This window comes from Mytilus trossulus, chromosome 13 (assembly GCF_036588685.1).
Source record: "Mytilus trossulus isolate FHL-02 chromosome 13, PNRI_Mtr1.1.1.hap1, whole genome shotgun sequence".
NCBI lineage: Eukaryota > Metazoa > Mollusca > Bivalvia > Mytilida > Mytilidae > Mytilus > Mytilus trossulus.
Window position 1 is genome coordinate 2,081,787 of NC_086385.1, and position 72,089 is coordinate 2,153,875.

At 33.0% G+C, this 72,089-nt stretch overlaps 2 protein-coding genes across 2 annotated transcripts; both read left to right on the plus strand.

The window, feature by feature from the left end:
* The first annotated feature begins 28,887 nt into the window (after nucleotides 1-28,887).
* On the plus strand, nucleotides 28,888-38,681 carry LOC134695108 (serine/threonine-protein phosphatase 6 regulatory ankyrin repeat subunit B-like). Its single transcript, XM_063556300.1, has 4 exons — nucleotides 28,888-29,137; nucleotides 30,903-30,962; nucleotides 32,966-36,471; nucleotides 36,559-38,681. The coding sequence occupies exons 3-4, from the start codon at nucleotides 33,190-33,192 to the stop codon at nucleotides 37,636-37,638; spliced, it is 4,362 nt and encodes a 1,453-aa protein (XP_063412370.1). The 5' UTR covers nucleotides 28,888-29,137; nucleotides 30,903-30,962; nucleotides 32,966-33,189; the 3' UTR covers nucleotides 37,639-38,681.
* A 395-nt stretch (nucleotides 38,682-39,076) lies between these two features.
* LOC134695309 (cortactin-binding protein 2-like) lies at nucleotides 39,077-43,508 on the plus strand. Its single transcript, XM_063556535.1, has 3 exons — nucleotides 39,077-39,089; nucleotides 42,567-42,757; nucleotides 43,320-43,508. Exons 1-3 carry the CDS (start codon nucleotides 39,077-39,079, stop codon nucleotides 43,506-43,508), a joined length of 393 nt encoding a protein of 130 aa, XP_063412605.1.
* The last annotated feature ends 28,581 nt before the right edge of the window (nucleotides 43,509-72,089 follow it).

The following is a 72,089-nucleotide window of genomic DNA, read 5'->3' on the forward strand; positions in this document are numbered from 1 at the left end:
ACCATATGAGTATTTGGACCGTCATGACCATATGCGTATACTCATATGGTCCGACCATACGCGTATGGTCCGACCGTACGTATGAGTATAATACTCATTTGGTTATTAACGGGCCGGACCATAGGAGAATTTGGACCATACAGGTATTTTTTTTTGTAAATCACACAATAAAAGTTTCAATAATACAAAAACTTTATCTAAAAAACAATGTATTATTTTTTATAATTCAAATACTACGTAAAAAAGAATATTTATGCCATAGTAAGTTTTCATCGCTAATTACATTCTTGCATGTAGGCTTGGGGTGACATTTACTTCAACATTGATATTTATGTATTGCAAGTAGTGAGACTTTAATAAAATATTGAATCTGAATCTTGATAATAATTCTTGATTCCGTTAGCAAATATACAGCTCATAGGATTAAATACATAGTACACAAATTATACAGTTTACATAAACATTTCACAGCATTAATATATAGCGGAGTTTGGCATACCATTTACATTTGTAATAAAGGTACAAAACAAAAATCAAGTGTTACGAATTTTCTCTGCCTCGTACATATATTTACCCAGATTATTTAATTAATTAATATTTCTTACAGATAGTAATTGAACTAATTTGAAGGTAGATGGGTTTCTGTAATAATATATCTTTATACTATAATATGAAGATAAGATTAACTATATGATAGCGTCTTTTTAAAGAACGGTCATACCATATGAAGAGTTAAGAAGTATTTAAAGTAACCTGCAACAGATTGTTAATTACCCCGACCATAAGCGTACGGTTGGACCATATGCGTATATACCCATATGGTCATGACCATACGCGTATGGTCCAAATACTCATATGGTCTGGAACAGACACAAACATAATAGTAGTCCTACATATAAAAAAATCAGCTCAAAATTTAGAGACATATAGAAAAAAAGTCTGTATAACTGATTTCTAACAATTTCCAAAGTTGTAAAACCTTCATTTTGGCAAAAATAAGCGGAGCAAAACAATTTAAACAGGATCTGTAACTCATTGTGGTTAACTTACATACCAAGAATCAGCCCAATAAAGCATTGAAAGCATTTAGAAAAAAAGTCGGTATAAGTGAGATTTTCAAAAATTTATCAAATTCCTAAGCCCGAAATTAAACTAAGCAAAAATTAGCCGAATTGAACAAAACTTATTCTTGATCATCATGGGTAACTCGAGCTCGCATACCAAAAATCAGCCCAATATCTGAAAGGGTTTACAAAAAAGTAGTGTTGTCAAATCGTACACTTTTGCCTAACCGGTTACTCGGATAATTGTTCGACCGATTACCCGGTTAACCGGTAATTTAAGTTGGTGTTTGAAAGCCTTATCAAAAGAACCCTACACATAGATATAAGATGTGGTATGAGTGTCAATTTGACAACCTTTCATCCAAGTCGTAAATACGCTTTTAGAATTGAAGTTTTTCCTTTAGCATTATAAGGCTTGTCTGTGAGGATTCCTTGCGAAGTTTGACTTTTGATAATCAAATACACTGTATCGTCTATGGCGTTATTACCAACTTCAGATTAAAAAATACAAAAAAAAATCTTAATCTCGTAGAATTGAATATATATCATTTGTCTGAAACCGATTATTCTTTCATTTCTCTTGTTGTCATCGAAAATAATGGGGTGTGTTTCAATTTGAAATGATTAATTATAAAACAAGAAGATGTGGTATGCTTGCCAATGAGACAATTTCTCACAAGAGACCAACATGACACAGAAATTAACAACAATAGGTCATTGTACATGCTGTACCATCTGTTTCTTCACTGTGTTTGCTTTTTTCTTTAAGCATGTTATTCGTACTTTCACGTATACATTGAGTACATTCACATTGGTTAACATTTCCCATTGTTTTAATTTAAAGTAAGACTAACCCTTGCACTACGGAGGTTGCACATTTAAATGTGAGGTTTACACAATGTTAGATCGAAAACGAAATAATGAAGTAATTGGTAGACAATGGTAAAATAAAATCTCATTACTGATTTAAAGTTACTGTTACACAAACACGTTTACTAATTATGTTTCTGAAAGATCCTGCCCCGAACTCTAATTAATTGTATGTTTTTAGGATTAACAATATCAATCAATAAATATACTGGACAATTATTGATCTGTCAAACTAATTACCACGACGACAATTTTTAAATAAAACATAACTAATTACTGATTTAATTTTCAACACAAATTTATATTAAATCCATCGAAATCGAAAAAAGTCCGGTTAACCGGTTAAGCTTTTGTTTTTGGTATTCGGTCGATCGACCGATTAACCGGTTAACCGTTGACAACACTACAAAAAAGGTATGTATAATTGTGCTTTTCAACAAATATCGAAGTCCAAAGACCGTAATTTCGGTAACAATTAGTAGAGCGGAACCAAACTTAAACTCGATCTGTAACTCATCATGGTTTACTCACATCTATACAAAAAGCAGTCAAATGTCTGAAGACGTTTAGAAAAAAAAATCCGTTAAATGGTTTGTTGCGGAATTACGGAATTACGGAATTACGGACAAGGGCAAAACTATATGGCACCGACATCCTCGTACGAACCTTTGTTGATGATGTATCTCTGATATACATGTAAGTTTGATAAACATTTGGAAAGAATTATTCATATGAGAGGGCTTTTAAACTGGGTGGCCGGACATATACACGGACACAACTGGACTCCTGGTAATTTTGTGTTGCCCATAATGCGGGATTCACACAGCTGAACATTGCTCCCGTTTGAGACCAGACACCGTTAGGACACGAAAGGTAAAAAAAGTCGGCCTACTATCCGCAATGTCCTTTAATGTCCTATTATTGCCCGATCGCTGTAGTATGCATTCGTAACATATTCCTACGGCTTAAAGAGGTCCAAGTGAGGTGACTTTTAGTAGCAATTGGGCAAACTCGATTTTGTCTAGTAGGATTTCAATCGTGATTATGTCGTGACAGATTCTGCTGTAACAGTTACAGTATCGGATCAAAATCGGAACAATGTTTTGTGTTTTCTGGACGGTGTCCTGTGGAACGAGCATGATCTGGATAAATTTGTCATTGGTGGGTTTTTTTTGCGAATTGAGTCAAGATTGCATCCCGAATACGAACCGTCTTTGACGAACCCGTTCCGAAGCAGTCCCGTAATTAATACGAAATTCGGCAATAATTCACTCTTCTGAGTCCGGACAATTACTGAACACGAAACGATTGAGTCTAGATTTTTGTTCTGTGACTTTCTGTCCGTTTACCTAAAATATTTGTATGATGACCTATCTTGATCTCTCTATATATATATTAACATTTCCCGACGAATATCTAGCGCATGGATTCTTCTTCTTGATCCCTATTCGAATTTTATTGACTTTCAAAAGTTATCGCATCGAAAGTTGAATCAGTGCCAAGCAAGATAGACATCCAAACATTTTCGTTAAACGAGTCAAATCCGTCTTCTGGTTGCTTAATCGATCTGTGATGATTGAGTCTGATCGACAATGTGAACCTTACTTTGCTAACTCGATACTTAAACATTTAACTTCTCTTTTCTTACTCGATGCTTGACTTTCATATCGACAAAAACTCGATGATGGGCTCTCTTTTATGTGAAACCTGCCTGGACTATATGTTTAGAACTTTTTTGGCAGTCAAATTGACAATTTTTAAATAAAATGTAAGCCCAAATTAGCGACCCAAGAAACCCAAATTTAGTAGTTTGAATTAACCAAAAAGGTAAAAGAAATATTTATAATGATAATGTTTTTTGCAAAACATAATACCAAGACGGGCTATTAAAATGCAAACATGATTTACACAATTATGCATATACCTAAGATGTTATGTTATGGTATGCTACGGATCGATAACGAAGCCGTACAGCAACATGCATGTGTATAGATACATGTAAAAAAGAAGATGTGGTATGATTGCCAATGAGACACTATCCACAAAAGACCAAATGACACAAACATTAACAACTATAGGTCACCGCACGGCCTTCAACAATGCCCATACCGCATAGTCAGCTATAATAGGCCCCGATAAGACAATGTAAAGCAATTCAAATGAGAAAACTAACGGCCTTATTTATGTAAAAAAAAATGAACGAAAACAAATATGTAACACATAAACAAACGACAACCACTGAATTACAGGCTCCTGACTTGGGTCAGGCACATACATAAATAATAAGGCGGGGTTAAACATGTTAGCGGGATCCCAACCCTCCCCCTAACCTGGGACAGTGGTATAAAGTACAACATAAGAACGAACTATAAAATTCAGTTGAAAAAGGCTTAACTCATCAGATAGACAAAAAATACAAGTACAGTTTCGATCAAATTCTGTCGATCTGCCTGTTGTCATTTGAAAGAAAATTCCAATTTATTTATTTTCAAGGAATCCCAAGACCCCCCCCCCCCCCCAAACGGATCCGCCTATGACCTGTCCCTTTTCAAATATTCTTTTTTAAACATGATTTATACCCATTTATATTTCCAGATATTTAAATAACAAAATGAAGACCTACACCTATTTAATGATCTGATATGCGCTACATTACCACTCCCTCTTAAAGACACCTCTTAAAGATAAGATAAGATAAGATAAGATAAATTTTATTTTCCAAATTAGGTCCCCAGGGGGGCATATACACATAACATATATGATTGATACAACATACAGTATTTTACATAACATTGTAAAATAAACTATTGAAATAGTCATACAGGTATTATTTGTTAAATAAAAAAGTATTTGAGAGTTGCTACTCCAGAGATGTGGCAAACCCCACTTTTTTTTTTTTTTTTTTTTTTTTTTTTCTCACTTGATTTTATAATATTTTGCTGAAAATGTATAAATATAAAATATAAAATAAATGATTGTTTAGCTTAAAACAAAGCTTATCGACAATTGCAAATTCCTACAGTCTATTTTAGATGTCAAATGGGTGCAAATTTCATAATAATGCCGGAAACATCTGACACATTTACAAATGTGGTTTTAACCGCAACACAATAAATACTAGCATCAGACACTTAATTAGAAATAACCCTGACCGTTTTAAATTTCCCACCCTTTTCATATATTAATGAAGCTTGAAAGACTTATTCAAGCTATTCCTATACATAGCCTTTCCCCATAGGGATTAATGGATTAATAAGTTCCATTTTAAGAATAGGGAATTTAACTAGCGGATCAAGAAATGTTATAAGTGGGGCCCACTGACTGCCTAAGAAGGGTCCGCCCTGGTCATGCTACAGTGATAATCAACCAATTTTTTCCCAGAAACCCGGGGGCCCCCTGGTCCCCCTTCTAAATCCGCCTCTGATCCTCTTTTATAATTTTGACGACTCCTCTCCCAAAAACTACAGTTAAATATGCTTTTCGAGCGTCTTTATTGTAGCAGGCTATTCTTAATACGACTAAACTTTCATCTTCCAAAGTTAATCATTCAATTTTTAAATGTTGACCTTGCTATAGAAATTTTATAATTTAAAAACACAAGTTGTGTACATTAACAACGCTCCAGTCTGAACAAACTGATAAGGCAACTTATCAGATGACAGTAACTACATAACTTCAAATTAACATGTAAAAACTCATTTATATCAACCACATACAACTAGGTACACAGCTGCATTCAATGAAACATGATCAGAGATAAAAAAATAGATGTATATTCCGAATCAGATCCCTTCTTTTCGATACAACATATAAACGAGAAAAAAAGGGGGGGGGGGTGTATCAGAAGAAAAATTATCTTTATTTTGAATAAACTGATGTATGCAAATTGCAAATTCCAATTAAACGCTATCAGTGATTACTGATCATTTGCATCGATCAGATCTGCATTTCTTTTGCACCGATTTTTTTTATTACATTTTCGCCGAATTTGTGCATCATTGCGCTGTTTGTGTACTTGTAAATTACAGGTTCATTTTGATCATTATCAATCTCTTCTGTAGTACAGAAGTTATGAATTGTCAATCATAACATGTATATAACTGTTGTAACATACTCACGGGGGGAGGGGAGTGAAAGTTGGCTTCCGAGCAGGATTATAAAAAAAAAGATGTGGTATGGTTGCCAATGAAACAACTCTCCACAAAAGACAAAAATGATACAGAAATTAACAACTATGGGTCACCGTACGGCCTTTAACAATGAGCATAATTAGCTATAAAAGGTCCCTATCTGACAATGTAAAACAATTCAAACGAGAAAACTAACGGCTTAATTTGTGTTCAAAAATGAACGAAAAAAATATGTAACACATGAACAAACGACAACCACTGAATTTCAGACCCCTGACTTGGGACAGGCACATACATACATAATGTTTCGGGATTAAACATGTTAGCGGGATCTCAACCCTCGCCCTAACCTGGGATAGTGGTATAGCTGTACAAAATAAGAACGAATTTTGTCAATTTAAAATAAAAATAAAAAATAATATATATAAGTACAACATCTTAAAATGCATGAAATTGTCATCAGACGGATTCGAGCGTCAGACATAATGTCAAACGCGAAGCACTCCTCGATTTCATGGGGGGAAGGAATGGTCACCGAAAAACTGCGATAGCCATTAACCAATTCCACTTGAGTTTTTTTGTTCTCGTTTTCACATACACTATGCTATTGTTTCACATTTTGTCACATCGGTACATTTTATAAATTATTACGTATATATTAGCACACTTCGCATGTGTTGGTTTATTGTCGAAGGTTGTACTTAGAGCTTTCCGATTGATTCGACGGGAGCATGGATAGTTACAATACATGTGTCAGATCGGCAATTATACAACATTTTCTGTTATTTCCGTATTTTGCGTGGAATTCTCGTCGTGTTGAAGACCCCTTAGATGCCTTTGGTTATTGCCTCGTTGTCTCTTTTACATATTCCCCACTTCCATTCTCAATTATGAATTCCAGATTTCAGCAGAACTGGAATCATGATAAGTTACTCTCGTTTTCCTATTTTATTTTCGTCTTAGTTTTTACCCGGCGCTGATTATAGTTGACTTTGTCATAGGCGAATCCAGTGTGTGTGTGGGGGGGGGGGGGGGTAGGAGTGGTTCCCCTTTCGTGGGATTTCTTTTTATTGATTATATAGTCTATAGAGGGAATCACTGAAGCATGACTGGAGAGATCCCCAACTTTAGGTTAGTCACCCCCCCCCCCCCCCCCTCCCCCTACCTGAAAAGTTCTGGATTCGCCACTGTTTGTCTTATTCGATATTCTATTCTAAGTTTTTAACTGACTAATTGTCAAAACTAACTCTTCCGTTTAAAATTCAAAATACCTGAATCGTCAATCAACGATTTGAAACACTTCAGTTCTTTTTTTTTATGTTTGGGAAAGCCGCTGAGACTTCACGAACCGTTTCCTTTTCATTCATTGTACACACCAGACCAGAATATATGTACTTAGATATAGGAAGATGTGGTGTGAGTGCCATGTATACCCTTTTGTATTAAAATATTTATGTCACTGACTTAGACGTACTTATGAATATAATTATTTTCTGTGACTGTATCTTACATTAATTTGTAGGATCCTTTACTATAGATAATTTAGCTGATCTGTAACAATAACATCTTCATGCCTTATATATCATGTACTGTAGTACGCCGCTAGAGTAACACTGACGTGGAAAGGTAACACATAGCCAGCGAAACCTCTTTTTTTTAGAGCCAAGGTGGTCGTGTGGTCTAGCGGGACGGCTGTAGTGCAGGCGATTTGGTGTCAACATATCACAGTAGCATGGGTTCGAATCCCGGCGAGGGAAGAACCAAAAGTTTGCGAAAGCAAATTTACAGATCTAACATTGTTGGGTTGATGTTTAGACGAGTTGTATATATATATATATAGTTCCATTTGTGTTAACATACAATCCCGCTTTTTCAAACCTTTCACGTTTGATCCGTGCCAATTGGCAAAGTATTGCCAATCACCCAAAATTATCCAAAATCTTTTCCGATCCTCCTGTCTTAGCTTTTCGAAGACCAGCAAGTCTAAAAGACTTATTTGTAAAAGCTGCCGTCTCCTCTAATAAAAGCTGTTCAACTACAGGATGGTGCAAGTCGTGTGGTAACAAACGATGTCTGACTTGCCAACAAATAGTGAATACTCAAACATTTACTTGCCACTCCACTGGGTCTGTGTACACAATATTTTGTAATGTAACTTGCAAAACCCAGAATGTTGTATACATTCTTCAGTGTCGATGTGGCATGCAGTATGTTGGCGAGACAGAACAGCCATTCAACAAACGCATGAATGGTCATCGTAGCGACTATACATGCAAGCCCGACCTCCCCGTTAGTCGTCATTTAAGATCACATGGGCATGCCCAAGCTGATCTTAAAAAACTTACCATCACTATCATAGATCACAACGAGGATTGGTCAGAGGCCGACAGACTTGCTCGGGAAAGTTTTTGGATAAGAAAGCTGAGGACAGTTTCCCCAGAGGGCATTAATGAAAAAACATAGAAGAGTTACTCATTTTTCCTACCATCACTAATTTCCTGTCATCACTTGTGGCCAGTTACTACGGCTTCCGTACTGGACCCTTACACTTTCAGGAATTTTTGAATTATATAAGTTTTGATTACAGTTGGCAAGGATGTGTAAGTACGCAGCCACGTTCTATTACTTAACCTTAGTAAACATTTATTACTCAATTTTCTTATCATCAAATTACTATATTTTTTAGATGTTTAAATACGCAGTCTCTGATGCAACTGCCCTACCGTTGTCATATTTTAAATATCATACCAGTTTAGATCGGTCAGGACTGTTTATTGGGACTGTATTTCCACGCAGTTGTTTAACATCTCAACTGCCAACACCTTTGGGAATTTAGAGTTGTGCCAGTTCACATCGTTAATAACTTTTTTTTATTTTTGGCATATTTTTGTAGTCTTTGCGGTGTGTTTGAAAATTTGAAAATTGTTCCAGCGTTCGCTTAAATTGTATAAATCAAGATTTTGATAGAGTCTTAATTTGAATTGACATGATTCATTTTTCATCGTGCAATTACCGAAGAAGGATATCTGTTATCCGAAATATCTAACATATTGTTCGTTTTATTGTGTTTTTGGTGATGTTGTATTCTTTTAGACTTGTTATATATATATATATATATATATTGCCATTCATTCTAAAAACGAAACTTTTAAGAATCATTTTTACAATTTATTTTAAATGGCTGCAAATGTTAAATAACACCAAGATTAAAAGCGCCAACAGCTAGTGTACATGTATAGCTCCGTTGGTATATTTAATAGAAAGATAATATATATAGTTGTTAACTTGTTATATTTGCAAATGGGGCAAATAAACTCTTCATAAATACCAGGATTGAAATTTTACATTTACGACAGACCGTTATGTCGTCTACAAAAGACTCATCAGTGATGCTGAAGTAAAAAAAGTGTTAATAAGGTAAAATGAAACTGACCATTTAACTTCAAAAAGGGCAAAGCGCAAACATTTTTTAATCAAAGTTTCAACGCTATCTTCATGACCACAAAAAGTGTTTTCATCAAAATTAAAAATGATGATATTTTTCAAAGAAAAATCTTTACCTACGTCGCATTATACTAGTATACTATTAACAAATTCTAAATATACTGCTTAACAAAAAAGTTAAGCAACGGATACATTTAAGTCATATTTATCTTAATTTCTGTCAAGTTTTTCCATTTTCAAGTAAAGAAAATCACAAAATATGGTTCACTTTCTTTCCTGTATAATAATTAGATCACTTGTATATTTCTAACACACACACAGACAATAGGTGTTGTTTATTTGTTGAAATGTTTGATTAAAATATGCGCTGCTGAACTTATTTGACTCAGTATAGTATATAGACTTGCATTCCAAAGACAAATTTATATATTATTTAATTTTCTGTGTAGATAATGACCCAGTGACCTACAACGTTTATAATGAATAAACCACATGTTGTGCACATTGGCAACGCTTCTAAAAAGTATGAATTATTTGTTAAACTAGTGTAAAATGTGGTGTATAATAATTGGTAAAGTCAAAGATGACCCGATGAGCTAACATGCATGATGTTGAATTGATTTTGGAAATAATACACTTAATCCAAGTTTACAAGTTTTCATTATGTTTGTTTTGTATTTGCCGTAATCAAAATTGTCTTTGTTTGTTTTGCAAATAAAGAATTATTATGTTGAATATTTTAATGAGAGAACCTTACATAATCCATTATTATCATTTTATTTCTTATACTGAAAACAAAATATGGTATTACTAAATCCATCATAGCACAACCAAGTAAACAAGTGTCCATTTATACTAAAATCAAAACATCATAGAACATTCATATTACGACAAAATGAAGATAAATAGAAAGGGGTATGCGTTGTTTATGTTGTGCAAATGGAATGAATAATTCCCCTATGCAATCCTTCTTCTGGCAAATTATTTGAAAAAAGGAGGGCTTTGATAACTGTTATCCTAGCTTGCCCCACAACATAATGCATCTCCAAAAAATATAGATTCCATATTCATATAAGTCTGAAAATTAAACACAATAGAGTTACGGAATCAGATTTTTAGGCTGACAAATATTTTTTGTCATTTTACATTTGCACAAGTCTGTTTACATGTTCATCAGTTTTTCAATCATTTACTGGTCTGTTTTTACTTTAACAAGTCTCTCTTATAGACCCCTAGTTTCTTTGTCCATATGATTCTTAACAGTCTGACTATGTGTCCACAAGTCTATACGTTTTCACCGGTCTCTATGTGTCCGTCAGTCTGTCTCCGTGTCTACAAGTCTATCTACATGTTTTCCCGCCAGGTTACGTTTCTAACAGTTTGCCTTCATGTTCTACACGTTCACCAGTCTCCTTATGTATATACCATTCTGGCTACAAGTCTACAAGAATATCATTTCAAATCCTGAAGATGATGATATTTCTCATAGTAAAGTCGTTAATACAATGTACCAGTACTTTAGGGACGACATCAAAAAAGCAATGAAGGATAAAAAAACTTAATTCAAATTGCTGCAAGTTTTGTATAAATTGACATCGATTTTTACATATATCGTTATTGGTCAATCAATTTTTCACAAATTAAGTTTAGAAGGGGGGAGGTAGGGGAGTCGGTGAAAAAACTATATGAATTAAGTTTTGTTTTTATCCTTCATTGAACTTTTGATGTCGTCCCTTAGTCTATAGCTATCAGTTTCCATCTTCATGCAAGACTCGGGATCTGATGAAGGTTATTAACAGTTAAATATTCATCAAATCAGTCCTTTTGAAGTCAGTCTTCTCGGTCAGAAGCAAAGATATGCCCGATTATCGCTGCTTGATTTGCCCGGGGCATGTGGAGGACCAGTAGATATCGACACACCGATTTCAGTTATTCGACGAAGAATTTAAACACATATCTCATTTAACACCAACATTACACAATATATAATGTCACAATGGAGTCAGTAGCTGGGGCTCGGGGGGGGGGGGGGGGGGGGGGGCACTTCCTATGTAATGACTGGTAGGGATGAGCCGCTGGAATAGGTCACTATTTCATGCTTCATGATATATGAAAAGGGTGAGAAATTCAGATTAAATATATCAATAGGTTGATATTATCACTTGCTGGATATATATTATAAGTATCTGAAACTAATCAAATGTTCCTGTTTATTTTCAATGCGGTTAAACCGCAGTCGTAAATGCATCAGATATTTGTCAAACCAATTAAACTCTATTTATTCAATGTGGTATTTCCACTGAGGTTAGATATAAGAGCAATAAATCCAATCATTTTGACATTTCCACCTCATTAACATTGAAAGGTTTACATGCATGAAACATTAGAAGAAATTCCATAGCATAGTGCCAGCGTCCTTCAAGAGGGAACGACAAATCAGTTTCTAATTAATGTAAACTCAGTAGAAGTGATACTATCTGAAGTGTTACTACAATTATCTGATAAAACATTATCTATTGTCTTTTCAAATTGAAATTTCTTCATAATTAAAGTTATAAAAGGGGCAAATAGCACTGGCAAAAAGAAGAGTGAAGAATTTATTGGTAAAGCAATGTGTGATTATTGCGACTGCGTTGCTTCTAAACAAATACGTAAAATGAGCGGGACCTCAAATTTTTTGTAAACTCTAATGTATCAGAAGATAAAAATATCCAAATATATCTATAGGTCTATTTTTTCTTCATTAATATATGATAAGGTATATATTTTTGATAAACAAAATATATGAAAAGGGTGGGGTACTTGATGTCTCAGCTGCTCACCCCTACCCAAAAAAGTTTGAAGTGCCCCCCCCCCCCCCCCCCCCCGGGAGCTGGGGTAACATAAAGTTAATTTAGAAGTCAATATCTTGGATAACTCTGATTTCTGTATACAGTTTAGAATGCATATATCACTGTCATGAATCTAGGATTTGTATAGTAAGAAGGTTCTTACTATCATCGGAACTTTGGGATAGGAGAATTGTTTTACCCTCCCCCTTTTTTTCAATATCCGTTATTCTTTCGTTTTCTTTTAATTCACTCTCTTTAGTAATATATATATGGATAGTAAACTTGGAATAGATAGTAAATAGCAAAACCAAGTATTTTGTAGTCTATTGTCTTACACTATAGAGTTTGTCTTAATCACCGATTTAGAACAAGTTTCACTATGGTATAAAGCTTGGCTTATTAATGTTTACCCTAATAAGACAAAGGCTATGATACTAGTATTCTCCTGCCATACTTCCCGAGATGATATTGAAATAGAATTTCAAAACCGATTAATACAATTTGTCTCCTGTCATAAACACCTAGGGATTACTTTTCATTCCAATGGTAAAATGCATACACTTATAGAAAATATTTCAAAGTGTGCAAGCACAAGATTAAATGTTTTTAAAAAATTGAAAAATGTATTGAATAGAAATTATCTTGCTCGTATATATTTAACTTTATAAGACCCGTTATGGAATATGCATGTGAGTTCTGGGATGGTTGTACTCAACAGGGACCATATGGTATATAGATCTATATAAGTCCTTGTACTCAACCAGAAGCCGACAATTTAGAACATGTTCAGTTAGAAGCAGGGAGGTTATAGTAACTGGGTTGCCCGTGTTTGCTAGTCGGGAAGCTGTATTTTTTTTAAACTGGCTGGCAATTGCTTGTGGACAAAAGAAAATCCAGAATCTCAATATGTTATATTCTTTACATAATAGGACTGCCCCTGATTATCTCTGTGGTTTAATGCCCCCGCTTGTTGGTCAAGTATTTAACTACGATTTGCGAAACAGTAATAATCATGTAGTACCCGGTTATAGACTAGACATAACTAGAAAATCTGTTTCCCATCCACTACTATTGAATGGAATAGCCTTCCCTCCGACATACGTACGCCAAAAAATATATAAATATTTTTAAACGAAAGATGAAGTCCAAATTGATACAACCACCTTCCTATTTTAGTTGTGGGGATAGAAAACTTAATATCATTCATACACGTTTAAGTTGGTGTTTGAAAGCCTTATCAAAAGAACCCTACACATAGATATAAGATGTGGTATGAGTGTCAATTATTTGGACTTTGTACAGGTTGGGAATAAACCCTCTATATGGTGATTATACCTGTATAGAGGGATAATCCTTCTATAGAGGGGTAAAATTATCCTATAGAGTGGTATTTTTGTTTTGACTGGATACAAATCAATATAGGGCAGAATGGCATTCTCTACTTATTATGGCAGTAACCATGGTAACCTAGAACAGTTGATGCACCAATTGATGTATTTTATTTAATATACACATGCCCAGTTTGATCTGACTTAATATGAAATCTATTGTTCACCCTGATCGAAAGCTGTGATGATCAGGTAAATTCAAAGTCACGTAATGCCTTATCATGCCTCACTGAACAGAATTTCTATTGTTGGATTCAACATAAAATTTAAAGGTCAACTATTCCTTTTTTGTTGATCAGGTGTTTAGACAGGTATACAATAGATTGCAAGTTTTGTCACTTCAGCAGAAAACTTGTTATCCCAATTTTTAGTAAAGTGCATTTATGTATTGTGATGCATATAATGATAGAGATTATACCCAAATATAACTAGAAAATGCCATTCTACCCTAATTTGATTAAATACAGTGCAAACAAAATACCCTTCTATAGAGGGATAATTGTATCCCTCTAAAGAAGGATTATCCCTCTCTACAGGTATAATCACCTTAAAGGGGGTTTGTTCCCAACCTCTTGTACCGAATAATTGCTCTATCAAATGGGGTCTCCCTGATATTATGACACCCCATTAGTCATGTTAGTCCAAGACCCGAATAGTCGGACAAGGTTAATATCTGCCTTGATAGAAAATTTCCCTCTTGATGGTGTGGTAAGGGTGTTATTATAGGGAAAATGGTACCATTTATTCTGCCATAGGCGACAAAACATGTACTAATATTTTCTAAATATACCACTTTTTATAATAAAACTCGTATAAAACAGTTATGTGTGGTGTTACACTATATTATTCTGTTTAAAAATTGAAGCCAAATCACATGCAAAATCATGACCAACTTCCAATGGAACATGTTTATGTTATCCATGCCCTACGTCATTTTACATGAAAATTGTGAAATTTTAGAAGTCTTTTCGAATTATTCTCTAAGTCTAAGAATATATTTCAATAGGTTTCAAAATTTATATTGTTAATATACACACTAGTCATTTTTTCTAGTTACAACTTACAGTTATTCATAGATAAATGAAAAAAATATATTGTACCCTAACATCCAATCACAGCGCTCCTAGATCGACTTCCTAAGCACCTGTCTTGGCTACACAAAAGGGCCAACCTAATGCTGGGAATTTGTAATAAAATGTACTACTGTTTTCCATATATATACTGTGACACAAAGCTATAAATAATTTTTATTACACCACCTATGCAATATTGGTTTTTTGTGAAAACCATGACTATAATAAATCACATGTATGTCGGACTATGTCCCCATTACTTAAAGAAACCCAAAATGCTGATTAACCTCTTGCTCTACTAATTTCATAAAGGCTTAGTAAACAACCTGTCTCCAATTATATATATCTTATCTTTAATAAGAATAATTAACAGTTCCATCTTACATTGTCTAATCAAATAAAAACTACCTTGCCATTCAATATTTATTCATTTTATCCAAAATTTACAACATCAGCACAAATTCAAGATTTTTCATAACTAATCACCATTCCATGCTTCAGTCATGTAAGTCATTGTTAGTATATATGCCATAGTGTGGTTCAAAATTTTAGAGCTTGCTATAAAATCCATTATTCTATCTTTAGATGATAAAAACAAAGATATTAGACACTTAGAACATTGAATATTAATAAGTTTAGTTTTAATTTATTTTATTGTTTAAAAGGATCAGAGATAAGTTTTACAACTTAGTAACATCTTGTCCAAAAACATTAAATATGCAAACAACTCATCTGTAAACATGGTAAAGTTACCTTTGTTGCCTGTATTAAACTATAAAAAAGCTGAATTATGTCCCTTGGAATTATTTATTTCCAACAAAAGTCCTGTCAAACAGTACAAAATGAAAGATATATATGCCTGATAAAATAAAAGATTGAAACTACAAAATGAAGCACTATTGAAACATTTGCTGCATGAATTTCCAACCATGTGAGCATTTTTTTACACAGGAGAGTATAAATTCTATCTAAATTTAGCCTCAAGTGGGCCTCTTTTTTCTTAGATGGACAATTTTAAGTTTAACAGTGAAAAAGCTTCTAGTATGATCAAATACTGCCTTCCTACATAAACAGTACAAACTTGACCAGTCAAAAATCAGTTTTAATGTATTGTGTCAAGGGGTTATACCCAGTTGATACATCAGTTCAAGCAGTATCTCAGTCATCTTTTCAGTCATCAACACCTTGTTATTATGATTCTACTCATTCAGCAATGTATAGCAAGCCATTTATTCAGCCTGATATTCCAAAATCACTGATCGACCCAATATCTGACATAAAGTCTACATTTCTCAGCCAGTCAACTACATTCCATACTCCAGAATCTATACAGTCACCAACATTCTCTACTCAGCAGATATTTGTAGCAGAACCACTTGTACCAATGTTAGAATTAGAGAACACTACTACTCAATCATCCCTTTCATCAGCAAGACAAGGAACCAGTTTCACAGATGATCCAACTGATATTCTATCTAACAGCAATGTTCAGCATATTATTGCAAGCCCAGAATCAGCACGTCTTCTACAGAGCATTATGAAGGACAACATCAATACAACCCCATCCTGCCAAATGGAACACCACTGCAGTTGCCTTGACAGAATTGAGAAGACAATGAACGAAGTTCTAAAAGTTTTGATATCAATGCAGTCTCTTAATCCGGTACAAATTTCGGTCGTTGATGTTATGACAAGTAACACAGATTCCATCCATCCTCAATCATTCAGTGCTGCTCCAACATCAACAGAGACAGATCCAGTTATTACTTCATTACAATCTTCAATTGAGAGCTGCATTCCAGAGCCATTACCCAGATATACAACAGAAATATCAAGTTCAACTCTGCCATCAACTATCACTAAAGTAAGAAATCCAAAACCATCATTGCCATCAGCTACAAGTAGCAATATTTTGTCAACCTCATCAGCCAGAGACATCTTAGCTGAACTGAACTGCCAGAGCAACATTCCAGATAAAGAACCTATTTCTCCAATTGCTCTCAACATTAGAACACCAGTGATTGACCCACAGTTCTTATCTTTGAGTTTGACAACAATTTTACAAAACAAACCTTCTTGTGTGAAAACCAATTTGCACTTATTTCAACCAGCACCTACTATATCACCATTCCTGACAACCATCTGCAAGACGCCAAAATATCAGCAGGTGATTCTAGTAGACGATTTGCTGTCAACCTCTTCAGGAATATTTGCTCTGTAGACGATGTATTGAACAAAAATGTAAAAGGGAAAGTATTTCAAGGGAAAGCTTCTATAAAGGGACAGATATCAAGTGAGAAGATAAATGCTATTCGCTTAGCCTGTCAGACCCATTACCCATCGCTACCATCACTTGCTGAGAAGAACTGGTCAGTTGTTGTGAGAGCAATCGACAAAGCAAATTGGAACTTTCACCAGCATTTGAGGAAATCCTTTGACCTCACTGATCTCAACATCTAAAACTCTATGTTAAAAGCACTAATAATTTAAATTGTCTCCAAAAGCTTGTTTTGATTTTTTTGTGGACCTCCTTGCAGTGGAACTAGATTAACATTTAAGAGTTTTTTGATATTAGTAAGAAACTTTAAGATGGTTTGCTACATTTATACAGTTATTTAACAATTATAATATGTTTTTGTTGTTGCAAATACTAATTTAAATTTTAACGTGTGAATGTGCTTTGCAAGTGGTGTGTAAAAAAGTAAAAAACTGAATTTTGTGTTCAGTATATTTAAATATATTTGTTGTATTAAATTTATTTGTAACCGTCTTGCAAAGGAAATGGATAGACATAGAATTTAATATTTAATATGATTTGAGACAGTTTTTTTTTTTTTTTTTTTGTTTTTACATATGTGTGAATGTGTGTTTCAAGAGGTATTGCAGTGAATTGATTTATGTGCTGTATACAATTTAGTAATATTAATATATATATATGTATGTTGATTTTCATAGTTTTATTTGAATATTCTCATGTTATCTGACTGTTTGTTGATGTTCATAGTTTAATTTATATATATTCTCATCTTCTCTGAACATGCATGACATGAGCAAAATTTTATGAATAAAACATTAGTTCTCACAAGTTCATTTTTTTATACTGAACACACACATATGTTTATTCCAAATATATATATCCAGACTACATCCATTTAATAAATATACCAAAATTATATGGAAGTACAACATACTTTTTTGTACAGGTCATTGTAAAAAAATTATCTTGTGGTACTATTGCCAATCAGACAACTATTATTTGATACAGAGGGACATAGCTGAAACATAACCTTCAACAATGAGTTTTTTTCCTGATATTATAATCAGATATAAAAGGCCATGGCACAACACAATTTAAAACAGATCAAAATAATAACCCAATGATAATTAATGCTTAAATAAAAGAGCAAACAATAACAATAACAATAACGATATCAGCCTCAGTTTTATTGGGGTTCTATTGCTCAGTCTGTAGTTTTCTATGTGTTTTTTTTACTCAGGTTTGTCTTTTTGTCATTGATCCATGGCATTTTTCAGTTTATTTTCAAATTTGTATGTCCTTTTTGTATCTCTTGCATCTCTCATACTGAATACACTTGTCTATGATAAGTTAACCAGAGTTCACACACTGAAAACTGTTGTCTTCTTTACTTGTCATTAATATTAGGTTGATAGTCCTAAATATAAATCTCTACTACAAGTATTGCGTAAACTCAACATGATCTAAGACAATGGATACCCAGGTCAGATGAACTATACAAGAAATACATGTACACCTTACAATCATTTAATGCACCAAATATAGTTACTACTTATTATAGACTGAACCAAGAAAACTGAACATTGACCAAGAACCATGAAAATGAGGTCACGGTCAGATAAATCATGCTAGACAGACATGCACAGCTTACAGCCAATATGCATGCATTTAATAAAGATGCTCATAGTATATAAGAAACAAACTTAGCACCGGTGCATGATTTTTTTATTAGTTGTTTGTGGCTTTAAACTATCTGTCTGGTTATCTGCAAGTTTTCTCAGATCTGTACCTATTGTCTTGTTGTTTGGATGTACAAGTACCTGGCCATGTACCGTTCTATTTTTGTTCATCTGATGAGTAAAGCTTTTTCAAATGATTTTGAAAATTGATTCTTATGCTCTACTTTTATACCACTGTCCCAGGTTAGGGGAGAGTTGGAATCCCACTTGCATGTTTAATCCTGCCACTGTATAAATTTGCCTGTCCCAAGTCAGGAGCCTGTAATTCAGTGGTTGTTGAGTTTTTTTCTGTGATTCATATTTGTTTTTCTATGCATTTTTTGTTCAAAAATAATAGTATTCTTGTTTGAATTGTTTTATATTGTCGTTTCTGGGCCTTATACAGCTGACTATGCGGTATGGGCTTTGCTCATTGTTGGAGACTGTTCTGTGTCATTTGGACTTCTTGTGGAGAGTTGTCTCATTCGTAATCATACCACATATTTTCTTATAGTAACAGTAACCAATGAACCATGAAAATGAGTTCAAGGTCAGATCATACCTTCAAAATAGACATATACACCTCACAATCTTACCAGACAACATATATATGAACTATTGCTAGAGACAAAAGAACAAATCACCAACAATTAACACTAAGCAATTACCTGTGAAATGAGAACCTTGCAAAGTACACACCTACTAAAGAAAGTTATCTTATTTATCAAGATAAAAAGAAATTAACGTAACAAAAAACTACTAAAGAAAGTTATCTTATTTATCAAGATAAAAAAGAAATTAACGTAACAAAAAATAAACTTCACATTTTTCAAGTGGTCACTGAACCATGAAATGAGGTCATGGACATATATGACAGACTGAAACTTTGTAACATAAACCATCTATAAGCAAAGTATGATGCATCCGGTAATCATATTTTAAAAGTATAACTAAAAAAAACAGGACTTCAAAGAGTATAGTCACACATTGGTTGAAACAAAGTCATGAACTTTATCATAATCCTTATCAAGAAATAATATCATGATTTCTCTGTTTAACTATCAATCTCAACCTTAAACTTTCTGATTATCAACAAAGCAGAAGTATGAAACATACATTTAATTATATTAATTGAATAGTACATAATGACATTATTGATATCTACTTCGGTTAATTATATCTTAAAAATGAAGGTACACAACTTTAGATCATATAATTTATAGAAGACTAGGCCAAAATTTAAATATATAGCAAATTTCCACACAAATAATAAGGAATATAATGTTTTACAAAGACAAAATGTTATCCTTTCAGATAATAAAAATTCATCTTAAGCAATTAAATTTATAATTAAGCAACAGAAATTAAAAATGCATAATATGAAATTACAAAAAACACCAACAATACTGAACAAAAACATCACACAAGAAATAAAAAGATATGAACATGATGGAATAATGTATTAGCCAATATATAATTGAAAAGTAACTGCATTAACGGAAATGTTCAGCCCAATTTACATTTAAGGCTATAATGCCTTACCTCCCCTTACTGTAAAAAAAAATCTGAGCCAAAAATTGTTTATAGTCATGTCAGTATCATAATAAATTCTGACAAAGCATTTTTAACCAGTGTGAAGAGATGATAGAAATAAGTTTGAACTACATTTTATCAACATATAAATTTTTTTGGAACACTACTTTTAATAAAGATGTTTTTAACCGGTAAATAATACATTTGGTATGTATATCTTCTAAACTGATTATTTTTGCTCTGACGAGTCTGCTACAAAATAATGTTTAACCCTGAACTCAAATTGACAACACTTGTGCCTTGAGTAAAGAGAATGAATAACAGCAAATGTACTCTACCCTACTTACAATTCTATTTCCTAAAACATTATTCTTAATATTGCATTCAATAAAATATACTGAAATGCTATCTATTGAATTCCAACAAAACATATACAATTGTAGTTGACATCTCATGAACAGCTTATCAAACAAGTTCTTAATGTCCAGATGCTGCTCCTCCAGCTGTAACCACAGCTGGTATAGCTTTGTACAGATGGTCAATGTAGCGCACACATTTTTCAGGAGTCATTGTCTGCCAAAACTCTGTAATACCATCAAGAAGTTCTTGCTTATTTTTAGGTTTCTTCCTTCTCCTTATATGGTGTTTCAATTCAGCCCAAACCTATAATTAGATAAATATATACATATATTTAATAAATCTGTAAACATGGTAAACATGGTAAACCTAGGATTGTGTTAATGAATTGAAATATGTACTGGTATCTTGCATGTCTTGTGATGTGTATGAATTATTTAAGAAATAATTGATGCAGACTATACTTTATTGTAGTTTTCACATGGGTAGGCATTTTTTTCTTCCATATAGGGCTCACTTTGCTGGCTCTTGCACCATATACAATATAATATACATAATATAAACGACAAAAGAACAGTTATTTTTAAATATACAGATTTGAAAGGGAAACATCTCATAAAAATGTTTAACCCTGCCACATTGTCTTGTTTTATTTTTAACTTTAGTTTCTTTACTTGTATAATTGAGTTTAGCATGGTGTTCATTATCACTGAACTAGTATGTATATTTATTTAGGGGCCAGCTGAATTGATGACCTATTGGTGACCTTCTACTGCTGTCTGTTATTTGGTCAGGTTGTTGTAGACCTGTTATATGGTCGGGTTGTTGTTGGTTATATGGTCGGGTTGTTGTCGGTTATATGGTCGGGTTGTTGTCTCTTTAACACACTCCCCATATCTATTCTCGATTTTATTTTTAGACTTGACAGGCATGACAGGTACACTTTTTTGCACTTAAAAAATAAATAAATTATAAATAATTACCATTTCAATTGGATTCATATCAGGGGATTCAGGTGGTGTTGGCCAATGGTTTATGTTGTTTGTGGTCATGAACGCCTTTGTGGACCTTGAAACATGCTTTGGATCATTATCTTGGATAAGACGGTGATTGTCTGGAAAAGTTGTTTGTATAAACGGCATGAAAGTCTGTTGAAGAATCTGCTGATAAAATATACTATCCATTATCCCAGTAAATATAAATAGTCCAGTGGCACCTCGACGAGAAATTCCTCCCCAAACATGAACCTGAAAATAAGAAAATGAATATATGTTTATAACTAAAATGATTTTAATATCTATTTTAACATGCATGCATGCATCATGTTTGACAGTCAACTCTATAAACCATAAAATGAATTGTATTCAATAGTTACATGTATCTGTCACGTCTGTCACTCTGTGCCCAGACTTAAGTTAAACGTGTTAAAGTCCTGGGAAAAAATCTGTACAGTACAGAGTGTATTTACTATGTATGCTATGTGAAAATTCATCGTGTTTATTTCTAACATATGTATATATCTGTATCAGTGTATCATGTTTATGTCACACTTTCATTTGACTTCCTAAGCATGACTAACATATGTTTTAATGTACTACTGCAAAAAAACTTTTTTGGGGGTTTAACTTTAATTGTTCAATTTTCATCTGGCCTTTTTTTTTTTAAAGAAGTATTATAGGGTTGCTCTTTGTTGGAATGCAGAACAGGTGAACTAGCTTTAGTCATGGTAGGTTAAAATTCATATAATTCAGATTCTGATGTGAAGTTGTATTAAAATTATTCATACCATAATAATTCTTAATTTTATATGTCTGAGTGAATGAAAATTGAAGAACTTAATTTCATTTCTGTATTTTGTGATATGGTCAAGAGTCACAGAATCAAGAAAGAAAAAGCTAAGCATCTATTAGTCCAAATAATTATGACGTCTTGAAAGGCTATTATAATTTTTTTCTTTGACGCCTTACATCGAAAGGCTTTTATAATTTTTTTCTTTGACGCCTTACATCGATGTTAACAATGTAAGGCGTCAAAGAAAAAAATTATAATAGCCTTTCAAGACGTCATAATTATTTGGACTAAGCATCTATAGTCAAAGGCATCCCAGTAAACTAGTTAAATATGGTTTCATTTAGTCCAAATAATTATGACGTCTGGCAAGGCTATTTAAAAAAATCTGGAACGCCTTCCTGTGAAGTTCCAGAAAATAAAACATTGAAGGAAGGCATCCCCAAAAATAAATAAAATAGCTTTGCCAGACGTCATAATTATTTGGACTAGGTTTCACTTTTACCCAAATAATGTACATGTACATTTAGTATGGGACATTGTTACGTATATATTTTTATAACAAAAATAAAATCACCCTTAAATTAGTTGAGGTATAAGAAATTATGTCCTTCCTATATTAATCTTGTTAATAATGTAACTAAAGAATAGAAGAGAAGAGAATAAATATAGTCTACCTAGCACCGAGAACCTAGCCTTTCAAACCGTCTAACATGATGTTGGTTCCTTTGTAAGTAGAAGATTATTTTATGCCTCATTCTTCCAGATGTTTTTAAAAAAAGCAACAGGAATATTAATGTTCGGTTATTCAGGGAAGAGGGGAAAGTAACGAAAGCTACATGCCCGTTGTGGTTTTGATAATGATCGGATGAAACTCCGATATTTTTTTCGCATGAAATAGTGAGTGTTAAAATAATTCATACCTGATATGGATGCTTTGGTTTGCCCTTTGCTGGAACTCGTTCATCGTCTTTGCGAAAACTGTATTTTGTGGAAGTTTGAATTTTTACTGTCGTTTCATCTGTGAAGATTGCATTGTCAAAGTTTTCATTTGTAGCGATGCATCTCAATGCAAAGTTCAGTCGTTTCGGCTTGTTGTCGTCTCGTATCATCTGGCAGTATTGAGTTGGAGAATGCTTCCATCCTAGACGCCGTCTTGCCCTTTTAATGGTGGTTGAACTGACCCCAAGTTGGAAACGTCGTCGTAAACTAACAGCTACTTCCTGGGCAGAAATTTCCCTATCTTGACGAATTGTCTGGTCAATAAAAATTAAATGATTTCTTTTCAGAATCGGTGGCTTACTTGCGATCTTTGGAATGTCTTTTAACGAACCACTCTGTCGATATCGTTTTAAAAATGCACAAATAGCATTAACCGACACCTGGATGTTTTCACTGTCAATCAAAGTTTGTCTAATTTTCCGTAGAGATTGTCCCCCTCTCTGCAAACTGACTATTCGTTCTCTTACATACAATGAAAGTCTTGGTGGTTTTACTGGTGGCATAGTTGATAATTGTTTTCACATTAAAAAGGCAAAGATCGTATGCTTTTCATTTATCGGAAGTAGATACTCATATGACATTCATCAACCAAAGCAGTCCTGCTAACAAGTTAACTTTTGACCGTGTTAACTTTATCTCGGAGGAGCATACCAGACCAGATCCAAAGTTAACTTAGGGTCAAGTTAACTTTGGGTCAAGTTAACTTTGGGTCAAGTTAACTTATCTAAGAGGAGCAGACCAGACCAAAGTTAACTTAGGATCATGTTAACTTTACCAAAGTTAACTTGTATAAGAACAGGTCTGGTTTGACTTTTTAGCAGACCTGGTCATAAGTTAACTTGCGCGTAGGACTGCTTGTGGCAAAGTTAACTTCGTCTAAAGTTAACTTCGATACTGGTCATGGACCTGTCATGAAGTTAACTTTTCGAACAATCATTAAACAGTCCTAGGACCAAGTCTGCTTTTTAAGTTAACATAAATTCTGTCCTAGGACCGGTAAGAGCAGTCATAAAACCGGTCCTAAGTTAACTTTAACCAGTCCTAAAGTCTGCTTATTAAGTTAACTAGCTGTACAGGTTAGGACCGCACCCATCTGTAAGTTAACGCTATAGTTGTCTTCGTCCAAGCATGCATGGAGTAAGCTTAGTTCCTATAATTTTCATGTTAATAAAACATAACATGGAAAAGTTTAGTCATACTATCAAGTGTGTGCAATTTATTTCTCAAGATAAGTTATATTGCACAATATATCTAAAAATTATAATAAACAGGTTGAATATGAAAAAATCAACTAAGAAGAAAAAAATGACAGTTACATCAAATTAAAAAAAAATGGAAGGTAATGACGTTGCTAACGTAAAATGTTATTTTCGCGACATCACACTATGACATATCGGGAAAAGATGCATTTTTTGACTGATTTTTATCATTCAAACTGTTTTAATTTGTAAACGAGTGCATGGACCCCTATTTTTTAAAACAGCAATTTGTTTCATTTTGCAAGGAGATTATGTGACCCAAATTTTATAAAACTGTAAATAGCGCATTTTTTTTTATTTTGATAAACATGCAGCAAAAAATGACGTTTTTTCCTCTATTCATGAACATTTGATTAATATAGAGTTATTTCGGAATAAAAATTGCATAATTTTTAATGATACTTATAAAATACAGAAATTACCGATTATTTAAAAAAAAAAACAATTTGTGTATCTTTTAAAACAAAAAAGTTATGTCTTTCTTTCGAAAAAGAAAATACGGACACAAATCTGAATTTTGAGCAAATATACAAAATTTCGACCTCATTATACTCAAAAAGTAGCACATGAAGGTATAATTTTTATAACATATTTCATTTAATCAGATAAAAAATAGCCTATATGCAAATTTTCATCAACTTGTAAATACAGGTTCAAAACTGTATCGTATGCCCTTAACACAAAATTAGTTACCTGCATACACTATTTTCTTTTTGTAGCATTTTGTCTTAGGTTATGGTTGTCTTTATGATATTTGTATCTATGAAAGAATTAAGTAAATGTGTTAAGCTATGTAGGGTAACCAACCCTCTGATTAAAAAAAAAATGTACCAGGGATGCATTTAAATTGTCATTGTTTTCTCTTTTCCATAAGAATATGAATAGATCAGCAATAAAATGCAATGTTTACTTTTTTTACTCAAGATGAATTGCTTTACATCTCCCCCTTGTTTTTTTAATTTTTTATAACATTGTGCCATAGATCTTTTGTTGTGTTCATTGTACGTTCAATTGTTTTTGTTTTCATTGTCTGTATTTGAAATTGTTTGTATTTTAGATTTTTGAATATTGAACAACATGGTGTCAAAAGAGGAGGACAATTTTCTTCGTATTGTGTATCTACACTACAGAGTGGCCACTGGAGCACTTACAAATTTCTTTGATAAGTTACATCCAAGTTTATCAGCTGATTTGAATATACCAGGAAACAAGGCTATATTGAAAGATCTGTATATTCCCCCTCCTAAGAAGAAACGAGTTCTCTATTGGGGACAATGGAATACTCTGTATCCTCCTCCAGGTTAGTTTCTAGGTGAAAACGAGTAATCAACTAATGTCAGTATTATGTAGCCTACATCATGCCAATTCGACCATGACATATTATGTTTTCTCCACCAGACAACTTCATAAAAGTTTTCAATCACTTGGTTTCAAGCAAGGAATGAACATTTCTATTTTCCAGTTAGGCCAAATAAAAATATATGTGTGGTTCCAGTAACCCTACCGTCCCTACTTTTTCAGCTTAAAAATAGCCTACCCTGAAGATTTTATTGGCATTTTTCATTAAGCACTGTTAAAGTCAGAATGTTGCTCCCATATATGCATAGACTCAATGTAAAAAAAAAACTTAAAATAAAAAAAAATCCCTACCTACCTACCCTAAAAGAAAATCCCTACCTACCTACCCTAACTTTTTTTCAGATGTAACTGGAACCACACATACCTTTTTATTTGGCCTTACAAGATAAACAAATGGCTAAATGTTCAGTAAAACGCAGTTAACCAAGACTAAAGGGTATAGAGATTTGTAATGATAAGTATGATGGACTGATGTAATCATTATTCTAGGCGTTGTTGTTTCAACGTACACACCAAAGGTCTATTTTGTTTCTTTGATTTTTGCAGCGACATAAAGTATTTGAATATGATTTGTCTAACCGATCGTCTTGTTTTAGAGGAGGGCTATGATTTTTATTTTAGAAATTTTGGATGCCAATTCAACATAACAATTTTTTTCAGATTTTCAGAAGTTAAGTGAAAAAGTAGAATATTTCTCTAAAATGTTGTTACCAAAAAGAAATCAGTAACTGTTTGAAAAAATGTATCCGAGAAAAATTAACGTAAAACTTCGGTGTTGTTCCTTGTAAATGTCCAGCAACAAGTTAAAACTTCAGATTACTGACGTAACTGTTGTTACTTAACTATCATGAAAAAAGCATTTAAAAATCTTGTAATTGTCTATTACTTATAATTTGTTATTTGGCCGTTGCATTTCCGGAGCACCTGAGATCACCCCCAGTTTTTTGGTGGGGTTCGTGTTGTTTATTCTTTAATTTTATATGTTGTGTCGTGTGTGCTGTTGTTTGTTTGACTTTTTCATTTTTAGCCATGGCGTTGTCAGTTTTATTTTAGATTTATTAATTTGACTGTCCCTTTGATATCTTTTGTCCCTCTTTTCTATTTGATAAAGAATGACATTTCGTTAGTTGACGTTTGTGTGGTTTCTACAATTCATAACTTGTACGTTTTAAGGACGTCACTGATATGCATGCAAAATATACAAAGAAGCTAGCTCTAATAATGGAATATAAGGTCCTAGTATTTTTAATTAACAGTGTTTGAACTCAGACAGGTTTACAACGTGCAATAGCCAATAAGTTACGATTTCTTTTTCATCAGTCTGCAAATATAAAAAAATAAACCTTAGAAAAGGCTACAGATGTAATTACGGTACTTACTGCTGATGGATGAATAAGAGATGTAGTGATTACATCGTAAAAAGGGACGAAAATACTTAAGAAACTATTATGTCACAAAACAAACTGGCAACGCCATGTAAAAAATCAAAAGACAAACAACAGTTACAAAACACTAACATATCTGTCCATAGTCATTTACATATATTTTTTTATTACAGTCTCACTGACGGTTACCTCAGCACATGTAGAATCGAAAAGGGTGCTTCTTCCTGAATATTGCTCATGCATAAATCAAATATAGCTATTGTTTAAACTGTTATGGATTTCTTTTACAGGATCAACAACAGTTACGTCAGCAGATTTAGACTTGACATTGATCGTTTGTCTACTACGTAACATACCTCCATTGGTGACAGAACCTTCAACTGGATTTGATAATTTACCTCCTCCTCATGACAAAAGCGACGGAGCAAACATTGCACGCTTGAAATATTATAAAAACTTTCTTGTGTCACATTCAAAGGATGGTACATTACCTAATGCAGACTTTGTGAGAATCTGGAGTGAATTGGAACAGGTATTTATATCTGACTACTGTAAAACAAATAAAACTAAGAGCATCTGTGGCACGTGAGAAGCAGGGTTATTTATTATACATATGCACATGCATGGCTTTATAATACATGTAATATGTGGATAACTATATATTGGCATTGTACAAGGTCGTGTTTTTGATCGATGTATTTGTGCTTTGTATCCTTCTGATAAGTTAAGACCTTTTCGACTGTCATATTCCTGACCGTGTGTTTGCCTGTAGGCATGATAATCTTCAAAATTATTTTAGATAGGTTAAAAATGTAAGAAGCAAAAGCAATCAGCAATTGAGAATCCGCACAAGTTGTAATGGGACCAAAACAAATTGATAATACTGAAAGGGATTATTGCCCTTAAATAAAAATCGTTTGACATATTATTATATGTTTGAAGCATTGAACTCAATATCGATATATGTAGATATAGGAAGATGTGGTGTGAGTGCCAATGAGACAACTCTCCATCCAAATAACAATTTAAAAATTAAACCATTATGTGTATATCATGATACAATTTAGTTGTAAATCGTTCTTTTTTTCAGGCCATTACGGGTCTTGATAATTCACTTGCTACTGCTGCGAGTTTGAAAGATGCAAAAACAAAGATGCTGGATAACTCGATGGTACAAATGTTGTCAACCCAAATGCAACTTGTCACGAAAGTTTATAATTTTGAAGAAGAGTTGAAACACATTTCTTCACATATTGACAAAGATGTACAAGAAAAGAAGCAACTAAAACAGATAACAGAAACTCTTGATGATAAAATGAAAAATAAAGAAGATAGTTTTGAAATGGAGTATAAAAAATGTAAAGAAAATGTAGATAGGTTATCCGAACGACTGGATACTAGGGAAGGACAAATGTATGAAAGAGTTGAAAGTATTGAAAAATATTTAGAGGATTTACAGAAATTACAACAATCTCTAGATTTACAATTCACTCGAATCAAAACCATTGCCATAGAAAGTAAGAAAGAAAAAGAAGACTTTGTAAAGGATGTGCAGTCATTGTGCAGTCTTATTCAAGTTGATATCACCAAACACGAAGTAAGAATAGCAGCACTTGAGAACAGTTCTGGAACTCTTCAGGAAATACAGAGAGACGTTGACAGCCTGAAAAGGAAATTAGGTATCTTTATATGTTCATAATTATAAATTAACTGTTAACAAAACTTTGAATTTTTTAAATACTAAGGCTTTTTTACCTCAGGAATAGATGACCTTAGCTGTATTTCACAAAAGTTTTAGGAATGTTTAGTCCTCAATGATCTTCAACTTCGTACTTCATTTGGTCTTTTTAATATTGTTTATATTCGAGCGTCACTGATGAGTCTTTTGTAGACGAAACGCGCGTCTGGTATCCAGGTATCTATGATGAGTTTATTCATAAATTCAACGAGATATATTCGTATACATGCACACTTTTGAATAAGACACAACAGAGCTAAAACTCTAAAACTTACCAACAGTCAATGTGAAATCATAATGCTTTTGTCTTCACATATCCTGTTATATTTTTTGTTTATGAATCATCAAGTACTGAAGTGTTTCTAATAGTTGATTTCGAGTAAGATCGAAGAAGAACAAAATTTTAAAAGGCCCAATTTGTGCCAAAATTTTACATTAATTTCAGGTGACGTTTTATTTTAAGACCATATTATCATTTGAATAATATTTGTAAATATAATACCAAATGTCTAAAAAAGAAACATCAGCAAATTAAAGATAAGAAAAAAATGATTGGATATGTAGCAGTTTGACAAACACTAATTTTGAAGCTTTATATTTCCTCAACAAAAATTCGTAATTGAAACGTTCAGCTGATTTACAGAGTTGTCTCTCTGTATAGTTATGTACCACCTTATGACACAGGCACGTTATATCGTCAATCAATTCGGGATAAAGTGTCGATTTAAGAAGTCTATATCCATAAACTGTGTTGGGGCAGTTGGTTGTAATGAAGGAGTCCTCAAAGTTCTTGTAAAGTAAACAATGAAGAGTGTTACACATACAACTTAAGAAATATTTCTGTGAATTAAGATTTTATTGAAACTTGATAATAAAGACATATTTTGTTATTTCTAATTTATTCTGATAGTCAATGTGTATTCTTGAACTCACTTGACAATCAAAACGTGTGTTTTTGTGAGGTCATTTTTTTAACTTTGATTCATAGAAATTTTGGTCAAGAAATATTGGACATAAAAGAGCCTCATTGATCTTACTCATTTGTTGTAATAATTCAGTTAAAAAAATATTGTGTAAAACATTTGTTATTGTTAAGATTTTATTGATCTTAAGTTGAAAATGAAATTCGTTAACTGTAAACCAATTAATTTCAGTTTTTCAATTTAGGAATACAATAAGAAGATGAGGTATGATTGGCAACAACTACCAACTGAGTCAAAATAATTATAATTTAGCAAATATAATTAGGTCACTGTATGACATTCCACAATAAGGAAATCCACACCCTATAGTCAGCTAAAAAAGGTTGGAAGAAAAATTCAACTGAAAAAACTAATGACTTCATCTTTGACAAAACAATTTATATAAATAAAACACTAGATATAAAACATAACAAACAAACAAAGACATAACGATAGCACTGAAGAAGAGGGGGATCAATATAGTACATTGACAGAACTTCTTATCTCTACAACAAATAAAATTGAGAATGGAAATGGGGAATGTGCCAAAGAGACAACAACCTGACCATAGAAAAAAACAAAAAGCAGAAGGTCACCAACAGGTCTTCAATGTAGCGAGAAATTCCCGCACCCAGAGGTAATCTTATTTAAAACTAGTGCTTAATTAGAACTAAAGACAGAAAAGATAGAATAAACATAAACAGTGTGATCTATGTCAACTTGAATAACTGAATTATTTTTCAGATACCTTGAAAGGAGAAATAAAAAAACAAGTTGAAGATCATATTCCACCACATATTCAAGGTATGCATAATTGTAGTTTACTTTAAGTCTCTATTCTCAAAAATCACACTAGCACATCAGTTGTTATATATGTTTGTATAAAATTTATAACAGATAGCTAGTGCTCTACATAGATATAAACTGGTACATAGATAATGGAGTAGAACATATTGAAAACAGCACTTTTAATAATTTCATGCATTTGTAGCTCCTTTCTGGATTTACCCTTGTAACATGTGTAAGGAACACTCAAAGCCAAAGATGTATAACATGTATACAGACCGAAACAGTTTATGAGAACAATAGCCCTTATCTTTCTTGCAACTTGTATATTATTGATGAAGGTTTTCTGCTGTATCCGTTTCACTTTTTTGAAGTAACCTACTGTATATGCTATAATATACAATTCCGTAATCGAAAAAAAACCAAACAGTTTATAAAATACAAATTTTACTACACCAGATACAGAACCTTACATTAGCAAAATCTGGACATGGTATCAGAGCTTTACGTGTTAGATATATATATTTGATAATTAAAGACCAACTCCCCTGAACTTGACTTTTGCATGTATTTAGCTGCTTTTTTTTTAAATTGAATTAAATTGAAGTTATTACAGGATTTTATTTTTGTCAACCTCCTAGGCTTAAACAAGTACTTTTTTGCTGTCATTTAGTTCATCTTACCACTACACTACACAGTGTTCACAGGAAATTTAAAGTATTAGAAGTCTACTGCAGCACTCAGAAAGCTAAAAAAAATACATAATCCAGCTTCTTTTCTTTGGAAATGTAAGATGATCAGCTTTTGTTGCAAATTCCTTGATTTGAAGCAGATGTGTGAGGAAATAATACCTCAGTCAACTTGTTTTTCATTGACATACAAACAAAGGGGTTCTCAACGTTCATACGACATTACCATGTATTAGCAAACAATTCGGAACAATGTTTTGTTACTCCTATTTCAGATATCATAACAATTTTTAAGGACATTTTGAGATTGTGTTTCGATACAGTTTGTAGGCTGCGAATAAACCAATATTAAGTAAAATTGAGAATGGAAACGGGGAATGTGTCAAAGAAACAGAAAACAGCCAAAGGCCACCAATGGGTCTTCAATACAGCAAGAAAATCCCGCATCCGGAAGGCGTGCTTCAGAAGGCCCCTAAACAAAAAAGAATACTACATGTACAAGTTCAGTGATGATGGACGTCATACTAAAACTCCACTCCTAAATATATAAAAGAAACTAAAATTGCAAATTATACAAGACCAACAGAGGCAAGAGGGTCCTGACTTGGGACAGGTGCAAAATGCGGCAGGGTTGAACATTCTTTACTTATTTTCACAGAATCTGTTTTTATATATCTGCAAAAAAAAAATTCTGTTGTATAATGCTATGATGTCGCTGTCGTCGTCCGAAGACATTTGGTTTCCAGACAATAACTGTTGTTAAAGTGAATGGGTCTCTTTCAAATTTTACCAGAAGGTTTAATACCACAAGAAAAAGGTTGGAATTGATTATGGAGGTTATGGTACCAACAGTTTAGTAATTAGGGGCCAGAAACAAGCCATTTTTTAAGGAGAACATAGGAACTCTACATGCTCTATTTTTTTTCATTGTTCTTTTATCAATGTTTATGTGATAAGGTCATGCAGTAGTTTCTATTTTATAACAAGTTATCTACAGCTTGAAAGGGTATTGCATCATTTGGTGATGTGGCGTTTATCAAAAGTCAATCAAGCAAAAGGTTCTATCAAATCACCTTAAGTAAGAACCCCAAAAATATTGTTTATACACAAATTTGTCAGCAATCCATTGACACAAATAGCATAGATTATATTGATCTTTTACCTAGCTGGTTGGTTTTAGTAACAGGTAAATCAGGGACGATAATTTAATATTAGGACTGAGGAAGGGGCATGGAAATTTGTAAATGAATATCCAGGCCTATATCTTCAGTTCATGGTCAAAATTAAATTTACAAATCAGACATCAGCTTGTACAATTTCTTTTCTTTGCAGCTCACCATGAACAAGAAATAGGAGAATGGGAGCAAGACCAAACTACCTTTTTGGAAACCAGAGCAACACGTCACATACTCGAGTCTCTACCCTCACATAACTGTATTGTTGTGACAGGAAGCTCGGGCTGCGGTAAATCTTCAAACATACATCAAGCTGCCTTACACTTACGTGACAGTTTTGGATATGAGATAATACCAGTGTTAACAGGACCATCAGACATTATGAATTATCATAATGAAAACAAAAAACAAGTGTTTGTTGTAGATGACATCTGTGGGAAGGAAACAATAAACACACAAACATTACAGACGTGGAGAGATTATTCAGAAAAAATTGAGAAAATATTTAAAGTTGCTGACAAAGATGTTGCAGGTAAAAATGATGAAACGGTTTTAAAAGTATCAAGTCCAAAACTACTGCTGTCTTGTAGACTGCATATATATAAAGAAGCTCAGTTTCAACGTATTTCATTATTCACAAAAAAAGAATGCAATTTATTATCTCCCGAGTTGTGTCTGCTGGAAGCTGAAAGAATTCATATGCTGCACAAGTATCTTCCTTATGACATAATTGACAATATAAAACAAGTCACAGAGAACGTTGATTACTTTCCCTTGCTTTGTAAATTGTCAAAAGACAAAACATCTGAGGAAGTGAAGAAACTGTTTACAGTTCCTTTAATCAGTATTAAACAGAACATAAACAACATTATTCATGAAAACAAAGAACAATTTTGTGTTCTTGTTCTGTGTATCATTTTTAATGAAGGATTTGATACAGATTGGCTCAAATTAGGATCAGTTTCAGAAAGGAAGAACATGGAATTGGATAAACTTGAGTACATTGTTAAAGAATTTGATATAGACTTAAGCAAACAGAAGCATAGAAATTCTTTAAAAGCTTGCTTTTCAACATTAAATGGCACCTACTTAAAACTGAGAGGAACAGAGTATAGAATGATACATGACAAAATATATAAAATGGCAGCTGTAATCTGTGGACAACACCTTACAGAATGTTTTATCAAATATGCTCCAGCTATATTTATTCGGGATAGTTTTATCTTTGAATCTGTAACGGATGTCCATGAAAATGATAATTTAATTGTATTATTAAAAGACGAAGAAGAAGATTATTTTGAACGACTGTTATGTGACTTAACACGGCATGCTATTATAAGTACATTCAATAATTACCAGTTAATTCATAAGACATTTAGAGATAAGTTAATAAGCTTTTTAAAGAGGAGAAATGATGCAAACACAGTATTAACAAAGCTTGATACAGAAGGTTGCAAAACAATCGAATATGGTGATCAAGAATATCCGTATGACACACACTATTATACAACACCTTTAATAGAATCATCAATAAGGGGTTACTTTGATATTGTTGAATTTCTGATTGTTAATGTTAAATGTGATGTGAATAAAACAGACGAAAGAGGCAATTCTCCTATACATAAGGCATCTGAAAGAGGACATACAGCTGTAGCTAAACTATTATTAGAGAACAATGCTGATGTATCTCAATGTAACAACTATAAAATGTCTGCATTGTGGGCAGCCTGTGCAGGAGGACATAAAGATACAGTAGAACTGTTACTTCAGAACAATGCTGATGTCAATCAGTGTGGTATGTATGGAACACCTCCGTTGTATATGGCCTGTACAGGAGGACATAAAGATACAGTAGAACTGTTACTTCAGAACAATGCTGATGTCAATCAATGTGGTAAGGATGGAACACCTCTGTTGTATATGGCCTGTACAGGAGGACATAAAGATACAGTAGAACTGTTTCTTCAGAACAATGCTGATGTCAATCAGTGTGGTAAGGATGGAACACCTCCGTTGTATATGGCCTGTACAGGAGGACATAAAGATACAGTAGAACTGTTACTTCAGAACAATGCTGATGTCAATCAATGTGGTAAGGATGGAACACCTCTGTTGTATTTGGCCTGTGCATGTGGACATAAAGATACAGTAGAACTTTTACTTCAGACCAATGCTGATGTCAATCAATGTGATAAGGATGGACAATCTCCATTGTATTTGGCCTGTGCATGTGGACATAAAGATACAGTAGAACTTTTACTTCAGAACAATGCTGATGTCAATCAGTGTAATGAGGATGGAATATCTCCATTGTATATGGCCTGTGCAGGAGGATATAAAGATACCGTAGAACTGTTACTTCAGAACAATGCTGATGTCAATCAGTGTGGTAAGGATGGAACACCTCCGTTGTATATGGCCTGTGAAGGAGGACATAAAGATACAGTAGAACTGTTACTTCAGAACAATGCTGATGTCAATCAGTGTGGTAAGGATGGAACACCTCCTTTGTATATGGCCTGTGAAGGAGGACATAAAGATACAGTAGAACTGTTACTTCAGAACAATGCTGATGTCAATCAGTGTGGTAAGGATGGAATATCTCCATTGTATGTGGCCTGTGCATGGGGACATAGAGATACAGTAGAACTGTTACTTCAGAACAATGCTGATGTCAAACAATGTAATAAGTATGGAATGTCTCCGTTGTGTGTGGCCTGTGCAGGAGGATATAAAGATACAGTAGAACTGTTACTTCAGAACAATGCTGATGTCATTCAATGTGGTAAGGATGGAACATCTTCGTTGTATAAGGCCTGTGCAGGAGGACATAAAGATACAGTAGAACTGTTACTTCAGAACAATGCTGATGTCAATCAGTGTAATAAGGTTGGAATATCTCCATTGTATAAGGCCTGTGCAGGAGGACATACAGATACAGTAGAACTGTTACTTCAGAACAATGCTGATGTCAATCAGTGTGATGAGGATGGAATATCTCCGTTGTATAAGGCCTGTGCAGGAGGACATAAAGATACAGTAGAACTGTTACTTCAGAACAATGCTGATGTCAATCAATGTGGTAAGGATGGAACACCTCCGTTGTATATGGCCTGTGCATGGGGACATAGAGATACAGTAGAACTGTTACTTCAGAACAATGCTGATGTCAATCAGTGTAATGAGGATGGAATATCTCCGTTGTATGTGGCCTGTGAAGGAGGACATAAAGATACAGTAGAACTGTTACTTCAGAACAATGCTGATGTCAATCAATGTGGTAAGGCTGGAACACCTCCGTTGTATATGGCCTGTGCATGGGGACATAGAGATACAGTAGAACTGTTACTTCAGAACAATGCTGATGTCAATCAGTGTAATGAGGATGGAATATCTCCGTTGTATGTGGCCTGTGAAGGAGGACATAAAGATACAGTAGAACTGTTACTTCAGAACAATGCTGATGTCAATCAATGTGGTAAGGATGGAACACCTCCGTTGTATATGGCCTGTGCATGGGGACATAGAGATACAGTAGAACTGTTACTTCAGAACAATGCTGATGTCAATCAGTGTAATAAGGTTGGAATATCTCCGTTGTATAAGGCCTGTGCAGGAGGACATAAAGATACAGTAGAACTGTTACTTCAGAACAATGCTGATGTCAATCAATGTGGTAAGGATTGAACATCTTCGTTGTATGTGGCCTGTGCAGGAGGACTTAGAGATACAGTAGAACTGTTACTTCAGAACAATGCTAATGTCAATCAGTGTAATAAGGTTGGAATATCTCCATTGTATAAGGCCTGTGCAGGAGGACATAAAGATACAGTAGAACTGTTACTTCAGAACAATGCTGATGTCAATCAGTGTGATGAGGATGGAATATCTCCGTTGTATAAGGCCTGTGCAGGAGGACATAAAGATACAGTAGAACTGTTACTTCAGAACAATGCTGATGTCAATCAGTGTAATAAGGTTGGAATATCTCCATTGTATAAGGCCTGTGCAGGAGGACATAAAGATACAGTAGAACTGTTACTTCAGAACAATGCTGATGTCAATCAGTGTGATGAGGATGGAATATCTCCGTTGTATAAGGCCTGTGCAGGAGGACATAAAGATATAGTAGAACTGTTACTTCAGAACAATGCTGATGTCAATCAATGTGGTAAGGATGGAACATCTTCGTTGTATGTGGCCTGTGCAGGTGGACTTAGAGATACAGTAGAACTGTTACTGCAGAACAATGCTGATGTCAATCAGTGTAATAAGGTTGGAATATCTCCGTTGTATAAGGCCTGTGCAGGAGGACATAAAGATACAGTAGAACTGTTACTTCAGAGAAATACTAATGTCAATCAGTGTGCCATTAATGGAGAGTCTCCATTGTATGTAGCCAGTGGCGTAGGATACAGAGATACAGTAAAACTGTTACTTCAGAACAATGCTGATGTCTCGAAGTGTAATGAGGATGGACAATCTCCATTGTTCGTTGCCTGTAAAGGAGGATTTAAAGATACAGTAGAACTGTTATTGCAGCGAAAGGCTGATGTCTCGCAGTGTAATACAAAGGGAGATTCTCCTCTACATGCGGTTTGTTCATTGGATTCCAATTTTCATCCATATTTCAATATATATTTTATGACACAATTTTCAAAGAGAATCATTGAAACTGTAAAACCATTACTTGCATGGAAAGCAGATGTCACATTGCGTAATAAGAATGGTCAGACACCACTTGATATTGCCCGTGCATCACACTATTGTGAGGAACTTATAAATCTTTTGGAGGAAACTATTCAACTAAAAGAATCTCAATTAAAGTAAACATTTCATGATTTGGAGTTTGAATTTTACAACGAAGACATATTGTTACATTATAATAATTGTATCACTATAAAGGAAGTCAATGTATGCATACATAATCCAGGTGTTACTCAAACCAGACATTATTTTTAATTAGTTATTCTGGTAATTAAAGGAATATACAACCAAAATTACTAACAAGATTTATCTCAGATTACAATATGTACAATAAATGCCTTGACAATATTTAGTAATTTCTATGTTCTCTTATGACATCGATTTTTTTTATTTTGCAAATTATATAATAACATGACTCAAATAAGTGATATATAAAAGAGCATTATTATTTCAACACAACTTGAAAAGATTATTTTGAACTTTGAACTTTATTTTATTTGATCACTACATACTTTCAATAAGAGGAATACAATATTTACATATACACAAACAATACACAACAATAGTGTGCATAATACAGGCAAATGAATTCATTATTATATAATCAATTCACAAAGAAGTTAACTCAGGCCATTATTGCATGGTGTGTATTTAATTGGTCAATATATGTATAGAGTTTATCTCTAATCTTCATTTTTTAAGGGCATTATTCTTTAATCATTTAACCCCATCCAAAACCCTCTTTTTAGCCTGTTCGTGTGTTCAATGCATGTAATTGGGCAGTGCATGTATGAAACATATGTTATTTGACAGTTTATGTAATTGATCAGTATATGTATGAAGTGTATGTTATTGGTATGTGTTTGTATGGAGTGTATGTATTTGGTCAGTATATGTATGAAATAAAATGTTATTATTTGGTTTATTATGAAGTTTACGTCATTGGTCATGGCATGTCTGTTATGTATATTTTCAACTTTTTAATGCATGGAGTGTATTTAGTTAGTATTTATATCCATGTAATGTGTGAACTTGTATTTATCACAATGGAAGGTATATGTGATTGTTTGGTTTATTTATGGAGTTTATGTCATAGGTCAATGTGTACATGGTATATGCAATAGAAAACTTTCGAGCTCGATGCGTCTCCGTAAAAAACTATGGTTTAAATACAGAACAAAAAATATTACTATTTTATCCTTCGCAGTGATGATCACTTAGACGCTTCCTGAACGTTTAAAGTGAAGAGATACAGGCAATCCCCTCTATTTAGTGAATGACGTCATAAATGCGCGCATAATTGACAAGTTTTTTTCAAATGATGGACAAACTCGAAAGTGGTCTATTGGTTATTTTTGTGTTTGTCTGGGGTTTTTTTGGGTGTATATTATTGGTCTGTTTTCTGCAGAGTGCAATTAACTTGTCATTAATAGTAAAGCTTATATGTCAATTGTCAGTATATTAATGGAGTGCATATCGTTGGTCAGTATACAGTATATGTATGGAAAGCGTGCTAGTTAGCTTTAAACAAGGTTCAATCCACCATGTTCTACTTAAGAAAATGGCTGTACAAAGTAAGGTGTATGACAGTTGTTATCCATTCGTTTAATGCATTAGATGTTTTGATTTTGCCATTTGATAAGGGACTTTCTGTTGTGAATTTTTCTTATTTTACTTTTAATAACAATTATTTTGTTTGCATATTGTTTTCTTCTAATCGACCTTCTGTAGGTTTATTGTGATATACTATCTTATCATGTTGTTTTTTAATGCACGCTTACTGTTATTATGGAATACACTATGATCTTTAATATGCACTCTTATTTGATTTTGTAACAAAAACTCATATCTTTGTATTGTTATAAACACTCATATAGATGTATTGTAATAAATGCTATATGTGCGTTGTAATTTACACATTAATTACATTGTATGAAATACTACGACATTGCGGTCAAGTATAAACCTTTTTTTTTTGTGTGCATTTGACGTAAATCCTGTAAAATGACACATAGTCTGCAATAATTGTATTTTGAGCAGTTTATGTTTTTTTTTGGAACAGGTTCTACTGTAATTGAATTCTACAACTTGCTCTACGCTATAAAATTTTGTTTGAATTCAATTTCATGTTTAAGTATATAAGAAATAACATGAACAAAGGTAATTTTCTTTATTCGGAAAATAAGAACCTCTTGCATGTCTTATTCTCGGTATATTTTAATCCTTGTTTGACCATGTATTGTCTAGTAAATAATTCACATTATAAGAAGAACTACTTATGTATTTGTTTGCTTAGTATGTATGTAAAAATCATTATTTATCATTTTAGGTACTGTTCATAAATGTTTGCTTCCTTTTAATATAAGTATCATGTATTTAATCAATATTTCTTTGAATCAATATTCAATGTCAATTTGACTTAAATTAACGTGATATGTTGTTGAATATAGTCATTGCCACACATGCATGAGTCTATAGGAAGAATTTCTGCTATTGGCAACACCTAAACATACGATTTCCTCCATCTCTCCCATGACGGTGAGAAAAAATAACTTGTTAGCTTCAAAAGTCTAAATGATGGTTTAACAGCAGAGAACTGCACAGACATATGAAGAGGTGTTAAACAGTTCTCGTGTCAAACAACAAATACACCTTAGGACATAAATAATGTTGTTGGTAATAAGTAATAATATATTCACTTAAAGGATGACTATTGTAACTTTATTTAGTTTATGTTAACCTCAATAATTTTTGCTAATACATTGTGTTAAATTTAGTGATGGCCATATTATGGAAATTTTTTTTTGTTTTAAAATTATTGATATCAATAGTTTTCTGATAATTTTTTTGATTCATAGTGCTCAATTGTTTTTTGTTGTTGTTTTTTCATATGTTTTTGCTGATATCCTCAGCAACACAAATAACGAACCACTTCTTTAAATGTATTATACATGTTATAGTTTCCAGATTTAAGCTTTTGCTAGAAAAATTATAAAAACGTTAGAATTATTAACTATTACCTTCAAATTAATGCACGTTTCGAACATACTTTTTTAGTTTCACTAGCGACAATTGGGGTTTCATAAAAAAACAAGAGTGATGAGTCATAAGATGGACATTTATAAAAGCTAAATTTAAAAAAAATTCGTATTCGATTAAGAAACTAAACATGTGTGTTGTTTTCTCAAGGGAAAGGATGAAATAAAACAAAAAGTTTAATGAGTAATTTTTTATAAAGTCAAATATTAATGGACGATTATTATGGAAGACAGCAATCTATAAGACTTCTGCATTAACGACTAAGATGCTTTGTATAGTTTCTGCCATGTAGAAATCCTGTTAAGAGCAGTACATGCATTTTAGCGGACACTTTCAATTGTTTGTGTTTTTGGTTGTGTTTTCTGTATTTGCATTGATAGTCATTTTATATCCATACAATGTTCTATTACATCTGTAGAATATAGTAAGTTAAATACAACTGTATTCTCCAACAAAGATTTTATAAACATGTATATTACTTTTTCTTTTTTGTTATTTTTCTTAAAATATAAGTATTTAACATAGCTGCTACATAACAATTCAAATTGTTTGTTTAGTCAGATCACTAAAACATGTCTTGTATTTACTGCTAGAAAAAAAACACTATGTTTAAATGTCACGTACAATCTTCACCTCAACTAAGAGAAAGACAGAGATTATTTTCCTGGTCTGCTAATCCATACAGCCAAGTATTCTATCTCTGTTTTGATTCACAATGTTGGTCTTTTTCATTTTTAGCTATGGGGTGGTCAGTTTATTTTCGATCTATGAGTTTGACTGTCCCTCTGGTATCTTTCGCCCCTTTTTTCTAATATTTTTATATGCACACAAATACATGTGGGTTTTTTAATTTAAATATATATCTGTTCTTTTTTAATCTCATTTACTCGTAAAGTGAAAGTTTCTTAAATATCTGTTTCTTTTGGAATCCAATTAATGTTTTATTATGCATTATATCACATACTGATGATAAAATTAGTCGTGAAAGTTGTGGATATGCCCATGGTTGAAAACCAAATTATAGTATGTACTTATATTCGTGTTTAATAAATAATATCCTACTTTTTATATGTGTAGATCCGTCATTGTTTTGACATTATACTAACACAGATTATGAAATAGAAAATTGAATAAATACATTTAAGTACAATTTAACTTTCTATGTATTGTTATTATTAGTAAATGATGAAAAATGCAAAACTGAAGGTAGATTACATCAATAAGACAGCAACTCGACTATTTCCCCAGACACGTTTTCAAATGATATTTTGCAGTTTACCTTAATAATCGACCATCATATGGATAGACTAGTTGAAATCACCAACATCTAGAAAGAAACATTGGTTAAATGCACATTACAGGCTTCTGGAGTATTCTACATTATTATGGCCCATGCGAAAGGCCTATAGTGATCAGTCTGTCCGTCCGACAGCAACAAATTGCGTCCGCTCTATAACAAGAGAACCAATATAATGTCATATTTAATACTTGACATGCATATTAACCAACATCAGACGGTGTGTCATCATGTTTGTAAAACTTCCTAGGTACAAGTTCAAAGTCAAAAACTGTCGCTTCAGTTAACAACCCCATGACAGCTGGTCATGTTATTACTGGTGCCTTGGCATCGTTACCAATGAACAACTAAGAGAGTTGTTAGCCAAGGGACCAAAATAAAGAATCCCCCAGCCCATCAACTAGAAAAAGAATTTCAAGTTACTGATTGATTCAGTTTAGGACTATGCAAGAACATTGGTAAAGCGCAAACCAGACTAACCAGAACTGAACACTTTGTCTGAATGGATCAAAGCTATTCTGTAACCTTTGTCGTTGTTTCAGCAGATAAAACCTCCAATAATATTGTCTTCATATGTAAAAAAACATTATTTGCAATGTCTCACAACAGAGCTTGGAATAAATAAAACTACTGGTAACCCTACATATACTCTAACATCATTTACCAAGGACGAATTATTACAAACAAAATGTTAAATGTAATGTGAATAACACAGACGAAAAATGCAGTTCCCCTTTATATACGGCATCTGAAAGAGGACATTCAGCTGTAGCTAAATATTCATTGGAGAGCAATGCTGATATATCTCAATGTAACAAATATAAAATATCACCATTGTGTGTTGCCTGTAAAGAAGGACATAAAGATATAGTAAAACTGTTACTTGAGAACAATGTGATGTGTGGGGTAAGTCACCATTACATACGGTCTGTATAGAGGACATACATATATAGTAGAATAAATACTAGAAAACAATGCTGATGTCAATTAGTGTAGTAAGTATAGTGGGTTACCATTGCAAGCGGCCTGTAAAGGAGGACATAAAGATACAGTAGAACTTTTTCTTCAGAACAATGCTGATGTCAATAAGTGTGATTACTACGGTAAGTCACCATTGTGTGTGGCCTGTAATGAAGGACATAAAGATAGAGTAGAACTGTTATTTGAGAACAATGCTGATGTCAATAAGTGTGAGGATGAGTATTGAAAATCACCATTGGATGTGGCCTGTACAGGAGGTCATACAAGTATAGTAGAACTGTTACTTAAGAACAATGCTGATGGCTCTCAGTGTGATAAGGATGGATGGTCACTGTCGCATGCGGCCTGTAAAGAAGGACATACATATACAATATAACTGTTACTGCAGAACAATGATGATGTCAATAAGTGTGATATCAATGGTATTTCACCATTGTATGTGGCCTGTTATAGAGGACATACAAGTATAGTTGAACTTTCACTTTAGAACAATGCTGATGTCAATAAGTGTGAGGATGAGTATGGAAAATCACCATTGTATGTGGCCTGTAAAAGAGGACATAAAGATATAGTAGAACTGTTACTGCAGAACAATGCTGATGGCTCTCAGTGTGATAAGGATGGATGGTCACTATCACATGCGGCCTGTAAAGAAGGACATACATATACAATATAACTGTTACTACAGAACAGTGTTGATGTCAATCAGTGTTATATCAATGGTATGTCACCATTGTATGTGGCCTTTAAAGGAGGTCATACAAGTATAGTAGAATTGTTACTGCAGAAAGACGCTGACGTCAATCAGTGTGATAGGGATGGATGTTCTCCATTGTATGTTGGATGTGCAGGAGTGCATAAAGGTATAGTAGCACTATTACTGAAGAACGATGCTGAGGTCAATCTGTCTGATGAGATTGATTGTTCTCCATTGTATGCGGCCTGTAGAGGAGGACATACAGATATTGTAGAACTGTTACTACAAAACAAGGCTGCTGTCAATCAGTGTAACGAGTGGTCAATCTCCATTGTTTGGCCTGTCAAGAATCACATAGAGAAACAGTAGAACTGTTACTGCAGAACAAGGCTGATATCAATCAGTGTGATGTGGAGGGTAGATCTCCATTGTTTGCCGCCTGTAAAGGAAGATACACATTTATACTGGAAAGATTACTACAGAACAACATAGATGTATCTCAGTACTCTGTTACTGGGATGTCTCCATTTTATAAAACATGTTAAATAGAAAATAAAGACATAGCAAAACTGTTACTGACGAATAAGTATAACAAGGCTGAAGTCAATCAGTGTGATCTGAATGGCGAGTCTCCATTGTTTGCTGCCTGTAGAAGAGGACAGAATGAAACAGTAGAACTGGTACTTCAGAAAAAAGCGTATGTCAATCAGTGTAATAGTAAGGAAGAAACACTCTTACATGCGGTTTGTTCATATCATCACCACTTGCAATCATTTAACAGAAAAGATAGAGTGGAACCAGTTTAAAAGATACATTGAAACTGTTGAAATATTACTTGCTTGGAAGGCAGATGTTAAAATGTTAAATAGGAATGGCCAGACACCACTTGATATTGTCCGTGAATCACTCGTGAATTGTTGAACTTTAAGAATCTTAATTAAAGTAAACTTTTCATCGATTTGAATTTTATGAGGAAAATATCGTAATAATGTTAGAATTATTTCACAATAACAGTCAATGAATGAACTCATAATCCAGATGTAACTTTAACCAGACATATTTTTTTTTAATTTGTTATTCAGATAATTTAAAGGAATATACAACAAAAATAACTAACAAGATTTATCTAAAATAACAATAAATGCATAGACAAGATTTTTCTAAGATTACAATAAATGCCTGGACAAGATTTATCTAAGATTATAATAAATGACTGGGTAAGATTTAATAATTTATATATGTGAAAAGTGTATGTAATTGATCATTATATGTATAGGTCTATGTAAATTGATAGTATATGTAAGGAGTGCATGTAATTGATCAGTATATGTATAGGTCTATTTAAATTATCAGTTGATGTATAATTCTATGTTAATTGTCGGTGTATGTATGAAGTGTATGTAATTGATCAATGTATGTATAGGTCTATGTAAATTGTCGGTTTATGTATAAAGAGTATGTTATTGATCAGTGTATGTATATGTAAATGTTAATTGTTGGTATATGTTGGAGTGTATGTAATTGGTCAGTATATGTAAAGGTTTATGTAAATTATCGGTTTATGTATGGAGTGCATGTATTTGGTCAGTATATGTAAAGGTCTATGTAAATTATCGGTTTATGTATGAAGTGCATGTATTTGGTCAGTTTATGTATAGGTCTATGTAAATTATCGGTTTATGTATGGAGTGTATGTATATGGTCAGTATATGTATAGGTGGTAAATTGTCTTTGTAAATTATCGGTTTATGTATGGAGTGCATGTATTTGGTCATATTATGTATAGGTCTATGTAAATTATCGGTTTATGTATGGAGTGTATGTATTTGGTCAGTATATGTATAGGTCTATGTAAATTATCGGTTTATGTATGGAGTGTATGTATTTGGTCAGTTTATGTATAGGTCTATGTAAATTATCGGTTTATGTATGAAGTGTATGTATTTGGTCAGTATACGTATAGGTCTATGTAAATTATCGGTTTATGTATGGAGTGTATGTATTAGGTCAGTATATGTATAGGTCTATGTAAATTGTCGGTTTATGTATGGAGTGTATGTATTTGGTAAGTTTATGTATAGGTCTATGTAAATTATCGGTTTATGTATGAAGTGTATGTATTTGGTCAGTATATGTATAGGTCTATGTAAATTATCGGTTTATGTATAGAGTGTATGTAATTGTCCAGTATATGTAAAGGTCTATGTAAATTGTTGGTGTATGTATTGAGTGTATGTAATTGGTCAGTATATGTAAAGGTCTATGTAAATTATCGGTTTATGTATAGAGTGTATGTAATTGGTCAGTATATTTATAGGTCTATGTAAATTGTTGGTGTATGTATTGAGTGTATGTAATTGGTCAGTATATTTATAGGTCTATGTAAATTGTTGGTGTATGTATTGAGTGTATGTAATTGGTCAGTATATGTATAGGTCTATGTAAATTGTTGGTGTATGTATGGAGTGTATGTAATTGGTCAGTATATGTATAGGTCTATGTAAATTGTTGGTGTATGTATGGAGTGTATGTAATTGGTCAGTATATATATGGCTCTATGTTAATTGTTGGTTTATGTATGGAGTGTATGTAATTGGTCAGTATATGTATAGGTCTATGTAAATTGATGGTGTATGTATGGAGTGTATGTATTTGGTCAGTTTATGTAAAGGTCTATGTAAATTGTTGGCGTATGTAAGGAGTGTATGTAATTGGTCAGTATATGTATATAGCTATGTAAATTATCGGTTTATGTATGGAGTACATGTAATTGTTCAGTATATGTAAAGGTCTATGTAGATTATCAGTTTATGTATGGAGTGTATGTAATTGGTCAGTATATTTGAAGGTCTATGTAAATTATCGGTTTAGGTATGGAGTGCATGTATTTGTTCAGTATATGTTTAGGTCTATGTAAATTATCGGTTTTTGTATGGAGTGCATGTATTAGGTCAGTATATGTATAGGTCTATGTAAATTGTCGATTTATGTATGGATTGCATGTATTAGGTCAGTATATGTAATTGGTCAGTATACGTATAGGTCTATGTAAATTATCAGTTTATGTATGGAGTGCATGTAATGGGTCAGCATATGTATAGGTCTATGTAAATTATCGGTTTATGTATGGAATGCATGTAATTAGTCAGTATATGTAAAGGTCTATGTAAATTATCGGTTTATGTACGGAGTGCATGTAATGGGTCAGCATATGTATAGGTCTATGTAAATTATCGGTTTATGTATGGAATGCATGTAATTAGTCAGTATATGTAATTAGTCAGTATACGTATAGGTCTATGTAAATTATCGGTTTATGTACGGAGTGCATGTAATGGGTCAGCATATGTATAGGTTTATGTAAATTATCGGTTGATGTATGGAATGCATGTAATTAGTCAGTATATGTAATTGGTCAGTATACGTATAGGTCTATGTAAATTATCAGTTTATGTATGGAGTGTATGTAATTGGTCAGTATATGTAAAGGTTTATGTAAATTATCGGTTTATGTATGGAGTGCATGTATTTGTTCAGTATATGTTAAGGTCTATGTAAATTATCGGTTTTTGTATGGAGTGCATGTATTAGGTCAGTATATGTATAGGTCTATGTAAATTGTCGGTTTATGTATGGATTGCATGTATTAGGTCAGTATATGTAATTGGTCAGTATACGTATAGGTCTATGTAAATTATCAGTTTATGTATGGAGTGCATGTAATGGGTCAGCATATGTATAGGTCTATGTAAATTATCGGTTTATGTACGGAGTGCATGTAATGGGTCAGCATATGTATAGGTCTATGTAAATTATCGGTTTATGTATGGAATGCATGTATTAGGTCAGTATATGTATAGGTTTATGTAAATTATCGGTTGATGTATGGAATGCATGTAATTAGTCAGTATATGTAATTGGTCAGTATACGTATAGGTCTATGTAAATTATCAGTTTATGTATGGAGTGTATGTAATTGGTCAGTATATGTAAAGGTTTATGTAAATTATCGGTTTATGTATGGAGTGCATGTATTTGGTCAGTATATGTAAAGGTCTATGTAAATTATCGGTTTATGTATGGAATGCATGTAATTGGTCAGTATATGTAAAGGTCTATGTAAATTATCGGTTTATGTATGGAATGCATGTAATTAGTCAGTATATGTAAAGGTCTATGTAAATTATCGGTTTATGTATGGAATGCATGTAATTAGTCAGTATATGTATAGGTCTATGTAAATTATCGGTTTATGTATGGAATGCATGTAATTAGTCAGTATATGTAAAGGTGTATGTAAATTATCGGTTTATGTATGGAATGCATGTAATTAGTCAGTATATGTAAAGGTCTATGTAAATTATCGGTTTATGTATGGAGTGTATGTAATTGGTCAGCATATGTATAGGTCTATGTACATTGTTGGTTTATGTATGGAATGCATGTAATTAGTCAGTATATGTAAAGGTGTATGTAAATTATCGGTTTATGTATGGAATGCATGTATTTGGTCAGTATATGTAAAGGTCTATGTAAATTATCGGTTTATGTATGGAATGCATGTAATTGGTCAGTATATTTATAGGTCTATGTAAATTGTTGGTGTATGTATTGAGTGTATGTAATTAGTCAGTATATGTAAAGGTATATGCCATTGTGTTGTTAAGCAGTTCTCATTATAATGCCACTCCTACGATAGTAGTGGAGCATTATGTTTTCTGGTCAGTACGTCCGTTTGTCCGTCAGTCTGTGCATCCGTTCGGCAGGATTCAGGTTAAAGTTTTTGGTCAAGGTAGTTTTTTATGAAGTTGAATTACAATCAACTTAAAACTAAGTACACATGTTTCCTAGGATATGATCTTCTAATTTAAATTCCAAATTAGAATGTTGATCCCTATTTTACTGTTCACTGAACATGGAAAATGATAGTGCGAGTGGCGCATCCGTGTTCTATGGACACATTATTGTTGTATTATTGTCTCACATATTTGCTTATGTATTTTGTCCATATGCCATTTTGTTTTTCTTTGTTGATATTTAGTTTTTATAGGGATTAAGATAACAAAACCTTGTTGACTGCTGTAACCCTTTTTGACATTTTAACCTATTTTAAGCAATTTTCCAACTTGAAAATATTTGTTAATTTGGTTGTCATGGTAACCAAGTTTCCCTTCTTGCATCCATCTTTTAAAATGTTTCCCATTAAAGTTGAACATTATAGATTGAAAGATCTGGTATATACTTTTTATACAGTTCATCAGTATTGCACTTTTTCCAATTAGAAAAAATACATTAATATTGGGTATTTAAGGCCATTAAACACCTTGTTGCTAGGAACAGCCGTTTCCATAGCAACAGGTTGATTTTTTGTGTGCAAATTGACATTTATTTTTTTTTTGCCTCAAGTTGAATCAATTAAACTATAGAAGATGCATATCCTTCACTATGGATGTATCACCCTTTGCCTGATTCTTAGCTGGACTGCTACTAAAAGTATGTTTGTTTTGTTCACACATTATTGTCAATGTAATGTAGTTTTATGTGACTGTCAAACAAGTTGAGCTAGTTATAAAACAAGATTGAATCCACTGTTTCTACAAAAGGAAATGTCTGTACCTAGTTAGAAAAATTATTGTTTTTTTTTTCATTCGTTTGTTGTACTCAAGCTGTTTTGAATTAGCCGTTTTATAAGGGACTATCCGATTTAAATGTTTGCTATTTGACTTTTTTCATATCGTTGTATTGCAATAACCATGTTACAACCACACATATCTTTGTATTGTTATAAACAATTTTATTACATTGGTAACATTGAAATACAATTATTTTGTAGTCAAGCAAAAACCGTTCATTTTACATATGTTAGACACCATGTAAAGTCACATTCAGTCTGCAAGAAATAACAAAGGTTTATTTTTAAGGCTGAACAGGTTCTACTTTAACTGAATTCTATAACTTTTCAGACATTATAAAATCACTTTTGAATTCAAATCCATGAATAGATGTATACAAAAAACTAATGCAATTACTTTTATTAAAACATGAGTGCCTATTATTATAAGTATACTTTTTTTTTAATCATTTTTTTTTGTTCAGGAATTTTTATGTATTCAATTCACAGTTCAAAATATATGCTTTGTATGTGCTTTCATGATAGATATTTTTTTCTTAGTAACTATATAGAAATCATGTTTATAAACCATGGTACTGTTAATAAAAGCATGATTCCGATTTTTAAAAGTATCTTATCAATATTTATGTCAATAACAATGTATGAATTAACTTGGTTTGCTGTAACCCCATGAAAAACTGGAGGTGATATGAGGTGCTCCGGAGGGATAAGCAGATCCTGCTCGACATGTGAAGCCCGTCGTGTTGCTTATGTTATTACAAATGCAGTAAATAGTCTAATTCGGTAGGTCACATTCATAAACAAGAAAAGGTATTGTAGTTACGACTTTAAATAGATATCAGATATTATCTGTTAAACAGTTATTCCTCAACTCGTGATGACGTCCGTAAAATTTATAAAGGGATGATTTCAACTTCACCATTTGGAACTCTTGGTTTAAAAGATTACATGTAAGCAGAAATCCTCTATCAAGGAAATCATGATAGAAATAAAAGCACGATATATTGTCGTAAGTTCTTGTTTTCAAGCGACCCTCATTGTCAATTTGTAGATGTACATGTAAGTCAAGATATAAAACATACTTAAATGTATCTGTAAATGTTTAATATTCTATTTATCAAAATTACCATTTGATTCATAGTATGACTTCATATCATCAATGATGAGTCTTATATAGACGAAACACGAGTCTGGCGTACTAAATTATAATCCTGGTACCTTTGATTACTATTTATATACTAGTGCTTAATACTTTTACTTGTGTGTATATTGAAATGACCATTTGACTCAAAGTATGACTTTATATATTAGTGATTGATACTGTTACTTGTGAATATATTGAAATAAAATTGAGAATGGAAATGGGGAATGTGCCAAAGAGACAACAAACCGACCATAGAAAAAAACAACAGCAGAAGGTCACCAACAGGTCTTCAATGTAACGAGAAATTTCCGCACCCGGAGGCGTCCTTCAACTGGCCCCTAAACAAATATATACTAGTTCAGTGATAATGAACGCCATACTAATTTCCAAATTGTACACAAGAATCTAAAATTAAAATAATACAACACTAACAAAGGCCAGGGGCTCCTGACATGGGACAGGCGCAAAAATGCGGCGGGGTGAAACATGTTTGTGAGATCTCAACCCTCCCCCTATACCTCTAGCCAATGTAGAAAAGTAAACGCATAAAAATACGCACATTAAAATTCAGTTCAAGAGAAGTCCGAGTCTGATGTCAGAAGATGTAACCAAAGAAAATAAACAAAAGTACAATAATACATAAATAACAGCAGACTACTAGCAGTTAACTGACATAACAGCTCCAGACTTCAATTAAACTGACTGAAAGATTATGATTTCATCATATGAACATCAGGCACAATCCTTCCCGATAGGGGTTTAGTATCATACAATCATAACATATATGAGAGGAACATAACCCGTGTCATGCCAACAACTGTTTTTTGAATAAATGTGTTTAGTTCCGATGCAAAGACCCTATAAGTGAATCAATATTAACGCCAAAATATGCAATCTTTAATGACCTGACAACAGTATCGTAACTATATCCCTTCTTAATAAGTCTATTCAAAGGTTTTGTTAGTTTTTGAGGTGAATACTGACATCTTTGTGTTTTATAAAGAATATTTCCATAAAAAATTGGATGTGAAATACCTGAACGTATAAGAAGTCTGCATGTTGAGCTATATTTACGAATGATGTCCTTATACCGATGATAAAATTTAGTAAATGTTTTGACTAGTTTGTGATATCGAAAACCCTGGTGTAATAATTTTTCAGTAATACATAAATTTCTCTCGTTAAAATCTAAAACATTGTTACATACACGAGCAAATCGTACAAGTTGAGATATATAAACACCGTAAGATGGTGACAAGGGCACGTCACCATCTAAAAATGGATAATCAACGATAGGAAATGAAAAATCATCTCTTTTATCATAAATTTTAGTATTCAGCTTTCCGTTAGTGATATAAATATTAAGATCGAGGAAAGGGCAGTGGTCATTGTTAGTATTAGCTTTATTTAAAGTTAGTTCAACAGGATAAATTTCTTTAATATACATACTGAAGTCGTCATTATTGAGAGCCAAAATATCATCCAAATATCTAAAAGTATTATTAAATTTGTTTATCAGATGTTGTTTCGATGGGTCTTTGCTTATTTTTGTCATAAATTCATAGCAATACAAAAACAGGTCCGCAATAAGTGGTGCACAGTGTAGTCCCCATTGGAATTCCGATAATCTGATGATATACGGAATCCCAAAAGCGAACAAAAATGTTATCTAGTAAAAATTCAAGGGCATATATAGTATCAAAGCATGTCCAATTGACATAGTTTTTTTGTTTATTGCTACTAAAAATGACCTAAAAGAGTTTGAACATATATATTCACATTCTGACTTTTTAAATGCCCATTTAATTAGGTGTGTGAATTTTTCTTAATGAGAATGTGCGGCAATGTGGTATATAGGGTGAAAAATCAAAACTTTGAACAGATTTAAAATCACCAATATAAGCATGCAATTTATCAAGTACTTCCAACGAGTTCTTGACACTCCAAAAGTAATTAATTCCACTATTTTCGGATGCCTTATTTGAACAAATTATTATCAGGTTTTTAATTGTACCAAGTGTGCTGGTAAGAAGAATAGACAATTTAGTAGTGGAACAATGGCTTGAAGACGAAATAAATCTATATTTGTAAGGTGTTTTGTGTAGCTTCGAAAGCCAGTACATAGTTGGGACTTTCATTGTATTTGGCTCTGCTTGTAAAGCGGTAGCTAAAAGTTTATGTTGACCATTTTGTCTCATAGTATGACTTTATATATAAGTGATTGATACTGTCACTTGTGTATATATTGAAATGACCATTTGACTCATAGTATGACTTTTGTATATTAGTGATTGATACTGTTAATTGTGTATATTGAAATGACCAGTTGACTCATAGCATGACTTTATATATTAGTGATTGATACTGTTACTTGTGTTTATATTGAAATGACAATTTGACTCATAGTTTGACTTTTGTATATAAGTGATTGATACTGTTACTTGTGTGTATATTGAACTGACAATTTGACTCATAGTTTGACTTTTGTATATTAGTGATTGATACTGTTTCTTGTGTATATAATTAAACGACCATTTGCCTCATAGTTTGACTTGTGTATACATGTATTAGTGTTTTATATATAAATAATGTATCTATTGGAATGACCATTTTGATAGTTTGTTTGACTTTAAGAATTTGATTTACATTTTATTGATATCAATACTTTTCTATGGAACTTCTGTTGCACAGTGCTAATATTTTTTTCCTTTTATGCATATGTTTTTGTTTATTTGCGAAGCAACACAAATAACGTCCCACATATTTTAATGTATAGTTTCCCAATTGCCTGATTTTCCTAAAACGTATTAAACTTTACAAATATTAATCATTACTTTGAAATAAGTTCATGTTTTATCTTCACATTTTTCGTTTCAATGACGCCAATGGGAGTTTCATGAAAATAAAGTGTGTTTGTCTTATTCAAAAAATCGATTCAGAAACTGAACGTATAGTTTTGTTTTCTCAAGGGTAAAGATGTAAACATAAAACCTTTAAGTTTCATGAATTATTTTTCGAAAAGGCTAAATTAATAAACGATGTTTATAGACGGCAGCTATCACTACAAACCATTTAAAGTCTGAAGTGGCCTATATCTGTACTCGATTGTACTGATTTATACTCGACCAGTCTGAATTCGTCTGAGATTTACTTGATAATACTCGACTGTAGTCTGAACCATACTTAACAGTCTGAATGTGTACTTGACCAGTACTTAACCGTTTTATACGAGTCTGAACCGTACTTGACCTAGTCTGAACCGTACTCGACCAAGTCTGAATCGTACTCGACCTAGTCTGAACCATACTCGATCAAGTCTTAACCAAACTAGACCTATTCTTTGTATCTATCAACTGAATTTTATCAATTTAGGATTTTTTTTTAATAAAAATGAAATTTTAACAACAAATTGAAATTAAAATGTATTCAATACAGTATTGAAATTAAATTTCACAATAATCAATCATAATATAACTTCAATTCAATATTAATCAACACTTACATAATAATATATATCAACTTTTAAAATATAAATAGAACAAGCTGATCAAATTATCTAAAAAAATGAATTTTGACTAATATTTTCAATATTATTCAAAATTTTATGAATATTTCGGAAGTATTTTATCGTAACTAGACTATTTTCTCCATTATATATCTGGTATAGATTTATGGTGTCAGTTGAGTTAAGGTTATAATGCAGTGAATGTTTTTTTTTATTAAGATATATATAAAATAGTATATAAAACAACTAAATAAATTTAGAAAAAATGAGCTTAACTGTTTTGTTTTATTAAATCAAGCATTTAATTTAATCATTATAATAGAATTTCCATAGCAATCCTTGATAACCTTTTTGAAAAAGGAAATGTATTCCAAAGTAACGGTAAAAAACGTATTTCAATTAATTTAAGTATTTTTTTGTCAAATTAACATGGCATACATAAAACACTTTAATATGTTCTAATTACCTCAGTACATGTGTGTTTTACAGGTAAAAAGAAAGCCCTTTTTTCTTAAATTCGTGTATTGCTTATCTAGTACATACATGTATATTCGAAAGGCCTTGTTATTTAATTTAAACAGGATGTTGCAATTTTGAATCAATGTTATTTAGAATTTAATACCTCTGACTCGGTGTGATCTTATTTATGAGTTTGCCCCCAAGCAGAGGTTATACTTTATATTTCACCACTATCCAGAAAAAAACAATTTTATCAATTTATTTAATTTTATCCCTTTTTGATATAAGTTATATATAATATATTTTTTTATCCTCAATATAATCAGAGATATATTTCTTTTATAAGGTTAAAATCTTTTATAAATTTTGTTGGCTGTTGTTATATATGTCAGTTAAAAAGAAATTTATTTATTTTAACAGTTAAAAAATAGAGTTTTTTTGTTGTTGTCTAGTATGGTTCAGACTAGTCGAGTATTGTTCAGACCTATGGTTAAGTATGGTTTAGACTGGAAAAATAGGTCGAGTACATGTCGAGAATGGGTTAAGACTGTTTCAGACTGGTCGAGTAATAGTTCAGACTATTTGCAACGGCAAAGATAAGGGTCAAGTACGATTCAGTAGAGTCAAGTATGGTTCAGACTGGGGTCGAGTTATGTCAAGCAAAAGTCAGACGAATTCAGACTGGTCGAGTAAAAATCAGTACATTCGAGTACAGATATAGGCCATTTCAGACTTTAATGGTTTGTAGTGTATCTAATACACTTCTGTATTTACGACTAAGATTTATATAGTTATACATATTATAGTTATAGTTAATAATCCTGTTAAGTGCAGTACATGGAATTGTTGGGGGCGTTTTCATTTGTTTGTACGTTTGGTTGTGTTTTCTGTATTTGCATTTTGCATATTTTATAGTTGTTCCAAACAATTGTCAATTAAATCTATACATAATATTTAGTTTATAATTACTGTCTTGATTTACATCAGATAACGATTGTTGATACAACTTTTATCAAATGTTTTAATTTTTCTTAAAACATATATATTTTACATGTCTGTTATGTGACAGTTTTGCATGGTTACAGAGGTAAACCTTCAATGTTCATAAGCGGGTGCAGATGTGTACTAACAATATACATCTTGTGATTATGTTCTTTGTGTTTTGTAACAATAAATACACAATATGTCGCAGTGAACTGAATACATGAAAGATGTTCTATGAATTGGATGTTAACAAACAATTTAAATAACCCTATATTGCCCTGACATACTATTAATTGTTGTTGTTGTTCTCATTTCTTATACGAATAACATTGTTTTGCTATATCCTTCTTATGTTACATTTGGTTTTTATACTTTAATACTTTAATTGTTTTAGGAGTGTCCTTTTTATCATTCGAAAAGGTGAATTTTAAAAATATATGTTTGATTTAATTCTCGGATCATAACGCAATATATCAATTGATGAACTGGTGCATATGTCCAATATTAAATTTCAAGTTAAAGTATATAATTATATTCTTGCTTTATAATAGAATACGCCGTTTTTGTACGATATTTCATATTTCAACACATATATTTTAATAATTGACTGTCAGAAATAATAAGCAAAAACCTTAAATTGCTTTCTCTTTCGAACTAACACATATTTCGAAATAACATAATGCATAAATACATAATATTTAACTTTCTTTTGTATACACTGTTTTGAGTGGGGTTCGTGTTGCTTAATCTTTAGTTGTGTATGTTGTGTCTTGTGTACTATGATTTGTCTGTTTGACCTTTTCTTTTTCTTTATTTAACCATGATGGTGCCAGTTTATTTTTTTATCTATGAGTTTATATATTCCACTGGTATCTTTAGCCCCACTTTTATTGAAAGTGCATGATAAAAATTCGATGTGATAAGTAGAATTTGGATTACATCAATAAACAACAACCCGAAAGTATTCCGCGGCACGTTTTTGTATGATAATTATACAACGACATTTTACATTGACATTCGAACGTCAAGTGGATAAACGGGTCATAAACTAGTTGAAGTCCTCCAAATCTACAAAGACACAATGTTATATTGAACAATAGTGTGTAGTGATCTACATACACTTGACCAGCAATCTTGAAGCATGGAAAACCATGTCTCGGTTCTGGCATCAATTCTGTACATTGCGAAAAAACAATTACACAACAGTTTCTGATCTTGGAGAAAGAAAAAGAGGATAAGTCGTTGTTCATCAATGCTTTTTCATTGCCATCTTTATTTATGAACCGAAAAGGCTAGAACAAAATTTGTAGAATGCTAAACAAAAACCGAACTGTTTTATAATATATCAAACACCACAGTAGGAGTTCCTAAAACAAGCTAACATGTTCTGTTTTTCTGATAATATTATATATTAAATTGCATTGCAATTGTCGTCAACGGCGTCTGAAGAGAAAGTTCATGAACCATGATTATGTCATTTTTCGTCCTTTTTTTCAAAAAAAATCGGAAGATACCAAGAACTTGATAATAAATATTTACCGCATCAGCTTCCAAAATAATACATGATAGTCTGGATTTATATATTCTAGGTACTGACGTTAGTTATCATCCTTCTGAAGTGTTATTGTATTGTCTTTGTAAATTAGTTAATTCTACTGTTTGATCCATTTTAGAAAAAAATATGTTTAGGCGTGTCTCGGTACTTGTACAGCACACCATTGTGTTTTTTTTTTGTGCAGTGGTCATTTTAATACCAGCGCCAAATATTTGTGTTCGTATAATGCTACAAAGTCGTCGTCATTGTACTCGTCCGAAGACACAGATAGTTTCCTGATATCAACATAATTTTTTGGAGTGATTGAAAGGATGAAAATGAATTTGGTTGTTACCGCCCCTAAACGTTTAGACGTGATGGTGCAAAAAAGGGACCAAAAACAAACAGTTTTTGACTTAATATAGACATTTTCTATTCAGGTGCTTTGATACTATATATGCAATTGAATTTTTACTTGATAAATAAAGGCAACAGTAGTATACCGCTGTTCAAAACTCATAAATCTATGGAAAAAAACGATATCGGGGTAACAAACTAAAACTGAAGGAAACGCATTAAATATTAGAGGAGAACAACAACACAACATTAAAATGTAACACACACATCAACGGACTAAGCATTAGACAAAATCCGATGAGAATAACCAATATAACATAAAAACCAAATACATGAATTTGGATAGACAAGTACCGTGACACGTCTTATAGTAATGTAATTACACTCAAATATAGGAGAAAACAAACGACACAACGGAAACACAACGTAAAAATGTTACACACACAGAAACGAACTATGATATAACAATGACCATTTTCCTGACTTCGTACAGGACATTTTTAAAGAACAAAATGGTGGGTTGAACCTGGTTTTGTGGCATGATAAACCTCGCACTTTGATGGCATTGTTAAATATAACATAAAAATGACAACATAATAACACAGGACTACAATACAAATAAATAGGAGAACGTATTAGGCAAAGAAACACATGAATAATAGATAACAAAAGGCATCAGGTTTAAAATTCAATACGTCAAAAACGCGCCTCGTCATCACAAGACTTACCAGTGACGCCCAGATATAAAAGTTCGAAAGTCAAAAAAAAGGTACAAAGTTGTACAGCTCTGAGGATCAAAAGTTGAAAAAGGTAGTGCCAAATACGGCTAGGGTTTTCTGCTTGTGATGAGAACATCCTTATTATCTAGAACAAGTAATGCTATTGCAAACACAGAAAATAGACACACCCGGCTCAGTCCAGGCCTGAACGCAAAAAGTCATAACAATGACGTCACATACGAAGTGGTGAAAAGGCACAATATTACGTCACGCAGACATTTGAATTTCTGAAACAGCACAAAATGACGTCATATTTGAAAAAAATATATCTAAAAAATAAAATAGAAATAGGATTGATTTAAGATTATAACAGAACTAAATACTGATATTACATTTAAACACAATGCACATTACAATACTTATTAATAGCAATTAACTATATTATATATGTGTCCGGTTTGTTTTGAATCTAACTTCAAACATAAAAATCTTATAGATTACGTTGAACAAAATCAAAACTAATAAATCAAGGCGGTGATTAATTACATAACATTTTTATTCGCTTTGGAGATTCCGTATATCGTCAAGTTATTGGAATTCCGATGGAGACTTATTGTGCACCACTTATTGCGGACCTGTTTTTGCATTGCTATGAGTTACAATTTATGACTAAACTCAGCAAAGACTCATCGAAACAACATTTGATACAAAAATTTAACAATACTTTTAGATATTTGGATGATATATTGGCTCTCAATAATGACGACTTCTGTATGTATACTATAGAAATGTTTCCTGCTGAACTAACTTTAAATAAAGCTAATACTAACAATGACCTCTGACCTTTCCTCGATCTTGATATCTATATCATTAACGGGAAGCTTAATACAAAAAATTATAATAAAAGAGATGATTTTTCATTTCCTATCGTAAATTATCCATTTTTAGATGATGACGTTCCCTTGTCACCATCTTATGGTGTTTATATATCTCAACTTGAACGATTTGCTCGTGTATGTAACAACGTATTAGATTTTAGCGAGATAAATTTGTGTATTACTGAAAAACTATTATACAAGGATTTTTGATATCACAAACTAAAGGAGTAGGTCCGGTGAGGCCCCTTTTTGGCCCAAAAATATAACAGTTTTACAAAATTGTTAAAGTGTAAACTTTTAGTTATTTATTGGACAGATGAATGCTTCTGCGACATAAATATGGGCTGTTTTTGACAATACAATGCACTTATATCTGGTTGCAGCACCATCAAGTCATGCTAAATTACTAAAATCTTCAAAATTCTATCATTTTAGTTAAATTTTAGACGGTTTCCGTGTAAAACGAAAGTGACCGCATTCGTGTTCATCCTTAGTATTGCAATGCAAGTTGTATTTTAGGATGATACATAACATATATAAAGGTTGTGGATGAAAACGGATGCGGCCACTTTCATTTTTGACAAAAACAATCTGAAAAGTGACGTTTTTTGGCATATTTGAGAGATTTTTCATATTTGAGCTTCAATGACTTAATCAGTTAAAATCTTTCAAATAAACTAAAATAGTCAAGTGAAATAGACACTTAGATGTTTAAAAAGTGGTCAAAATCTTTCGTCAGATGAAACTGAAATTTGAGGCCAAAATGAGTCCTTACCGGACCTACTCCTTTTACCATCGGTATAAGGAAATAATTCGTAAATATAGTTCAACATGCAGGTACCTTATACGTTCAGGTATTTCACATCCAATCTTTAATGGTAATATTCTTTACAAAGCACAAAAATGTCAGTATTCACCTCAAAAGCTTACAAAACCTTTAAACAGACTTATTTTGAAGGGATATAGTTACGATACTGTTGCCAGGTCATAAAAGATTGCATATTTTTTGTTTTAATATTGATTCACTTATAGGGTCTTTGCATCGGAACTAAACATATATATATTTTTAAAACAAGTGTTGGCATGACACGCGTAATGTTCTTCTCATATATTTTATGAAAGTATGATACTAAACCCCTAACGGGAGGGATTTTGCCTGATATTCATATGATTAAGACATAATCTTTCAATAAGTTTGATTGAGGTCTGGAGCTGGCATGTCAGGTAACTGCTAGTAGTAAGTTGTTATTTATGTATTATTTGTCATTTTATTTATTTAATTTTGCTACATCTTCTGACATCGGACTCGGACTTCTCTTGAACTGAATTTTAATATGCATATTGTTATGCGTTTTCTTTTCTGCATTGGCTAGAGGTATAGGGGGAAGGTTGAGATCTAATAAACATGTTTAACCCCGCCGCAATTTTGTTCCTGTCCAAAGTCAGGAGCCTCTGGTCTTTGAAAGTCTTGTATGATTTTTAATTGAATTTTCTTGTGTATAATTCGGAGTTTACTATGACGTGCATTATCACTATCATACTAGTATACATATTTTTAAGGGGCCAACTGAAGGACGCCTACCGTTGCGGGAGTTTCTCTCTACATTGAAGACCCATTGGTGGTCTTCGGCTGTAGTCTGCTCAATGGTCGGGTTGTGGTCGCTTTGACACATTCCCCATTTCCTTTCTCATTTTTATTTGAACTCTGTGGTAATATCAAGCTTCGTCGTTCTAGTCAAGTCGATCAGTGTAAATTTTAGACAAAATTGCCCTTTTTGTGGTAAAAGCTTTTAATTTTGCGTACTATTATTGTAGGTTATTGCCCGTACGAAATTATATTACGCCTGGAAATAAGGCGTCAACCAGGCGTAAGGGGTAGTTACGTGTCTAAATCCAGGCGTAAGGGAGCAGGAAACGTAAATTTGTAGTCCTTACGGGCGTAAAAAAAAAGTGGTAAACCGGCGTAAATTGAAATAAGAAAGGCGTAAATTCTCCACGGGCGTAAAACTGTTGGTATGGCGTAAATAAAAATATCCATAGTGCTTTCTTTAAAGGATCATGGGATTTTTTTTCAAAATTTGGCTCTTTGGTTTTAGTTTGCAAGAAGTGGACTTATGGCAGCTTCATATATTCAAGGATAATCTAAGATTGTTTTGTGCCTTTTGTAAGAATATGAAATTTGAAGTATGGAATCAAATTGGTTAATGAAAATTGTGAAATAAAAGGAAAGTAGTATACATGGTAAATTATAATTATGTGAGTATAACTAAGTTATTCTTGAAGTTTTATGTAATTTTTAAATCCCATAACCTTTATCCTTGGATAATAACATCTTTTTTTTTTTACTTAAAGTTAAATTGTAATATTATCATTTATATTTTATTTCAAAAGACAATAATTAAAAAAAAATTAAAATGCTAATATTATTTCAAGAAAAAATAATTGTTATTTTATTCTTATTTAAACGTAAACTTATTTGAACCAGTGTCTTTTTAAAATGTATTTATTTATATATAAGCTTCTTCAATGGTTAATTTTTTTGTCAAACGATGAGAAATAAAATCAACAGTACAGAAGTTTGTATGAAATACACAAAAGTACACAGCTATGCATGGTAATACATTGATCTTAAATAAGTGTCGTATTATGTAAGGACTTTACGCCTGGTTTATTTATTGACCAACCTCCTCATTTGCATTTTACACATTTTTGTCAACCAGGCGTACTCATTTAAATATAACGCCTAATTTAATGCCTAGTTTCCGCCTCAGTAACGCTTGGTTTACGCCTGGTTAACGCCCAGACATGCATTTTGAAAACACTGCAATGCCGCCTGGATATAGTCTGATTTTTAAGCCTAGTGTCCGTGTCATTTACGGGCGTCAAGTTCGTACAGATGGTAACATTTCAGCTATGGACCCCTCTGTACGTCATAATTGGGGTCATTATCTGATTATTCTATAAACAACGTTGAAAAGTCATGAAAATTATATTAATAAAACTATTGACATGAAACCTGGTAAATGAGCTTGTACTCATTGCCATGTTCAACAAAATGTATAAAAATGTTACCATCATTGAATTGCGACCGTCTTCAAAGATAGGTTGATCTCCGAATGCAAATTTTATGTCGATAGAGCGATGAATATCCAAAATGATTTCCGTATAGACTAGTCGATTTCTCAAAAATTGTGCAGATAGTGTTAATTTCATCAAAGTGTGCAGAGTTCCGGTTAATTTGTCGGAGCAAACACTTAAAGTTATGGCTTTATTTCGTGAAGTCAAGATTGATTCCTATGGCACCCATTAGCTGCTAGAAAAATTAATTAAACATGTAAAAATTAGGCTAAGAAAATAGTTTGGCCATTTTTATTACAACAAGTGCCAAGGACTATTATATGAGGATTTCAGATATTGAAGTAAAAGCGGCAATTTTGAAAAGTGGTCATTTGAAAGCAAAAATAATCAGTTCATTGTTTTATGTATTCTAATTCATTTTGATACATTTACAACTAGTTTTGCAAATTGCTGTAGGACTTTGGTGATTTCTATTGAAATACACCAAGTAGTAACTAAATCATGAACAAGTTGACCTAAGTAACTTTTTAACAACAACACATTGCTAAATGTATTTCGATACTAATCTGACCATATCGAAAAGGAACAAAAGTAAAGGAAAACTTCCTTATCAAATGACAAAATCAATAGCTCAAAAACATCATATATGTATAACACTTGTCATTTCCTGAATTGGAACAGGAATTTCCCAGTGTTGAAAACGGTCAATTAAACCTAGTGTTATAGCTAGCTTAACCTCTCACTTGCATGACAGTCATATAACAATCCGTTTTATTGACCATAATACCAATGGAGCTGACAAACCTAAGGAACAGATAATCTAGACAGAATGTTAGATATGCCAACAAAAAGACAACCTGAGGATTTCCATTATCGAGCAAGAGTCAAAACAACAAGCAATATTGCAATGCGATCGTCTTGGAAAATCTCAAAATAGCAGGCAGATATAGGTCGAGCTCCGAATGCAAAATTCAATGTCGATAGATCGTTGGTTGTAGCGATGTCTAGGATTGTACCAATATAGTCCAGTTGATTTCTGCTTATTTGTGCAGATATAGTGAAGTCAAACTGTGCAGATTTTATGTTTAGGTCATTGCAAACATAGGAAATCGAAATTGCGGCCTTTGGCGACCATTTACATAGATGCTAGAAAACTTAATAAGAAATATGAAAATCATTATTAAATTAGGCTAAGAAAAGGAAACCGTTTTGTCATTTTTAATAAAATAAATGACAAGGACTAAGATATGAGGATTTCAGATACTATCGGCCGTTTTGAACATGGGGCATTTGAAAGCAAAAAATTACAATGCATCGTTTTATATACATGATGTATCGTTATGTTTTGATACCTTTACAACTAGTTTTGAATTTCTGTAGAACTTTGGCTGTTTATATTAAAAATACACCAAGTGGAAATTAAACCTAATGAACAGATAGCCTGGACAGGATGATCTATATGCTTACAGAGGACACCTGTCGTTAGGATTTACCAAATCGAGCAACAATCAAAACAACAAACATATTTTCATTAAAAATTAGCTAGTAGGTGAACTTTTACAATTTATCGGATTGATCCAATATTAATGCTTGCAATACAAGTTACCAAATTGCTGCAATACTAATATTCAAAATACAATTTAACGGATTGCTTCAGTACCGATATTCTCAATACAATATACAAATTGCTGCAATACTAATATTCACAATACAATTTACCGGAGGGCTTCAGTACCAATATTGACAATACAATTTACCGGATTGTTTCAGTACCGATATTTTCAATACAATTTACCGGATTGCTTCGATACCAATATTCACAATACAATTTACCGGATTGCTTCAATACCAAATTCTCAATACAATTTTTCGGATTGACTCAATACCAATATTCTCAATACAATTAACCGCATTGACTCAATACAAATATTATCAATACCATTTACCAGATTGCTTCGATACCCATATTCACAATGCAATTTAACAAAAATAAGCATGCTTTGGATTGGATTTTGAAAGTCGAACGTTGTATTTATTAATAGTCGTGTCAAATCAGGTGACGATGAAAATAACTACAAAATAAATGTATAAGTTACGCAATATATTTGTTTAAAAAAAGTCTGTACAGGAAGCAATATATTAATCATTTATTGACAAAGGTATTAATACGTTTTGCTGGGATTGGTAATGGACACGACTATTAATAAATTATTATTTATATATAAGACTTGTTGATATTCCTTTTAATACATGTTATATATTTAAAATATTGATTATACATTTAATGAGTCTTAATTTTTTATCTTTATAATTATCTTAAAAACAATATTTCCAAATAATTTCCTTTAAAATCCATTGACAGGAGATTCTAATTTTGTTTCCACATGAAATCGGTTTAAATTTCTAGTTGCATTTCATTTACGTTCTATGTACACGGATGAAAAGGTTTATAATTTGGTAGGGTCTATATTCATTTATTTTGATACAGTTTGTTGGTTGTTTTTTGACAACACTGACAGTTTGACTTTAAGAAAAAAAAAATGGCAAAATCACACGTTCCTTTACTTTCTCCACCTTAAAAAATAACATAAACATGATAAACATGATAAAGAACGAAACAGCTTTGTTTTCTCTCCGGCATTGACGTTTTGTAACTCAATCACGATCACCTGGGTTAAAATAAAATACTTTAGCAGATTTGGAAGTGCAAGTTCGTTCCGGTCCTTGGTTCACATATTATTGACGTATCCGTAAAAATAAGGAATTTGCAATGTAGAATTATTGTATTTTGAACATGAGCGGACGCGAGTACCACGAATATATTTAAAACAGTAAATTATTTTCTTACAACAAACAACATATTAAAATATCTTCGTAGTACTCGAGTCCGCTCATAGTTAAAAATGTCTCAAACTGATGCAAACACTTCTGATTTTTATAAAATTTACGTTTTTCACGAGAAAAAGGGGTATATTATAATTTTCACACACGGAAAAAGAAAAGTTATATTGATTTTTTGTAAGATGAGATACTATTCTCTTTAGAAATAGATATATGAAGATGTGGTGTGAGTGCCAATCAGATAACTCTCCATCCAAATAACAATTTAAAAAAAGTAAACCATTATAGGTCAATGTACGGCTTTCCACACGAAGCCTTGGCTCACACAGAACAACAAGCTATCAAGCCATGTTTCATGTGTTTCTTGGATATTATTCATTCTAATTTCAACGAAAATAGGGGGCCAGTTGCAATTGCTTAACGTATCTTGTCCTTTATCGGATTGCCTCAATACCAATATTCTTAATACACTTTTTCGGATTGACTCAATAACAATAGTCTCAATACCAATATAATCAATACAATTCACTGGATTGCTTCGATACCAATATTCACAATACAATTTACCGGATTGCTTAAATACCAATATTTACAATACAATTTACCGGATTGCTTCGATACCAATATGCTCAATACAATTTAACGGATTGACTCTAAACCAAGTATCTGAATAGAAAAAAACTGGATTGATCTAATACCAATATTCACAATACAATTTACCGGATTGCGTCGATACCAATATTCATAATACAATTTACCGGATTGCTTCGATACCAATATGCTCAATACAATTTAACGGATTGACTCTAAACCAAGTATCTGAATAGAAAAAAAACTGGATTGGTCTAATACCAATATTCACAATACAATTTACCGGATTGTGTCGATACCAATATTCACAATATAATTTACTGGATTGCCTCAATACCAATATTCACAATACAATTTACCGGATTGTTTCGATACCAATATTCTAAATACAATTTACCGGATTGCTTCGATACCAATATTCACAATACAATTTAACAGATTGACCCTAAACCAAGTCTCTCAATAGAAAACACTGGATTAATATAAAACCAATATTCACGATACAATTTACCGGATTGCTTCAATACCAATATTCTCAAAACAATTAACTATATTGCTTCAATACCAATGCTCTCAATAAATTATACTGGATTGATCAAATACCAATGCTCTTGAAACATTTGTACATTTGCAGTATCAATGAAATAAATCATTTTTATATCTGAGACTGGTGTACACAAGTTATGCAGTTGTTTGCTCTTAGCCATAACAAATACAACAACTACACGACATGGTTTGCCTGAATGTATCAAGTGTAACAAATGACATGTCTGTAATTAGACAACTACATCTAATGCATTGCCTGTCATCGTACAAGTACAATCAATATACTGCCTGAAATGTAACAAGTGTAACCAATGCATTGCCTGTCATCAAACAAGTGCAATCAATATCTTGCCTGAAATTTAACAAGTGTAAAAAATGACATGTCTGTAATTGAACACCATCAGCTAATGCATTGCCTGTCATCGTACACGTACAATTAATATCTAACCTGAAATGTAACAAGTGTAACAAATATCATGTCTGTAATCGCACAACAACAGCTAATGCATTGCATGTCAACGTACAAGTACAATCAATATCTTACCTGAAATGTAACAAGTGTAACCAATGACATGCATGTAATCGCACAATTACAGCTAATGCATTGCCTGTCATCGTACAAGTACAATCAATATCTTACCTGAAATGTAACAAGTGTAACAAATGACATGCATGTAATCGCACAACTACAGCTAATGCATTGCCTGTCATCAAACAATTACAATCAATATCTTGCCTGAAATGTAACAAGTGTAACAAATGACTCGTCTGTAATTGAACAACAACAGCTAATGCATAGCCTGTCATCAAACAAGTACAATCAATATCTTGCCTGAAATGTAACAAGTGTAACAAATGACATGCATGTAATCGCACAATTACAGCTAATGCATTGCCTGTCATCGTACAAGTACAATCAATATCTCACCAGAAAGGTAATAAGTGTAACAAATGACATGTCTGTAATTGAACACCATCAGCTAATGCATTGCCTGTCATCGTACAAGTACAATTAATATCTAACCTGAAATGTAACAAGTGTAACCAATGACTTGCCTGTCATCACACAACTACAGCTAATGCATTGCCTGTCATCAAACAAGTGCAATCAATATCTTGCCTGACATGTAACAAGTGAAACAAATGACATGCATGTAATCGCACAACTACAGCTAATGCATTGTCTTTCATCGTACAAGTACAATCAATATCTTGCCTGAAATGTAACAAGTGTAACAAATGACATGCATGTAATCGCACAACTACAGCTAATGCATTGCCTGTCATCGTACAAGTACAATAAATATCTTGCCTGAAATGTAACAAGTGTAACCAATGACCTGCCTGTTATCACACAACTACAGCTAATGCATTGCCTGTCATCAAACAAGTGCAATCAATATCTTGCCTGACATGTAACAAGTGAAACAAATGACATGCATGTAATCGCACAACTACAGCTAATGCATTGTCTTTCATCGTACAAGTACAATCAATATCTTGCCTGAAATGTAACAAGTGTAACAAATGACATGCATGTAATCGCACAACTACAGCTAATGCATTGTCTTTCATCGTACAAGTACAATCAATATCTTGCCTGAAATGTAACAAGTGTAACAAATGACATGCATGTAATCGCACAACTACAGCTAATGCATTGCCTGTCATCGTACAAGTACAATCAATATCTTGCCTGAAATGTAACAAGTGTAACCAATGACCTACCTGTAATCGCACAACTACAGCTAATGCATTGCCTGTCATCAAACAAGTACAATCAATATCTTGACTAAAATGTAACAAGTGTAACCAATGACCTGCCTATAATCACACAATTACAGCTAATGCATAGCCTGTCATCAAACAAGTACGATTATTATCTTGCCTGAAATGTAACAAGTGTAACAAAGGACATGTCTGTAATCGCACAACTACAGCTAATGCATTGCCAGTCATTAAACAAGTACAATCAATATCTTGCTTGAAATGTAACAAGTGTAACCAATGACTTGCATGTAATCGCACAACTACAGCTAATGTATTGCCTGTCATCAAACAAGTGCAATCAATATTTTGCACTGAAATGTAACAAGTGTAACCAATGACTTGCCTGTCATCACACAACTACAGCTAATGCATTGCCTGTCATCAAACAAGTGCAATCAATATATTGCCTGAAATGTAACAAGTGTAACCAATGACTTGCCTGTCATCGTACACGTACAAACCATATCATGCCTTAAATGTAACAAGTATAACCAATGACTTGCCTGTCATCACACAACTACAGCTAATGCATTGCCTGTCATCGTACAAGTACAATCAATATCTCACCAGAAAGGTAATAAGTGTAACAAATGACATGTCTGTAATTGAACACCATCAGCTAATGCATTGCCTGTCATCGTACAAGTACAATTAATATCTAACCTAAAATGTAACAAGTGTAACCAATGACTTGCCTGTCATCACACAACTACAGTCAATGCATTGCCTGTCATCGTACAAGTACAATCAATATCTCACCAGAAAGGTAATAAGTGTAACAAATGACATGTCTGTAATTGAACACCGACAGCTAATGCATTGCCTGTCATCGTACAAGTAAAATTAATATCTAACCTGAAATGTAACAAGTGTAACCAATGACTTGCCTGTCATCACACAACTACAGCTAATGCATTGCCTGTCATCGTACAAGTACAATCAATATCTCACCAGAAAGGTAATAAGTGTAACAAATGACATGTCTGTAATTGAACACCATCAGCTAATGCATTGCCTGTCATCGTACAAGTACAATTAATATCTAACCTGAAATGTAACAAGTGTAACCAATGACTTGCCTGTCATCACACAACTACAGCTAATGCATTGCCTGTCATCAAACAAGTGCAATCAATATCTTGCCTGACATGTAACAAGTGAAACAAATGACATGCATGTAATCGCACAACTACAGCTAATGCATTGTCTTTCATCGTACAAGTACAATCAATATCTTGCCTGAAATGTAACAAGTGTAACAAATGACATGCATGTAATCGCACAACTACAGCTAATGTATTGCCTGTCATCGTACAAGTACAATCAATATCTTGCCTGAAATGTAACAAGTGTAACCAATGACCTACCTGTAATCGCACAACTACAGCTAATGCATTGCCTGTCATCAAACAAGTACAATCAATATCTTGACTAAAATGTAACAAGTGTAACCAATGACCTGCCTATAATCACACAATTACAGCTAATGCATAGCCTGTCATCAAACAAGTACGATTAATATCTTGCCTGAAATGTAACAAGTGTAACAAAGGACATGTCTGTAATCGCACAACTACAGCTAATGCATTGCCTGTCATCAAACAAGTGCAATCAATATCTTGCCTGAAATGTAACAAGTGTAACCAATGACATGCCTGTCATCACACAACTACAGCTAATGCATTGCCTGTCATCAAACAAGTGCAATCAATATATTGCCTGAAATGTAACAAGTGTAACCAATGACTTGCCTGTCATCGTACACGTACAAACCATATCATGCCTTAAATGTAACAAGTATAACCAATGACTTGCATGTCATCACACAACTACAGCTAATGCATTGCCTGTCATCGTACAAGTACAATCAATATCTCACCAGAAAGGTAATAAGTGTAACAAATGACATGTCTGTAATTGAACACCATCAGCTAATGCATTGCCTGTCATCGTACAAGTACAATTATTATCTAACCTAAAATGTAACAAGTGTAACCAATGACTTGCCTGTCATCACACAACTACAGCCAATGCATTGCCTGTCATCGTACAAGTACAATCAATATCTCACCAGAAAGGTAATAAGTGTAACAAATGACATGTCTGTAATTGAACACCATCAGCTAATGCATTGCCTGTCATCGTACAAGTACAATTAATATCTAACCTGAAATGTAACAAGTGTAACCAATGCCTTGCCTGTCATCACTCAACTACAGCTAATGCATTGCCTGTCATCAAACAAGTACAATCAATATCTTGCCTGACATGGAACAAGTGAAACAAATGACATGCATGTAATCGCACAACTACAGCTAATGTATTGCCTGTCTTCAAACAAGTGCAATCAATATCTTGCCTGAAATGTAACAAGTGTAACCAATGACTTGCCTGTCATCGTACACGTACAAACCATATCATGCCTTAAATGTAACAAGTGTATTCAATGACATGTCTGTAATTGAACAACAACAGCAAATGCATTGCCTGTCATCCAACAATTACTATCAATATCTTGCCTGAAATGTAACAAGTGTAACAAATGACATGTCTGTAATTGAACAACAACAGCTAATGCATTGCCTGTCATCCAACAATTTCAATATCTTGCCTGAAATGTTACAAGTGAAACAAATGACATGCATGTAATCGCACAACTACAGCTAATGTATTGCCTGTCATCAAACAAGTGCACTCAATATCTTGCCTGAAATGTAACAAGTGTAACCAATGACTTGCCTGTCATCACACAACTACAGCTAATGCATTGCCTGTCATCAAACAAGTGCAATCAATATATTGCCTGAAATGTAACAAGTGTAACCAATGACTTGCCTCTCATCGTACACGTACAAACAATATCATGCCTTAAATGTAACAAGTGTAACCAATGACTTGCCTGTCATCACACAACTACAGCTAATGCATTGCCTGTCATCGTGCAAGTACAATCAATATCTCACCAGAAAGGTAATAAGTGTAACAAATGACATGTCTGTAATTGAACACCATCAGCTAATGCATTGCCTGTCATCGTACAAGTACAATTAATATCTAACCTGAAATGTAACAAGTGTAACCAATGACTTGCCTGTCATCACACAACTACAGCTAATGCATTGCCTGTCATCGTACAAGTACAATTAATATCTAACCTGAAATGTAACAAGTGTAACCAATGACATGCATGTAATCGCACAACTACAGCTAATGTATTGCCTGTCATCAAACAAGTGCAATCAATATCTTGCCTGAAATGTAACAAGTGTAACCAATGACTTGCCTGTCATCGTACACGTACAAACCATATCATGCCTTAAATGTAACAAGTGTATTCAATGACATGTCTGTAATTGAACAACAACAGCAAATGCATTGCCTGTCATCCAACAATTACTATCAATATCTTGCCTGAAATGTAACAAGTGTAACACATGACATGTCTGTAATTGAACAACAACAGCTAATGCATTGCCTGTCATCCAACAATTTCAATATCTTGCCTGAAATGTTACAAGTGTAACAAATAACATGTCTGTATTCGCACAACTACAGCTAATGCATAGCCTGTCATCAAACAAGTACAATCAATATCATGCCTGAAATGTAACAAGTGTAACCAATGACATGCATGTAATCGCACAACTACAGCTAATGCATTGTCTGTCATCAAACAATTACAAACAATATATTGCCTGAAATGTAACAAGTGTAACAAATGACTTGCATGTGATCGCACAACTACAGCTTATACATTGCCTGTCATCAAACAAGTACAATCAATATCTTGCCTGAAATGTAACAAGTGTTACAAATGACATGCATGTATTCGCACAACTACAGCTAACGCATTGCCTGTCATCGTACAAGTACAATCAATATCTCACCAGAAAGGTAATAAGTGTAACAAATGACATGTCTGTAATTGAACACCATCAGCTAATGCATTGCCTGTCATCGTACAAGTACAATTAATATCTAACCTGAAATGTAACAAGTGTAACCAATGACTTGCCTGTCATCACACAACTACAGCTAATGCATTGCCTGTCATCAAACAAGTGCAATCAATATCTTGCCTGACATGAAACAAGTGAAACAAATGACATGCATGTAATCGCACAACTACAGCTAATGCATTGTCATTCATCGTACAAGTACAATCAATATTTTGCCTGAAATATAACAAGCGTAACCAATGACCTACCTGTAATCGCACAATTACAGCTAATGCATAGCCTGTCATCAAACAAGTACGATTAATATCTTGCCTGACATGTAGCAAGTGTAACAAAGGACATGTCTGTAATCGCACAACTACAGCTAATGCATTGCCAGTCATTAAACAAGTACAATCAATATCTTGCTTGAAATGTAACAAGTGTAACCAATGACTTGCATGTAATCGCACAACTACAGCTAATGTATTGCCTGTAATCAAACAAGTGCAATCAATATATTGCCTGAAATGTAACAAGTGTAACCAATGACTTGCCTGTCATCACACAACTACAGCTAATGC

What these genes read in the sequence shown, in the direction of transcription:
- LOC134695108 (XM_063556300.1), top strand. Translation starts at nt 33,190, where the DNA reads ATGAATTATCATAATGAAAACAAAAAACAAGTGTTTGTTGTAGATGAC. An exon ending in TACTTCAGAACAATGCTGAT is followed by an intron (nt 36,472 to 36,558) that starts GTCAATCAATGT and finishes CTGTTACTTCAG; the next exon opens with AACAATGCTAATGTCAATCA.
- LOC134695309 (XM_063556535.1), top strand. An exon ending in AGAACAATGTGATGTGTGGG is followed by an intron (nt 42,758 to 43,319) that starts GTAAGTCACCAT and finishes CTTTCACTTTAG; the next exon opens with AACAATGCTGATGTCAATAA.